Genomic DNA, 72,089 nt, shown 5'->3' with positions numbered 1-72,089 from the left:
CTACTGAATCAGAGTGTCTTAGGCTGAGGTCTTCCAGCTGATCTTGAGCACACTCAAGTCTGAGCAGATCTGTTCCGTTCCTTTTTTTTTTTTTTTTTTTGTCTTTTTGCCTTTTCTAGGGCCACTCCCTTGGTACATGGAGGTTCCCAGGCTAGGGGTCTAATCAGAGCTGTAGCCACCGGCCTACGCCAGAGCCACAGCAACACAGAATCCGAACCACATCTGCAACCTACACCACAGCTCATGGCAATGCCAGGTCCTTAACCCACTGAGCAAGGCCAGGGATCGAACCTGCAACCTCATGGTTCCTAGTCAGATTTGTTAACCACTGCGCCATGATGGGAACTCCCTGTTCTGTTCCTTTTTATACCCATGGCTTATTCCAAGTAGCCTGGGTCCACCCATACAAACTGTATCCAGGATATGGTAGACCTGCAGGAAACCTGATTAAACAAGGCCAGGATGTTGGGATTATCCATGATTTACCTTGCATGGTTGCCTTAAGCATGACATGATATCAAATATATGGACATATAATTGGCTTTGCAAAAAGTCTTTGTGTCCTGACTCCTACCCCTAGCTTAAAGTTATATTGCTCTCCTTACTCTGAAATATGTAAAGTTTGGATCAAACAAACATCTGCCCATGTTTGTCTTACTTTCCAGTCAGGTTGTAAACACTTCAAGGTAGATGCAGGCACAATGCCCTATTAATGTTAATTTGTACCTAGGGACTAGGACAGGAACTCAGCAGAAGCTCACATACAGGTATCATTTTTAAGCCAGTATTTATAGGCACTTGAAAAATACTCATCAGTATTTATAGGCACTCAGCAATGCTCATTTTACTAAATGTTTTATATGCATTATCTTATGTGATCCATACAACCACAATCCTATAAGCTGGATATTACCTTGAGGAAACTGAAATTCAACCTCACGTATAGGTGGGAAGTGTTGGAGGCAGGACCAAACTCAAGCCTGTGTTTTAGCAAAATCCCTCCTCTCAGCTAGTACAGTGTAGGACTCCCACATTCTTTGTATTAAGATACCATTATTCCTTATAGACCTTTCTATGAGAACCGGCTATGTCAAGTGCATAACATAATAAGTGCTCAAAAACTATCAGCTACTTTCAATATTCAACATTACATTTTAAAACACCTAATCAAACATTGTAGGACATACATACAATGGAATACTACTCAGCCATAAAAAAGAACAAAACAATGCTGTAACCTCCTCGTCTCCAATACTGTTGACTCCACTCCAGGCTCACACCTTGGAGACCTCTTTTGACTTGCTCAAAGGACTTGGGATCCAGTACAGTCCTTGAGTTCAAAGGACTTGGAATCCAGTACAGGAAAAGAATATCTTATGATTAGACTCTGACAGGAGCAACCGTCCAATTGAGTTTAATCCTGCTGCATGATCAGCTCTAGGGGAAGGCCACCATTCTCGTCCTGAGAAACTGATCTATGGTCTTCAAATTTGCATTTTTAATAAGGTAGTTTTTCAAACCAGATTTTTCCAGAGCCCATAATAAAGAAGATAAAAGTGGTAACAGTTTCTTTAGACATTATTAAATTATTCCATGTGTGGGAGTTCCCACTGTAGCGCAACAGGATCTGAGGTGTCTTGGGAGCACTGGGACGCAGGTTTGGATCTGATCCCTGGCCTGGGAACTCCATATGCCACAGGGCGGACAAAAAAAAAAAAAAAAGGAGTTGCTGTCATGGCTCACTGGTTAATGAATCCGAATAGGAACCATGAGATTGTGGGTTCAATCCCTGGCCTTGCTCAGTGGGTTAAGGATCGGGCATTGCCTTGAGCTGTGGTGTAGGTCGAAGACGCAGCTGGGATTCCGTGTTGCTGTGGCTGTGGCGTAGGCCAGCGGCTACAGCTCCAATTAGACCCCTAGCCTGGGAATCTCCATATGCTGCTGGTGTAGCCCTAGTCAAGACAAAAAGACAAAACAAAAACAAAAGAAAAAAAATTATCCCATGTACAGAATCAAATGTATAGCTTTTTAAGGAAACTCTGGATAGCTAGGACCCTCCAACAATTTGAAAACCACTGGGTTACTGAGAACCAGTCCAGCTCCACTGTTCTGTGGGTTAACAAGTATGGCTTATGAAAAGCAGTATGTCAGTCCTTAACTCAAATAAGGTTTTGAAAGGGGCTCATGATTTGTGGGCCTCATTCATTCAGTGTTAATATTTACTCAGATTTAAGGGGGAGGGTACAGATGCTTAAAGTGAAAACCAGAGTTGCTTACATACTACTTTCTCCATGAAAAAAAAAATCCCTTGGACTCACTCACAAAACCCGTACATAGTGAATGCACTTGGAATCAACTGTGACCCACTCCAACATCATGCCACTCTGCCCTCCCATCTCTTCCTGCTCCCTCCTGCCAGCTTCAGCACCACAGTGTTCTTTTCTTAGAATATAAATTTAGCTTGGAGGAAGATGATCAGGGCGCATGACAAGTGTGCTCTCTGCAGGTGGAATGAGTCATCCGGCCTGCAGAGGGGCCTCTTCCCCCAGCTTGCTAGCCTGTCTTTGGCCACTCAGAGGGGCCTGGTTACACACACCTGAAGGGATGGCTCCTATAATTGTGTTGCTCACTTACCCAGAAAACCAAAGCTGTAATTAAATCAACCCAGAAGATGTTTGTTCCCTGCATTTAGCTTCTCTAACTCCAGTTAGATTTTTCCTCCTTTATACATGTTATTCACAATGGACGCATTATTCGGGCCAGATGGTGAAAATAGACCCACTCTGCAGTAAAATAGTCCGCCTTTCTTCTCACCCTAAAAATGCTTGAAGGGTTTCGAGCTGAATCTGATTATTTTTGCTTTTTAACACTTGCCATTTCTATTAATCTACTTATTTCTGTCCCATAAACAAATATACTTCACTTCTCTCTCAGTCCTCTGACCCACAGTTTTCCCCACATGCCTAGCACTTCCAGAAGGCCTGTTACGTACGTGATAGTCGCAGTATTTCTTTAGACAAGGGGAGAGCCTGCCATCTAGTGTGTAAAAGGGGACATAGGAGCATGAAAGAAGTCAACCAACCACATCTGCTAAAATACATGGGTAGGTTAGGACCTGCCAATTTCTGGCAACGAAGATGAAATTTTGTCATAGGCTCAAACAGGCTGTATATATTAAGAGCTAAAGAAATGCTGTGTGCATGAGAAAAAACATTACTCTACTCTCTTCTGGTGTAGAGTTACCAACTGTCCCAGTTTACTTGGGGACATAGGGCAGAGGACTTTCAGTGCTAAAACCAGGAAAATCCTGAGCAAATAAGGACGAGTTGATCACCATATCTGGAGAAGTGAAATGGCTCTAGAAGCAGAAACTGTAAGAAAGAGACCTTGGGCATCTGACTGCGGACAGAAAACCCAGCTCGAGGATGTCAGAGGGAAGAGGTTCAACCAGGAAGCAGAGAAATTACTTGAAACACTAGCCAAAAATAATCTGGAATCAAGAGACTAGGCTGAGTTCATGGGATTCTCTCAGGGCCTCCAGACTGAGGGATCTCAGTTAAAAGCATCTGTTTCCTATCTGGACAAAAGTGGGTTCTGTATCTACTCTTACAGACCTGGACTTGCTGACCTGGGCAGTATAAATTGTTTGTATAAATCCCTAATATAGCCTCATTGCTTCAAGTAAGTGCATTCAGTTAATTCAAGAAGTAAACCAGAACTTGGTGCTTCATGGACCATTTAGGATACCCCCAGTGAGCACGTGGACTTCAGGGTTGTCACAGACCAAACCCCCACAAGATTCATATGTGGGAGCCTAATCATTCTCAATGGGATGTTATTCAGAGGTGAGGCCTTTAGGAGGTGAATGTTTAGATGAGATCATGAGGATAGGGTCCCCTTGATGGGATTAGTACCTTGAAGAAGAGGAAGAGACTAACTCAGGAGTCAAGTCGGTGGTACAGCGGAAACAAATCCGACTAGTACCCATGAGGATGCGGGTTCAATCCCTGGCCTTGCTCAGTGGGTGGAGGTTCTGGCATTGCCATGAGCTGTGGTGTAGGTCGCACACGCAGCTCAGATCCCACGTTGCTGTGGCTGTGGCATAGGCCAGCAGCTGTAGCTTCGATTTGACCCTTAGCCTGGGAACTTCTGTATGCTGAAAAGAAAAAAGGAAAAAAAAAAAAAAAAAAAAAAAGGCGAGAGAGAGAGAGAGAGAGAGAGAGAGAGAGAGAGAGAGAGAGACACTTATGCACACTCTCTTTATCCACACCAACCCTCCAAGCCATGTGAGGACACAGCAGGAAGACAAAAAGGCAGTTATCTACAAGTCAGGAAAAAGGACACAGCAGGAAGACAAGGCAGTTATCTACAAGTCAGGAAAAAGGGCTATCACCAGAACCTGACCATACTGGCACCCTGATCGCAGACTTTCCAGCTGCCAGAACTGTGAGAAATAAATATCTGTTGTTCAAGCCACCCAACCAATGGAATTTTGTTACACCAGCCAGAACCGACTGAGTCTCAAGTCAATCTGGGCTCAAGTTGTAGCTCCATCACTAACCAGCTATGTGACGTGGAACAGGTGACTCAACTGTTCTGAAGTTCAACAAGCTGTTGTGTAGGTTGGATGAAGCATGCACATAAAGCCCTCAGCCCAATTCCTAGCATTTGGCTAAGCACTGGGTAAACTCTGCCTATGGTTAACCCAGCAACCCAGAATCACTTCCCAGCCCCGAAGCCAGAGTCCTGGGGCCCCTTTTCTTTCTTCCACCAGACTCGGATTGAGCTTTTTTTTGCTTTTTTTTTAGGGCCACACCCACAGCATACGGAGGTTCTGAGGCTAGGGGTCAAATCAGAACTGCAGCCGCAGCCTATACCACAGCTACAGCAACTCGGGATCCAAGCCACATTTGTGACCTACACCATAGCTCACGGCAATGCTGGATCCTTAACACACTGAGAGAGGCCAGGGATTGAAGCCACGTCCTCATGGATGCTAGTCGGGTTTGTTAACCGATGAGCCACAAAGGGAACTCCGAGCCTGCTTTTCTATTTAAAGTGTTCAGCACTTACGTTCAAGTCTTGATTTTCTTCCCATCTAGTAATCATCATCTCCCCCCATGGCTGGCTGCTGATCGGGGATAACAATAGCAATTGTGGGGATTAAATGAGATAATTCATGTAAAGAGCCTAGAGTAGAGCCTGAGGTTAAGAGTTTAAAAATACTCCACCATTGTTGGAGTTCCCATCTGAGGTTAACAAACCTGGCTAGTATCCAAGAGGACGTGGATTGGATCACTGGCCTTGCTCAGCGGGTTAAGAATCCTGTGTGGCTGTGAGCTATGGTATAGGTTGCAGATGGCTCGGATCCTGTGTTGCTGTGGCTGTGGTGTAGGCCAACAGCTACAGCTCCAATTCGACCCCTAGCCTGGGGACCTCCATATGCCATGGGTGCAGCCCTAAAAAGACATGCATACATACATACTTAAAATAAAAATACCCTACCAATACTGTTATCTCACCTTCCTGTTCCTAGCCACAGGCCCTGTTCATTTCAACAGTTGCCAGAATTAAAGAAACAAAAGTTCAAGAGATTCCCTAAATTTCACTTAAAATCTAAGCCATGCTGAAAAGCTTCGAGGGCCTTCCTGGTTCATTTGTTCATCCATTCAGCAAAGTTTTGTGCTAGACGCTGGGTGAGGCAGGAAGGCTGCAGTGTGACCAGGACAAACACAGCCCCTGCCATCAAGGGAATCTGGGCAATAAAAGCAAATTATGATAAGGCACTGGGGGGGGGGGGCTTGGAGGGCTATGGGAACAAGGAGCAGGACAAACTGTGTCCCTGGTGGGATCACTCACACTGATGAGTGAGGGATGCAGATAAGCATGAGTTCAGGCCAAAAAGGGGTCAGTGGGAAAGGTGAAGAGAATTCCCAGCCTTGGGAGAGATATCAGGATGGCCAACACTAGGAATCAGAGTTGCCAAATTCACCCTCTGCCAGTGCCAAAGTGAAACAGAGACAGAGTTTTGGGTAAAGGAGAAAAAGATAGTTTTATTGCTTTGCCAGGCAAAGGGGGCCACAGTAGGTGAATGCCTTAAAGACCTTGCCCCCTTGGAAGGGGTTAGGAGGTGGTTTTATAGTTTGGAGAGTGGAAAATAGGGTCATAGATAAGGATCAGGGTAGAGGCAAGCTTGCATTTATTGTCTTTCAGAGTTGGTGTTCAGTGGCCCAGGACTGGTTCAGGTGGTCCTCCTTCTTCCCAGAATAAAGAATGCTTCAAGTAGTTCTTCCATTTGTTGGGGGTTTTAGTTCTACAGAAAGGCTCAGAGATATTACGTACATTCCTTGAGGAGGAGCCAGGACCCTGCCCCAAGTCTGCACTGCTCCTCCCTGGTCTTTGCATCCCCTCCCTTCTCTGCTTAGCAACTGCCCTTTGGAACTTAGGGAAGGTCATGGAAACTGAGGCTTTTTCCCTAAAAACAAGAAATGGAAGACACACAAAGGCTTGTGTGCCTAGGAGCCCCACAGGGCACTAGTTCGGTTATAGAAGGAAGGAAGACAGAGAATGGAATGGTGTGGGTGACCCTGGGAGAGGAGGTAGGCACTAGAGACCTTAAAGGTCTCCATAAGACATCGGGCTTCCTCCTGAGGGTGATGGGGAGCCCCAGGAGAGCTGGGGGGTAAATGATTGGCTTTGCATTTGAAAAACTTGCTCTTTTATTCCTACGGTTAAAGTTGAGCGAACATCATCTATTTCTTTTCACTAAATTTTTCAGGGGAGGTATAATTAGGATAGAGTCATGGGTATGAAATATGAGCTGTTCAGGCAAATAAATCTCATCCCAGAAGTCTTCCAGACCAAGAAGTCAGACCTCCAAAGAGCCTATCAGGCAAGATGGCAGATTTTTTCCCCAGTAACTCACTAGTATGAAGGAGAAAGAATTGGGGTAGGACTCTGCCCCCAGGCCCCAGATGGTGAGGGTGGTTGGGAGCTAGCAGCCAGCCAGCTGTAGGGCCTACACATGCCTTCTTTTTCTTTTTATAGCTAGTCTTATTGCCAGTTTTTATAATTAGTCAACAAATCCAGCTTATTCTAACCCCTGTGTATTTCTTAAACCCTTGCCTTCTGTATCAATTGATCTGTCATAATTTAACAAAAACCGGCCTCAATGCTTTTGAGTGGGAATGGACGGATAGGTGGGGGTGTGAAGTTATATATAAAAAAGAGACCTCATTCTAGTCTTCACAGAACTTATATTCTTGTGAGGAAGCGGAGTGGGGGACAATGAATTCAGTAGGAGAGGAAGACAATGACAGCTTCTCACTTCATGGGTGGGGAAACTGAGGCTGGGAATGCAGGGAGCCATTTGCCCAAGAATAGGATGGAGTTGAAACTGACAGCACTAACGACCTGAACCTAGCCAGAACACAGATTAGGACTTGAACCCTCGTGCCAGGACTTAAGCCTAGCCTAAACCCAGATTGGGACTTAAACCCACAGTTTTAAATTAGAATCACTCACCTGATATTTGGACTTACTGAGGTCCAGATTCTTCAAGCCTTCACGCAGAAGGAATTCAGCAAGAGACAAAGTGACAGGCAAGAAATAGATTTATTAGGATAGGACGATTGTGAGAGATACAAGTGGGCAGGCAAGGAGCCTCTGCCCCCCAGATCTGGTGGGCTACAGCTTTATCATCCCAGGGGAGTGGAGATGGGAAAAGACCGCCTCTTCCTCTTTCTTTGAGCAGTAGCTCCTCCTTAGTATCCGGTGAAGTGTGTATTCAAATCAGCAGCAGGGTGGTCCTGAAACTCTTGCCCTTGGTCTGAATCTGAAAGCAGGCCTCATCCCATCCCCCATCAAATGACCTGAGGCAATTCTCGCACCTCCACTAGTCAAGCAAGCCTGCTTTGTTTTGATGGCTTTATTGAGCAATTATTTGGGGGGTGGGCATTGTCTTTTGTCTCTTTTTTTATAGGGCCACACCAGCGGCATATGGAGGTTCCCAGGCTAGGGGTCTAAACGGAGCTGTTGTCGTTGGCCTACGCCAGAGCCACGGCAAGGCCAGATCCAAGCCGTGTCTGCTACCTACACCACAGCTCACAGTAACACCAGATCCTTCACTCACTGAGTGAGGCCAGGGATCGAACCTGCAACCTCATGGTTTCTAGTCACATTCATTTCCGCTGCGCCAGAACAGGAACTCCAACAATTATTAACTTACAGAGGTCTTTCAACATCCCCTAGGTTCCCTTTTTATCCATGGCCCCTCACTGGGACTTCTGCAACTATCTGTGCCTACTCCATCGCTATCAGAGTCAATGCCAAGGCTGGGCCTGGAACCCACCAGACCTTGCTGGCTATTGCTCATACATTATCCTCAAGGAAAGCCTGGCTGTCTTCCCCTGCTCTGTGGGAGGCCAAAAGTAAGTCATGGGCCAGATTCTTAGCCGTAGTCCACCAGCCCTGCAAGCGCCCCCACTCCAGTCGTACAGACTTTCCCTTGGTTCCTCAAACAACCAAGTCCATCCCCATCACTTCTCAGTGTTCCCCCTTACTGGATGCTCTAACCTCCCAGCCATTAGTGGCCTCCTCTTCCAGGTGCAGCACAAATACCATCTCCTCTGAAAGGACCCCCCAGGAAACTTTTCCTGAATGACCTGCCCCTACCTGCACCCCAGTGAGTCTCTCTGCCCTAACATCTAGCTTGCCAGCTGCATGGTACATTAGCCACCATCTGACATAATCCTGTGTGGTTACTTCTGTCTCCTGTACCCCGAGCCCTGGCCCACAGACTCTGAATTCCAAGAGACCAGGATCTACTTGTCTGTTTACTGCACTGCTGTGGCGCCCCAGTCAAGGGAGGAGGCCTAGCACAAACCAGGCACTCAGTAGCTTTAGAATGAATAAATGAACGAAATGCTTTAAAAACAAATTCACATCAAGTAGACATGGAAATTATTATTTTAAGTAACTAGATTCCAGGCTGGAATAGTGGAAAGAAGACCAGGTTGGGCAGACATGAATTTTAGGAATTCCCTTGTAGCAGAGCAGGTTAAGGATCCAGCACTGTCATTGCATCTGCTTGGGTCACTGCTCTAGTGCGGGTCTATGTCCAGTTTCACATGCTGTTTTGCGTGTAGCCAAAAAAAAAAAAAAAAAAAAAAAAAGACGTGAGGTCCCTTCATGGCTCAGTGGTTAATGAACCCAACTAGGATCCATGAGGATGCAGGTTCAATCCCTGGCCTCGCTCAGTGGGTTAAGGATCCAGCATTGCCATGAGCTGTGGTGTAGGTTGCAGACGCGGCTCGAATCCCACGAATCCCACATTGCTGTGGCTGTGGTGTAGGCGAGCGGCTACAGCTCCAATTAGACCCCTAGCCTGGGAACCTCCATATGCCGCGGGAGCGGCCCTAGAAATGGCAAAAAGACAAAAAGACCAAAAAAAAAAAAAAAGAGAGAGAGAGAGAGAGACATGTACTAGATAGATTTCTTTTTTCTTTTTTTTTTTTTTTTTTAATATCTGCTGGTCAATGCACTGAAAATTCTGAATCTCAGACTCGTTTATTGCCTGTTGAAGAAAGAGGGCAGTGCCTCACACATCAATATTGGAAAGGTCAAACTAGAAAGTATATATTAAAATGCTTTGTAAACTATAATGTATAAACAAATATATTATTGTAACTTTTGTTGACTGACAAAGATGTACAACCTAAAAGTTGAGAATTGTGTTTTATTTGGTGGATATACTGAGGACTTAAGCCTCTGAGGGGATGTGCAAGAGGAAAGAGAGGAGCCAGGATACATAGGATTTTTTGCCACAAAAACTAGATTGTAGGAATATCAAAAGATTACTGTTAGTTAAAAAACAGACATCTCAAGTTAATGAATTTAGTGCTCTTCTGTATGGGAAAATGCAAGAGTCCGGGCTCATTCAAATCATTCCTTTGATATGCACCTTAGCTATCTTGGGCCAGTATCCTGCTTTCTCCATCCTGAATCCCCTCAGGGTGAACTTTGGAGGAGGGGGCGGGAATGGGTAGGGCAAGACTGCAGTGGCCGATGGCTTGATGGCAGCCACATCCACTGTTTATTATTATGGCAGATAACTATTTTCATCCACACTTTACAAAGGGAATTACTATAATACTTACTTATATATTACTTTCCCTATCCTATTTTTTTTTTTTGTCTTTTTGCCATTTCTTGGGCCGCTCCCGCCACATAGGGGAGGTTCCCAGGCTAGAGGTCTAATCAGAGCTGTAGCTGCCAGCCTACGCCAGAGCCACAGCAATGCAGGATCCGAGCCACGTCTGCGACCTACACCACAGCTCATGGCAACATCGGATTGTTAACCCACTGAGCAAGGGCAGGGATCGAACCAGCAACCTCATGGTTCCTAGTTGGATTCATTAACCACTGCGCCACGACGGGAACTCTCTCCCTATCCTATTTAAAATAGGCTTCCACTTAACAGAATCAACATTTCAGAAACTTATCTAGTACATAAATGGAATCATTTCTACAAATGAGGGCAGAGTACATAAATTGTGTCTATTCTTGGACCCTGTTGTTTTTCTTTCACACTTTGCCCACCTACAGCTGGCTTCACTTTTGAACAATCTTGTTTTGCCTGTTTCTTTTTGTCGGTATTTTGTTTTTGTTTTTTGTCTTTTTGCGTTTTCTTCAGCCGCTCCCACGGCACATGGAGGTTCCCAGGCTAGGGGTCTAATCGGAGCTGTACCCGCCGGCCAACGCCAGAGCCACAGCAACATGGGATCCAAGCCAAGTCTGCGACCCACACCACAGCTCACAGCAATGCCGGATCCTTAACCCACTGAGCAAGGCCAGGGCTCGAACCTATAACCTCATGGTTCCTAGTCAGATTTGTTAACCACTGCACCACGATGGGAACTCCTGCCTGTTTCTTTTTGAAAGGGCTTTCTCCTATTTATACCTATAATACATGTTCTTGAGAAATTTTTAGAAAACATTGAAAAGTACAGAAAAAACAAAATCACCTAACATTCTAGAGAAAACTGAAGTACGTATTTTGAAGTATTTTCTTCCAGATTCTTTTTTAAAATTTAAATTGCATGTGCCAGTCTCATTTTGTACAGATGTAGAATGAACGTGCTACATGTTAATTGCTCTGTTGAGCTTCCTGAGACCCTAATGAAAGAGGTGCAGAATGCTGGAAAAAGCACACAGAGTTTTGAAGCAGGAGATAGATGGGTCCCAGGGTGAGCAGCTATGATCTGTTCCCTGTGGACAAATAACTTCAAGATAAAATCTGGGGAGTTCCCGTCGTGGCGCAGTGGTTAACGAATCCAACTAGGAACCATGAGGTTGCGGGTTCGGTCCCTGCCCTTGCTCAGTGGGTTAACGATCCAGCGTTGCCATGAGCTGTGGTGTAGGTTGCAGACGCGGCTCGGATCCCGCGTTGCTGTGGCTCTGGTGTAGGCCGGTGGCTGCAGCTCTGATTCAACCCCTAGCCTGGGAACCTCCATATGCCGCGGGGAGCGGCCCAAGAAATAGCAACAACAACAACAACAAAGACAAAAAAAAAAAGATAAAATCTGGGAGTTCCCGTCGTGGCGCAGTGGTCAACGAATACGACTAGGAACCATGAGGTTGCGGGTTTGGTCCCTGCCCTTGCTCAGTGGGTTAACGATCCGGCGTTGCCGTGAGCTGTGGTGTAGGTTGCAGACGCGGCTCAGATTCCGTGTTGCTGGGGCTCTGGTGTAGGCCGGTGGCTACGGCTCCAATTAGACCCCTAGCCTGGGAACCTCCATATGCCGCGAGAGCGGCCAAAGAAATAGCAAAAAGACAAAAAAAATAAAATAAATAAAATAAAATCTGCATCCTGCTTGGATGGAAGATAGAGATCATTGATTTCTTATTCTTGAGGTCTAGGAGACCTCGGGAACTACACACTGGCAGAAAGGTTCCTCAGGGTTCAGAGAAAGGAGGGGCACCAGACCTAATACATCCTGTCAACTTCCCAGAGACCCTGGTGCTAAAATCCGTCTGTGGGCAGGGCCCTGAGTCAGGATGATTGGCTGGAGAAACCTGGAAGGACTACCCCATACAAGTGCTATGAACGACCTCCAAAGCATGTGTTGCTCTCCTCTCTCTCTTCCTCTCTTGCTCTTTCTCTCTGTCTCTTTCTCTCTCCCCCTCCAGCCCTGCGCCTCACCTGCCTGTGCCTGTGATTTCTCCGCTCCTGTCTTCTCTCTTTAAATAAACACTTACTTGCCTCACTACCCTCAGTCTCTTTGCCAAATTCTTTCTCCAAAGGGACAAAGTTCTGGGGATCTACATCAAATGGTTAGAGTACAGCATTCTCACCCAGAAGTTTGATTCTGACTCTGATTTTTGGTAGTTTGTAGATTTGGGGCAAGTTATTTAACAAAATAATAATTCCTACCATGTTGAGCAGTTGTGAGCACTCTATAAAATATGTAAATTGACAGAAACGTAGTGGCGCTCAATAAGTTGTAGTCTTTATTAGTACTGTTAGCCATAATGTCTTTAGAGATGGCAGCTCGGTCTTAAAGCTAGAGTGTTTTTGTTTTTGTTTCTTTTTAGGGTCACACCTGTGGCATATGGAAGTTCTGAGCTAGGGGTTGAATCAGAGCTACAGCTGCCAGCCTACACAGCAACAGAAACACCAGATCCGATTCTACACCTAGCTTTCAGCAATGCTGGATCCTTAACCCGCTGATGGAGGGCAGGGATTGAACACACATCCTCTTGGACACCATGTTGGGTTCTTAACCCACTGAGCCACAATGGGAACTCCACCAGAGTTTATTTATTTATTTATTTATTTTGGTCTTTTGTCTTTTTAGGGCCGCACCTGCAGCATATGAAAGTTCCCAGGCTAGGGGTCCAGTCAGAGCTGTTGCTGCTGACCTACACCACAACCATAGCAACACCAGATTCAAGACATGTCTGCAACCTACACCACAGCTCACAGCAATGCCGGATCCTTAACCCACTGAGCGGGGCCAGGGATCGAACCCGCAACCTCATGGTTCCTAGTCAGATTCGTTTCCACTGTGCCAAGATGGGAACTCCTCCACCAGAGAGTTTAAATTGAAGCAAAGTTGGCTGGAGCCAGACACAATGGGAAAGGACAGGGTAAAAACTCAGCAGTCCTTGCTGGAGTCTAGCCTTGTGTTTCCAGAGAAAACTTCCTGTGTCTGAGGCTTGAAAACAATGATCAAAAACAGAATATCAGAGTTCCTATTGTGACTCAGAGTGTTAAGGACCCAATGTTGTCTCTGTGAGGATGCAGGTTCAATCCCTGGCCTCACTCAGGGGGTTAAGGATCCAGCATTGCTGCAGGCTGCTGCATAAGCCGTAGATGCAACTTGCATCTGTGTTGCCATGGCTGTGGAGTAGGCCACAGCTGCAGCTCTGATTGGACCCCTGGCTGGGGAACTTCCATATGCCACATGTGCAGCCATTAAAAAACAAAAACCAGAAAACTATAGAATATCAATAGGAACCAACAAACCCCAGAGCTGCCTGTAACTGAGCAGAACCCTATGGGACTTTCTCAGGACAGGCCCTTCCCCCATATCCTCTTCTTTACTCCTCTCTGAAGTACCTAGATAACAGTATCTGATGCACATTTCCTCGGTTGTTTTACAGATGTAGAAACCTCCGCCAAATGGAAGATGTTAACTACTTGATGATCATGAGCACAGCCAGGCCTCAGGATTGATAATGTTAATCCCCGTGATACCATCTTGTTACCTCACCACCAACCAATCACAGAACTGTGCACAAGCTAATCAGATACCCTGCAACCCCCCCCACCTGGCCTTTAAAAATGCTGTGCTGACTATTTATAATAGCCAAGATATGGAAGCAACTTAAATGTCCATTGACAGATGAATGGATTAAGAAGATGTGGTGCATATATACAATGAAATACTACTCAGCCATTAAAAAACAATGAAATTAGGCCATTTGCAGCAATACGGATGCAACTAGAGATTCTCATACTAAGTGAAGTAAGTCAGAAAGAAAAAGACAACTACCATATGATATCGCTTATATCTGGAATCTGAAATATGGCACAAATGAACCTATCTACAAAACAGAAACAGACTCAGAGACGTGGAGAGCAAACTTGTGATTGCCAAAGGAGAGGGGGGAGGGAGTGGGATGGACTGGGAGTTTGGGGTTAGTAGATGGAAACGATTACATTAGAATGGATAAGCAGTGAAGTCCTACTGTACAGCATGGGGAACTATAGCCAGTCTCCAATTTCCATGATAGAAAATAATACTTTAAAAAAGGATGTGTAGATACATTCTCATGTATGTATATATTACTGAGTCACTTGGCTTTACAGCAGGTATTGGTGCAACATTGTAAATCAACTATAATTTAGTAAAAAAAAAATTTTTGCCCATTTTCTTCAGTTCACATTTTATTATTTACTTACAAGTAAAATGTTATGACATTGCATAATGTGTTCCAACTTTATCTCAAAGTAAATTGTGTAATGGTAATAATACAATGGAATACATTGTCTGAGATCAGTTTTCCCTCTGATGCCTTTAAACAATAATCACAGCACCTTAAAGGATGATGATACTATTATATACATGACTTGGGTGTTCCCTAACATCTGTGAGGATGCGGGCTCAATCCCTGGCCTTGCTCAGTGGGTTAAGGATCTGGGGTTGCCGTGAGCTGTGGTGTAGGTCACAGACGAGGCTTGGATCCTGAATTGCTGTGGCTGTGACATAGGCTGGCGGCTACAGCTCCGATTCAACCCCTAGCCTGGGAACCTCCCTGTGCCATGAGTACGGCCCTAAAAAGACCAAAAAAAAAGCAAACCATTATATACATGACTTAGTACATGATTATTTCCAAATAAATTTTTTTTTCTTTTTTTCTTTTGTCTTTTTTGTTGTTGTTGCTATTTCTTGGGCCGCTCCCGTGGCATATGGAGGTTCCCAGGCTAGGGGTTGAATCGGAGCTGTAGCCACCGGCCTACGCCAGGGCCACAGTAACGTGGGATCCGAGCCGCGTCTGCAACCTATACCACAGCTCACGGCAACGCCGGATCGTTAACCCACTGAGCAAGGGCAGGGACTGAACCCGCAACCTCATGGTTCCTAGTCGGATTTGTTAACCACTGCGCCACAACGGGAACTCCCCCAAATAAATTTTAAAGTTGATCCCACTTACATAGAATATTAGTGTGTTCTTTGTTCTGTGTTAGTAAATATATAACTAACATACTAAAAGCCCACATAGGAAGAGGAATGGGGAAGGAAAACTTGGGTGTAAAGGGGATTGATAGTGGTTGAGGAACTAGAAACATTTTAAACAGCTGCTGTGAGTAGGAATGGAAATGTATAAGAAAGATCTTTAGGGGCAATTATTTGATATGGTCTCTCCGAATCCCTTGAGGATATATGTTATTTTTAAACAAAAAGGCAATGTTGTTTCTACATATGGCAAAAATCAAAAGTAACAGCGAGGGAGTTCCCCCTGTGGCACAGCGGAAACGAATCCCACTAGTAACCATGAGGATGCTGGTTCAATCCCTGGCCTTGCTCAGTGGGTCAGGAATCCAGCATTGCCTGAGCTGTGGTGTAAGTCGAACACACGGCTCAGATCCCACGTTGCTATGGCTGTGGTATAGGCCAGCAGCTATAGCTCCAATTTGACCCCTAGCCTGGGAACTTCCATATGCTGTGGGTACCCAGAAAAGCAAAAAACAAACAAACAAACAAAAACTATCAGCGAAGAGAAACATTTTGCTCTTATACTAACCACATATTAGAGAGCAAATTATAACTCAATCACTTCTTAAAAGAACACAGCAATTCCTGCTGTGGTGCAACAGGATCACAGAGTCTCGAGTCCTGGGACGCAGGTTCCATCCCTGGCCCAGCTCTGTGGGTTAAGGATCCCATGTTGCCATAGCTGCCAGTGTAGGTCACAACTGCAGCTTGGGTCTGTGCCTTAGAGTTGCCAAAAAAGGAAAAAGAAAAAAAAAAAAAAAAACTCACACAGAGCTACTTTAGAAGCTAATGAGATTTTTAACTAAACAAAGATCCCATGATATACCTTCCTGAAACATGGCAAAACATATATATTTTTAAATTTGCATCTTTTAATAGGGAAGATCATTCAAATCAAGAAAAATGAAGAGGAGTTCCCATTGTGATTCATTAGTAACTAATCTGACTAGTATCCCTGAGGATGTGGGTTTGGCCCTGGCTTCATTCAGTGGGTTAAGGATCCAGGGTTGCTGTGAGTTGTGGTGTACATCGAAGTCATGGTTTGGATCTGGCGTTGCTGTGGCTGTGGTGTACGTCACAGACTCAGCTCGGATCCCACATTGCTGTGGCTGTGGTGTAGGCCAGTAGCTGCAGCTAGGATTCGACCCCTAGCCTGGCAATTTCCATATGCCACAGGTGCAGCCCTAAAAAGCAGAAAGAAAGAAAAAGAGAAAGAGAAGGAGGGAAAAGAGAAAAGAAAGGAAGAAAAATAATTCTTATTGCCAAACTGAAGGGAAAATATTGAGTGAGAAGAAAATAATCAACTAAAGTATTTCATTATTCGTAAACAAATACAAATATAAAACATAAAAGCCCTAGGAGTTCTCATTGAGGCGCAGTGGAAACGAATCTGACTAGGAACCAAGAAGTTGCGGGTTCAATCCCTGGTCTCACTCAGTGGGTTAAGGATCTGGCGTTACCATGGGCTGTGGTGTAGGTTGCAGACACAGCTCAGATCCCGCATTGCTGTGGCTGTGGTGTAGGCCAGCAGCTGTAACTTCGATTAGACCCCTAGCCTGGGAACCTCCATGTGCTGTGGGTGCGGCCCTAAAAAGAAAACAAAACATAAAAGCCCTAAATTTTAAAGGAGGCATATGAATATACATAAAAATCAACCTTTGTGTTTCTAAGAAGGAATTGTCCATCCATGTGGATGAGATGATTTTTCTCAAGGATGAGAAAGTATGAGAAACCAGATATCCCAGTTCCCAAGGCAACGTTCTTTTGATAACCTAAATATTATTTTCACCTACTAACTCCTGATTTATACTCATTACACAATGATTCTATCCCCTCTTCCCTCTTACATGGTGTGAACAGTTAGAACTAGTGACAATCCTGGACTAACTCCAAAAATTGAATGTATCCACAAGGAAATATGGGAAACACAAAAGAAATGGTAAACTGTGAGGGAGAGCTAAGTTATTAGTTGAGTTTATTTATTTTTAGCAGCGTAGCTGACAAGTATATTGTGAAGAGAGTTTTTTTTTTTTTTTTTTTTTTTTTTTGGTCTTTTTGCCTTTTCTAGGGCCACACCCACAGCATATGGAGGTTCCCAGGCTAGGGGTCTAATCGGAGCTGTAGCTGCCTGCCAACGCCAGAGCTACAGCAATGTGGGATCCAAGCCAAATCTGCAACCTACACCACAGCTCATGGCAATGCCGAATCCCTAACCCACTGAACGAGGCCAGGGGTCGAACCTGCAACCTCATGGTTCTTAGATTCGTTAACCACTGAGCCATGACCACTCAGCCTACCTGAGAAAATGTTCCTTCTTTATCATCAAGTAGAAATTGAGGTTCTGAAAGAAAATCCCTTTTCTTACAGCTCTCCTGACTGATGAGTGTGTCTGCATAGTTGGGTTGCAGGAAGATCACGTGACTCCCATGCAAGTCCAAGGTGATTGAGACCTCTTGGGACTAGGTCTGCAGGAAAGCCTGCACCCCGTCCACACCCACAAAGTGAGAGATGGTACAGCTTCCAATCTGCCTCCTGAAGCCTGGAGCAGACTCGACCAGGTTGTGCTCAAACCCTTGGAGGAGTTCAGGATTTTGTTGGGCATGGGTCTCATTGTGTGGCCCTGTAAGAAACTTTTCTCTGCTCCTCACTGACAGTTCAGTTTGTTTGACCTCATTGTGCATCAGGCATGGCCACACCTCAAGGAGAGTGATCAGAGCTCTGTGTCACTGGCCCAGTGCAGAAAAGTACATGTGGCAAAAGCTGTGATATGTTGGAGTTCCCTTGCTGGCTCAGCAGTTGACGAACCCGACTAGGATCCATGAAGATGCGGGTTCGATTCCTGGGCTCACTCACTGGATTAAGGATCTGGTGTTGCCCATGAGCTCGTGGTGTAGGCCGTGGTGTAGGTTGCAGATGTGGCTCAGATCTTGTGTTGCTGTGGCCGTAGTGTAGGCCAGCAGCTGTAGCTCTGATTTGACCCCTAGCATGGGAACTTCCATGTGACATGGGTGCTGCCCTAAAAAGCCCTAAAAAAAAAAGCTGTGATATGTCACTCAGAGTGCTCTTCAGGATGACAGACTGTGCTGAAGCACTGTTGGAAGACCACTCTCAGCTGTTAGCCCCCTCCAGGGGTGACTTCAGTGAAGAAAACTGCCTTGCTGAAAGCCCTATCTCTTTTGGAAATGACTCCCATCCTCCGACTGATGAGGTAGGAGTATAAAGGCCTGACCTTCTTTTCTAATTCCAGCAGCTCTGAAAGCCCATTTCCATCTTCAGAATGCTCTTAGGGTCCACTGAGCTTCCATGGGAACCTGACATCTCCATCTATGCAATCTTGCTTCCTTCCCTTAGCTTCTTTTCCATGGGTGCTGATCCCAAAAGCCCCCCTGCTGAACTTCCCACACCCTAGCTCCGGGTCAGAGTCTGCTTCCAGGAGTAGTTATCTTACTACCCGAGCCTCACCCATTCTCCCTCCACCCTTCCTCCAGGGTGGTCACTGCTGTAGGGCCTGGAGGCTTCCTGAGGAAATAAAGGACTGAGCTGACACTTGACTTCATTCTTACATTTAACCTTTTTAAAAATGTTACAAAAGGGTTTCTGCTTCCAGAAGGATGAGGCCAGCACACTTTCCCCTATTTGTCCTGCTAAATATAGCTAAAACCTGGACATGGTATATAATATGAACAAAAGAAGACTCTGAAGGTGGAGGGAAGAAGGAAGACAAGCTAAGGACCTTGGGACACAAAGAATAACACTGTGGTGAGTGTCTTGAATTTCCTTTTTCCTCATGTATCCCAGACTTGAAGCTAAAGAAGCTAGCAACTCAGAACTGGAAACAAGCACACATAAAAAAGTCAGCAGAAAAGCCTGCTTTCTCCAGCCAAAGAACCAAGAAATATGCAGTCTAGCAGAAGAGAATCTTTCAGACAATAACCACTCAATTCTAACCCAATACTACAGGAAAAAAACAAACTGTAGTCCCATCCTCCACGTTCACAGGCAAAAGGAGCCTAGACCTGTACCCTCACCAGATTATAACAGGATGCCCAGGCCTCCAGCCAGGCTGATGTCAGAGAAGACCAAATGGGAGCTGGAACTTTCCTTCTCCCCTTCTCCTGCCGCCATCCAGACAGGTGGTATCATTGGAGACCCCTGGGGAGCCGGGACCCCTTACCTCCCTCCCGCAGTGAGGAAGCGTCCCTCCATCTCCTCACTGGGCTGGTGTTGGTGTCTCTCCTTCAGTGGTTCATTTTGATCTTGTATTCAGGAATTATCATACCAACATTACATTACAGACAAGAATTAGAGTATGGAAAATAGTAGCAGAATATAGAAAATATTAGATAAATGTGTGTAGTGAAACTCAGGAAACTCTCTTTAGTGGAGTTGAGGTGTTCCACTGCATATTGAGGGAATGGGGAGATGTGAGAGGCAGCGAGATCAGAGAAGGCATTCCAGGGACCAGGATGAAGTTGCAAAGAGGTGAACTATGCTCCCAGAGGAGGAGGAGAGTTGCAATGACAGCATGGCAGCAGCCAGGTGGTCTTCCTGTCCTCACATAGGAATGAAGCAGATCTAGTGGAGTGATGTTGATGTCCTTTGGATCGACCACAGATTTGGGGTTAAATTTATTATTATTATTATTTGCTTTTTAAGGCCACCCCCAAGGCATATAGAGGTTCCCAGGCTAGGGGTCGATTCTGAGCTGCAGCTGCTGGCCCACTCCACAGCCACAGCAATGCAGGATCCGAGCTGCGTCTGCAACCTACACCACTGCTCATGGCAACGCTGGATCCTTAACCCACTGAGCAAGGCCAGGGATTTAACCCGAATCCTCATGGATCCTAGTCAGGTTTGTTAACAGCTAAGCCATGAAGGGAACTCCCTAGGGTTGAATTTCTAAATAAAAACAGCTCCATTTGGGTCAGGTCCTCTCTCACACAAATCTGTTTTCCTATTGAGAAAGGCATGAAGTAGCCGTTCTTCTTAAAGTTACCTCTCTCATCCAGGAAGTGGGCAGGGTCAAACACCTCTGGGTTGGGAAGTTCTTTGCCATCAGACAGCCCAGAAGTCAAAGGTGTTAATATGGGAGTTCCCTTGTGGTGCAGCAGGATAAGGATCAGGCATTGCCACTGCATTGGCTGGGGTTGTTGCTGTGCTGTGGGTTCAATCCCCAGCCCAGGAACGTGGGAAAAAAAAAAAAAAAAAAAAAAGATGTTTAATGTTGTTGTGCCCTGTGGGTCTTGGCGGGTCTCCTGGGGCAGTGGGGGTCAGCTGCAGCTCACTGTGGGGGCAAGGACACTGGCAGCAGAGGTCCCAGGGAATATTCTTCAACTCACTGACTTTTTTTTTTTTTTTTGAAACTGAAAAGGTTTTACAGGCTCTTTAATTAATTTAAAAAAGAAAAGCAAATCAGTACATAAGGGTAAAAATTAAACTGCTTAAGGGATTTGTTCAGTTTGATGTTTCTCCTTACAGACCTTTCTCTGTTTTTATACAAACTCATATAGTTCCACTTATGAACTTATGAATGAGCCATCTTCTCTTTTGAATTTTAAAAATCATCAGAGAAACAGAAGCTTAGTAAACAAAAAAAAGGTTTTTTAGAAGACCCAAAAGCTTATCAAGAAAAAGTGTAAATCCTCCCTCACCTCTCTCTAATTCCAGTCAGCTCCTGGGAAATAACACACACTAGGTATATATAATCACTGCCTTGATATCTTTATTTGTATTCCAAATGAACAGCTTAAATTTAAGTCCAGAATGGGCTTAAATGATTCTTGTCCCACCTCCCCAAAACCATTCTTCGATGCTCCAGTGTTTCCCTGCCACTAAAGGACCCCAACACTCATCTCATCGCTCAGGCTAAAATCTGGGCATCAGTCTTGGTTCCTCTGCTTCCTTTACACCCCACATCCACAGCATCTACTGGAGTAAGTTCTGTTGACTCTGTTTTCAAAATATCCCAAATTCTGCCATTTCTCATGGTTCTGTTATCATGGCCCTGGTGTAAGGTAATGTCTACTCTCACCAGACTATTACATTCAATTTTTGATCTCCATGCTTCCAACAGCAATCAGAGGAATTATTTTAAAATGCAAAATGAAAATGAGTTTTAAATGACTGCTCTGACTTTCCATTATACTTGGAATAAAATCCTACCCATTTGGCCCTATGTGATCTTCTCTGGTTTTAAACCCTTTCCTTTCATTCCCAGGCTTACTAGCCTTTCTGGGCTACATGAAGATAACTTCCATGCAGGGACTTTCTGTTTTCTGTCCCTTCTGTCAGAAATGCTCTTCAGCATCTTCATTTGGTGCTCTTTCTCAAATATCCTTTCCTAATGACCTCAAATAGCCACCCTACCCCTACACTACACACTGCTGAGTTCTCTGCAAATATTAAATCACTTGCTTGTTCGGTCTCTCTCATTTGAGTGTCACCATGAGGGGCACAGACTCATTGTAATCAGCACTGCATCCCCAATTTCTAAAGTAGTACTTGGTATATAGTAAGTGTTCAGTAAATATTTATTGAATAAAGTAATTCATATACATATATCTAAATTTTTTTTTTTTTTTTTTTTGCCTTTTAGGGCCCCATCCACAGCATATGGAAGTTCCCAGGTTAGGGGTTGAATTGGAGCTACAGCTGCCAGCCTATGCCACAGCCACAGCAACAAGGGATCTGAGCCATGTCTGTGACCTATACCACAGGTCACGGCAATGCCAGATCCCCGACACACTGTGCAAAGCCAGGGATTGAACCCGCAATCTCATGGATCCTAGTTGGGTTTGTTAACCACTGAGCCATGAAGGGAACGCCTAAAATTTTTTTAAATAATGATTTTAAGCTATATTTATCCCTTTTCAAGTTGTTCTTTTCACTTAAAAAATATTACACATAGAAGTTCCTGTCATGGCTCAGCGGTTAACAAACCTGACTAGCATCCATGAAGACTCTGGTTTGATCCCTGGCCTTGCTCAGTGGGTTAAGGATCCGGCATTGCCATGAGCTGTGGTGTAGGTCGCAGACTTGGCTCAGATTCCGAGTTGCTGTGGCTGTGGAGTAGGATGGTGGCTACAGCTTGGATTGGACCTCTAGCCTGGGAACCTCCATATGCCGAGAGCAGGGCCCTAAAAAGACAAAATATATATATATATTATACACATAAAAAAAAACCACACAGATACCATTCTGTGTCAGTGCGTATAAACCCACATCCTAAGCCAAGATAGCATACCATGTTTTATTGAACCATTTCCCTGCTGAAAGACATTTAGATCATTTCCAGGGGATTTCGTTTGTTTGCTTTGGTATTACAAATAGTGCTTGAAAGAACTCTCTTTTACATATATTCTTGCACCTTTGGATAAATGTTTTCACAAACTAAGTTCCAAAAGTGGAATTGTTGGTTTATAGTCCTACGTGACTTTAAGGAGAGAACTATGGGCTGGGAGAATGAGTGTGGGCTTCATTTCAGAAGATATGTATTTGAATCCATGGCTTTGCCGTGTGTTTAGCACTCTGTGACATTCAGGGTTCACACATAAGAGAAAATGAGTGTATAAATATCTTACAGAATGCAAAGACCTGCACAAATGGGAAAATTATTAATCAGATTGTGTGGCATGGCAATTAAGAGCACAGGCTCTGGATCCAGACTGCCTGAGTGCTCATGTAAGCCCCACTGTTTGCTGTGTGCCATGGGAAGATTGCTTAACCTTTCTATGCCTCAGAATTGTCAACTTTTTATAAGATGGGGATAACATATTAAATTAAATACGAGGAAAATATTTAGAATACTGAAAAGCACATAGTATATACTATTTAAATACTATTATTGTGATTTATTTAGGACCATATAAAGCATTACTTTATGAAAAACAGAACTAACTACTTCTTGAACTTCTTTTGGTTTTAAAAAAAGTCTTCATGTCTTCATAAATTATAGAAGTCTCTCCCTCTTACCATTTCCTTCCTTTACCTGAGCTTTTTAACCCTTTATTAAACTTGTCACCCTTTTCAACTTTTTCATGTGTCACACAGAATATCCCTCTACATTCCACATGTTACCCAAAAACTGTAAGAAAAAGTAGGAGTTCCCATCGTGGCTGAGTGGTTAATTAATCCAACAAGGAACCATGAGGTTGCAGGCTTGATCCCTGGCCTTGCTCAGTGGGTTAAGGATCTGGCATTGCCGTGAGCTGTGGTGTATGTTGCAGACACGGCTCAGATCCTGCACGGCCTGTGGCTACGGCTCCGATTAGACCCCTAGCCTGGGAACCTCCATATGCCTCAGGAGCGGCCCAAGAAAATGGCAAAAAGACAAAAAAAAAAATTTTTTAATAAAAAAAAATAATTCTCAGTGATTTCTAAGGGGGAAAAAAAAAAAAAACCCGCAATGATATAGTGCTGCTCTGAGAAAAAAAATTTAAAAGCTTCCCGTGTATTGTGCTGCCATGTACCATCACCAAAAAGCAGTGGTTATTATTCATGGTGTATTCATCTTGAAATTCAGATGGAACATTCATGAAAGACAAAGCTCGGCCTTGCTTGACGTCTTTCTGCAGAATTCCCACTGAGCTAAGCTGTGCTAGTGAAGCAGAGCTGTCACAGTGGGTGCGGTTAACCCTCTTTGCCTGGTACGTGTTAAATGACATGAGGCTTCCCAGGAACACAATGGCCATGGCACCAGGGAAAGACAAGGCTATTTACAATGTGATAAACAAGCACTGATTTCTCCTTCTATCTGCTGTGTGGTCATTATCTTTGTATCTTTGAAATCCTGTATCTCTCTTATGCAAGCTCTTTCTTTTCTCTTCTTTTTCCAAGAAGTAATCAGTTTGCCCATTCTTCAAAATCCATTTTGGAGCCAGAGAACACAGCTGCAAGGGTCAAAGTGTGCTGGCCATGAGCTACATCCAAGATTTCCGATATAATTACAACCTTTGTCAAAACAAAGGGTTTTCTATGAACTCTGTTGGATGAAATCTTTTCAGATCAAAGCTTATTCAGCTGTCACTGGTTAAAATTAAGAGTTACAATGAGGGTGTAAAGGTATTGTGATAGTAAATTTTTTTTTGATACAGATAATTTTAATGAAATTTGGCATAGTTAAGACCAAAAAGATAAGGGGGACATTGTCAGTTTACCTTTGGCTCATGCCTTAATAGGCTAGTGAACACAACTTGAAACACAGGTGAATCTTGCTCTGTTCTATGAGATAGTGAAGGGGTCTTCTCAGTATTTAAATATATTAATATAACCAGTTATGGAAATCTAAATATAAAACCAATCTCCCATAGGTTCTGAGAAGGTATTCACCATTTTCCTGAAAAGTTTAACATTCCACATTCAAGTTTAACCATCTCTGTAGAAGGGAAAGTCAGTGATAGTACTTGTTGAACTAGAATTAATATTAAAATTCAAAAAGCTGACCATATTCATTTAGCCACCAACAAATCTTATTTAAATCAGGACCATCCAACAGAAACATTCCATCAGCCATACAGGATCTGAATTCTAGTGTATGAGATCAGTTTAACTATGGTACACATATGTCATGAGACATTTCGGTCTTGTAATAAATAAGGCAGTGGCCAGCTTTTACTCATTAGTAGCTTTTTTGAGATAAGCTATCAAGTCTTCCCTTTCTCCCTTCTAAATGCCAGCAAAGATCATTTTCATTCCAGGGATGTACTTGGAATTCTCCAGGTACTCCATCAGTGTCTCCTCTCCCCAGGTGATGCCTTTGTTCTTGTTGGCATCTGGGTAAGAGAATCCAGGAGCCTGACCTCTCTTCTGCCCAAAGAGACCATGGAGGTTTGGACCAGTCTTGTGCTTGCCTCCCTTTTCTACAGCGTGGCACTGGGCACTCTTCTGAACAAAAATCTTCTTGCCCTGCTCAACATCACCCATTTTAAAATCGTTCCTTCGCCGAGCTCAACAGACAAACCACCACTTGCAGGCCAGATGTCCCGCTTTCTAGTGTGATAGTAAATTTTATCTGTCAAACTTGACTAGATCATGGGATGTCCAGATGTCTGGTTTAACATTATTTCTGGGTGTATCTGAGAAGCTGTTTCTGGAAGAGAATTTAAATCCATAGACTGAGTAAAGCAGATGGTCCTCCCTCAGGTGGGTGGGCATCATGCAATTCACTGAGGGCCTGAATAGAACAAAAGGCAGAGGAAAAGGCAAAGGCTTTGATTCAGCCTTTGAGCTGGCCATCCATCTTGGCACTGCTGTTTCTCAGTCCTGTAGACTCAGGCTGGAATCTGCATCATCAGCAATCTGGTTTTCAGGCCTGCAAACTATTTCATTGGCTTTCTGGGATTTCCAGCTTACAGATGACAAATGTGATACTTCTCAGCCTCCATAATTGCATGAGCCAATACCTTATAATAAATCTATCTATCTATCTATCTATCTATCTATGCATATGTAATCTGTTGGTTCTGTTTCTCTGGAGATCATGACGAATGCAGGTTTCTTTTTCTTTCTTTCTTTCTTTCTTTTTTTTTTTTTTTTTTGTCTTTTCTTGGGCTGCTCCCACAGCATATGGAGGTTCCCAGGCTAGGGGTCGAATTGGAGCTGTAGCCCCCAGCCTAAGCCAGAGCCACAGCAACACGGGATCCAAGCTGCGTCTGCGACCTACGCCACAGCTCACGGCAACACTGGATTGTTAACCCACTGAGCAAGGGCAGGGACCAAACCCGCAACCTCATGGTTCCTAGTTGGATTCGTTAACGACTGCGCTGCGATGGGAACTCCGTAATGCAGGTTTCTTGATAGAACTCCTAAATTTATGTCTTGCCACCAATATATGTTTATTAACAGACTCATTTAATTGACACTCAATAAAAATTTTTCAGTGATTTTTCATTGTGGCTCAGTGGGTTAAGAACCCAACTAGTATCCATGAGGATGCAGATTTGATCCCTGCCATCATTCAGTGGGTTAAGGTTCTGGCATTACAGTGAGCTGTGGTGTAGGTCGCAGACGTGGCTCGTGTCTGGGGTGGCTGTGGCTGTGGCATAGGCTAGCAGCTGCAGCTTGGATTCCACCCCTAGCCAGGGAACCTCCATATGCCACAGGTGCAGCCCTAATAAAGCAAAAAATAAATAAATAAATAGCATATAGTATTCTCTTTCCAATTGTGGAGTTTCTGTCCCTTTAAAACCTAGGTTTTGAAAAATTTGAAACTGAGGATCTCAAGACCTTAAAGTCTTTGAGATTAAAAACAAACTTACCTGTAACGATTATTTATTTATTTATTTAGTCTTTTTGGGGCCGCACCTGCAGCATATGGAGGTTCCCAGACTGGAACCTGGGAATTGGAGCTATAGCCTCTGGCCTACTCCACAGCCACAGCAACACCAGATCCCAGCCACGTCTGTGAACTACACCACAGTTCACGGCAATGCCGGATCCTTAATCCACTGAGCAAGGCCAGGGATCTAGCCCGCAACCTTATGGTTCCTAGTCAGAATCGTTTCCACTGCACCGTGAATCTTGACCCTGTCCACTGCTCATTAAAGATGCTATTCTGTTAAACAGAGTCCACCAGTTTTCCTGTCATGCTGACATGTTACCAGTTTTTATAGTTTTCCAAGCATGCTGATCTTCCTGTCTCTGAGCCTTATCTTAAGGGCAAATTGATCACCAAGGAACTTTTACAATAGATGCTGGAATGCATCCTGGCAATGTCTTCAGCAATAAAAATATATGGCTCTATCTGCCCAGAATAGGACTACCCTTCTTTTGAGAAATGCCATTGTTATGGGATTAATGCTTGTGTCCTTCTGTCATTTGAAGTCCCAGTCCCCAATGTGATTGTGTTTGGATGTGGGGCTTTTGGTTGTAATTAGGTCAAGAGGGTGGAACCTTTATGAATGGGATTAGTAAGTACCTTTAAAAGAAGAGGACAGATAAAAACTCTTACCAAAGTGAGTATAGAGGGAACATACTTTAACATAATCAAAGCCATTAATGACAAACCCACAGCGAATATAATACTCAATGAAGAAAAACTGAAAGCCTTTCCACTGAAATCTGGAACCAGACAAGGATGTCTACTCTCACCACTGTTATTCAACATAGTACTGAAAATCCTAGCCACAGCGATCAGACAAACAAAAGAAATAAAAGGCATCCAAATAGGAAGAGAAGAGGTAAAACTGTCACTGTATGCAGATGACATGATGCTATATATACCAAACCCTAAGGACTCAACCCCAAAACTAATTGAACTGATCAACAAACTCAGCAAAATATCAGGATGTAAGATTAACATTCAGAAATCCATCGCATTTCTGTATACTAACAATGAAATATTAGAAAAGGAATACAAAAATATAATACCTTTTAAAATTGCACCTCACAAAATCAGATACTTGGGAATACACCAGACCAAGGAGGTAAAGGGCTTATATGCTGAGAACTATAAAACTTTAATCAAAGAAACTAAGAAAGATATAAAGAAATGGAAAGATAGTCCATGCTCCTGTGTTGGAAAAATTAATATTGTAACAAGTGCTATACTACCCAAAGCAATCTACAGATTCAATGCAATCCCTATCAAATTACCCATGACATTTTTCACAGAACTAGAACAAACAATCCAAACATTTATATGGAACCACCAAAGACCCAGGATTGCTACAGCAATTCTGAAGAACAAAAAACCAAGCAGGAGGCATAACTCTCCCAGACTACAAGCAATATTACAAAGCCACAGTCATCAAGACAGTGTGGTACTGGTACCAAAACAGATATATAGACCAATGGAACAGAATAGAGAACCCAGAAATAAACCCAGACACCTATGGTCAATTAATCTTTGCCAAAGGAGGCAAGAACATAAAATGGGGAAAAGACAGTCTTTTCAGCAAGCATTACTGGGAAACCTGGACAGCTGCATGTAAATCAATGAAACTAGAACACACCATCACACCGTGCACAAAAATAAACTCAAAATGGCTTAAAGACTTAAATATAAGACAAGACAGCATCAAACTCCTAGAAGAGAACATAGGCAAAACATTCTCTGACATCAACTTCATGAATATTTTCTCAGGTCAATCTCCCAAAGCAACAGAAATGAAGCAAAAATAAACCAGTGGGACCTAATCAAACTGACAAGCTTTTGCACAGCAAAGGAAACCAAAAAGACAACTTACAGAATGGGAGAAAATAGTTTCAAATGATACAACTGACAAGGGCTTAATCCCTAGAATATACAAACAACTTAGACAACTCAACAGCAAAAACGCCAAAAACCCAATTAAAAAATGGCCAAAAGACCTGAATAGACAGTTCTCCGAGGAAGATGTACAGATGGCCAACAAGCACATGAAAAAATGCTCAACATCCCTGATTATTAAAGAAATGCAAATCAAAACTACTATGAAAGGGAGTTCCCGTCGTGGCGCAGTGGTTAACGAATCCAACTAGGAACCATGAGGTTGCAGGTTCGGTCCCTGGCCTTGCTCAGTGGGTTAATGATCCAGCGTTGCCGTGAGCTGTGGTGTAGGTCGCAGACGTGGCTTGGATCCTGCGTTGCTGTGGCTCTGGCTTAGGCTGGGGGCTACAGCTCTGATTCGACCCCTAGCCTGGGAACCTCCATAAGCTGTGGGAGCAGCCCAAAGAAATAGCAAAAAAAGACAAAAAAAAAAAAAAAACCAAAAAAAAACAAAACTACCATGAAATACCACCTCACATGAGTCAGAATGGCCATCATTAATAAGTCCACAAATAACAAGTGCTGGAGGGGGTGTGGAGAAAAGGGAACCCTCCTACACTGTTGGTGGGAATGTAAGCTGGTACAACCACTATGGAGATAAGTATGGAGATACCTTAGAAATCTGTACATAGAACTACCATATGACCCAGCAATCCCACTCTTGCGCATGTATCAGGACAAAACTTTCCTTAAAAAAGACACATGGCACCCGCATGTTCATTGCAGCTCTATTCACAACAACCAAGACATGGAAACAACCCAAATATCCATAAACAGATGATTGGATTAGGAAGATGTGGTATATATACACAGTGGAATACTACTCAGCCATAAAAAAAGAATGAAATAATACCATTTGCAGCAACATGGATGGAACTAGAGACTCTCATCCTGAGTGAAGTCAGTCAGAAAGAGAAAGACAAATACCATATGATATCACTTATATCTGGAATCTAATATAAGGCACAAATGAACCTTTCCACAGAAAAGAAAATCATGGACTTGCAGAATAGACTTGTGGTTGCCGAGGGGGAGGTGGGGGGAGTGGGGTGGTTAGGGAGCTTGGGGTTGATAGATACAAACTATTGCCTTTGGAATGGATTAACAATGAGATCCTGCTGTGTAGCACTGGGAACTACGTCTAGTCACTTATGATGGAGCATGATAATGTGTGAAAATAGAATGTGTACCTGGGTCACCATGCTGTACAGTAGAAAAAAAAATTGTATCGGGGAAATAACTATTAAAAAATAATAGTAATTAAAAAAAATAAAAGATGAGGACAGGATTTTCTGTTGTGGCTCAGCAGAAATGAATCTGACTAGCATCCATGAGGACACAGGTTCGATCCCTGGCCTTGCTCAGTGGGTTAAGGATCTGGCGTTGCTGGGAGCTGTGGTCACAGATGAGGCTGTGCCTGTGGCTGTGGTGTAGGCCGGCAGCCACAGCTCCAATTTGACCCCTAGCCTGGTTACTTCCATATGCCATGATGTGGCCCTAAAAAGACAAAAAAAAAAAAAAAGAAAGAAAAAAAAAGAGGGCAGAGGAGTTCCTGCTATGGTGCAGTGGGTCAACTGTGGTGTAGGTTACAGTTCCTGCTCAGATTCCATCCCTAGCATAGGAACTTCCATATGTGGGGGTGGGGGGTGGGGGAGAAGATGCCAGAAAACTGGCTCATTCTCTTTCCACTGTGTGAGGATACAAGAAGATGCTGGCAGTCTGCAACCTGGAAAACGGCTGTCACCAGAACCTGCCATGCTGGCACCCTGATATCAGACTTCTAGTCTCCAGGACCATGAGGAACAAATTTCTATTGTTTATAAGTCTTCTAGTCTATGGGGTTTTGTTACTAAGACAGCCATTTCCTCAACTCCATACTGCATGGAGTGGTATAGGGATGCTAATCATAAGACCTCACACATCTTGGCCATGGGGATTGGTCCCTGATCCAGCCAAGCCAATCAGAATCCTTCTCTAGGACTTTCCTAGCTGGAGATTGCAGGGGAAAGACTTTCCTGTCAGGAAGAGGTAATAATGTAAGCATGGAGCTGCATGAGGCTATAGCAGGGAGTTCAAGGAGTAAACTTTCAAAGAGAAATACAAGTGGTGGCAGAATCAGCCATTCTTGGCCACATCTAAGACCTTAAGGCCAGATCAGACCACTCTTCCTGTTTTTTGGTGCTTTGGGCCAATAACTCTCCATCTTATGCTTTAGTTACTTCAGACTAGATTTCTGGATTACTGGTGTGGACTGATACTGGTAGTTTTGTAGAAGATGCAAATTCTTCACATTGTTATTTTTTTCTTTTCTTTTCTGGTCTATCAGAGGATATTGAATATACAATAGACCCTGTTGTTTATCCATTCTATACATAACAGTCTTCATCTTCTAGCCCCAAACACCCGCTCTAACCCTCCCCCTTCCTTCCTTTCCCTTGGCAACCACATATCTGTTCTCTGGATTTATAAGTCTGTTTCTGTTTCATAGATAGGTTCATTTGTGTCATAGTTTAGATTCCACAAATAAGTGATATCATATTGTATTTGTCTTTGTCTTATTTCGTTTAGTATGATAATCTCTAGGTCCATCCACATAGCTGCCTAATGGCATTATTTCATTCTTTTTATAGCTGAGTAATATTCCATTCATATCATATTTTCTTTACCCATTCACACATGATCATTTTTTGTATCAATCTTCAATAAAAGTTGAGGGCACATTAAACTTAAAAATGCTTGTGGCAATGACATTTATCAGTTTTCTGGAGTTCCCATTGTGGCGCAGTGGTTAACAAATCCGACTAGGAACCATGAGGTTGCGGGTTCAATCCCTGCCCTTGCTCCGTGGGTTAACGATCCAGCGTTGCCATGAGCTGTGGTGTAGGTTGCAGACGCAGCTCGGATCCCACGTTGCTGTGGCTCTGGCGTAGGCTGGCGGCTACAGGTCTGATTAGACCCCTAGCCTGGAAACCTCCATATGCTGCGGGAGCAGCCCAAGAAATGGCAAAAAGACAAAAAAAAAAAAAAAAAATTATCAGTTTTCTGATTGCTAAAGGTATACATATTATAAAATATGTTTATGAAAACTAGGACAGTGTAGAAAATATTTCAGATTTTTGTCTATATGTATATAAGTACATATAATGATATTTTATAAAAATGGATCAGACTCTGCATTGAATCAGTCTTATAGCAAGCATCTTCCACTTCCTATTATATTTTGGATATCATTATATATCTGTTCATGTAAATATGCTTGGTGCTTGGTGGTATTTAAATGTTTATATTCAAAATATGTCCTCCTAAATGAATGCCATCAGTAATGGTGGTCAGTAAGAGTGTGTGTTATCTCATTGATGGAATTCTGGCTTAGAGCCAGGAGACCTGTGCAGTTGGTTTTTGTGTGCAGATAGATTTGCAAGAAGTTGAATGGCTCATATTTTACCTCTATATCAGGCTATTGGCAGTATTTCAAGTACTTTTTTGATTCAGGGTTGAACCATGGGGAAGAGCTATCAAGCATTTGCCTGTTAATCGGCAAGGTGACCTTATAATGTGGACAATACAGGGAAAACAGCAAAACCTGCTCTCTGGACTCAGCTTCATAATAAAGAGTTATGGAAAGAATAACAGGAACTAACACAACTGCAACTTTGCAACTTTTCTTTTTTTTTGTCTGTACCCACACTGGTGGAATTCCCAGGCTAGGTATTGAACCTGTGCCACAGTGACAATGACAGATCCTTAACCCACTGCTCCACAAGAGAACTCCAATAGCAACTTTTTATTGAGCACTTAACAGGTAACAGGAATACTGGCTAAGCACTTGACATTAAGTGGCTTATAATGCTCACAGTAACTAAAATCATCATTACCTTTAGTAATTAAATTGAAGCTCTTGCCCATGTCAGACAGATCGGAAGTGGCAGTGCTGATATTTGACCTTGAGCTAAATAACTCTAAAGCCTGTGTTCCTTAGCACTGTTTATTCTGCTCTCCAGTTTGCCATCCCCTGCACACACTGATTTGGGACATTTATCCATCTTTACCTCAAGACTCAGATTTTGAAAGCAAACATTTTTGGCGGAAAGGCCATGCCTGAAGCATGTGGAAGGTCCCTGGCCAGGGATTGAACCCACACTACAGCAGCAACTCAAGCCACTGAAGTGACAATGCTGGGTCTTTAACCTGCTGCCCCACAAGAGAACTCCTTGATATGTAAACTTTCATGTTGTTGGGAAAGTTTGTGGAAGTTTTACTAGTGCTTTTGTTGTTTGTTTTAAAATAAATTTAAAGGAGAATATTACAATATCCTCTTGATTGTTACAACCTGATGCAAGTAATAGTTGGAGGTTTATTGTTTGAGGTTCTATTCCCTGACTACTTCAACATTTGCTAAATCGGACTTATGGAAATAATATACATTAGAAAGAATATAGTTATTTGCAGTAACGAAATTAAAATTAGTTATAAACAGCACCAAGTAATTTATAAGGAAACTCAATATAAAATTACTTTAGGAAAATCAGGGTAAGTTTTTTTTTTTTTTTTTTTTTTTTTGCTTTTTAGGGCCGTACCCGTGGCATATGGAGATTCCCAGGCTAGTGGTCTAATTGTGGCTACAGCTGCTGGCCTACAGATCCAAGCCCCATCTTTGGCCTACACCATAGCTCATGGCAATACTGGATCCTTAACCCACTGAATGAGGCCAGGGATCGAACCTGATTTCTCATGGTTCCCAGGTTAAGTATTAATTTCCTTTTGCTGGAGTTCCTTTTGTGGCTCAGTGGTTGACGAAACCAACTAGCATCCATGAGGACTCGGGTTCGATCCCTGGCCTCGCTCAGTGGGTTAAGGATCCAGTGTTGCCCTGAGCTGTGGTGTAGGTTGCAGATGCAGCTCGGATCCCATGTTGTTGTGGCTGTGGTGTAGGCCAGCAGCTATAGCTCAATTCAACCCCTAGCCTGGGAACATCCATATGCCACGAGTGTGGCCCTAAAAAGCAAAAAAAAAAAAAAAAAAAAGAAAAAGAAAAAATTTCCTTTGCTGCTGTAACAAATTATCACAGACCTAGTGGCTTAAAACAACACAGATTTGGAGTTCCCGTCGTGGCTCAGCAGTTAATGAACTTAACTAGTAACCATGAGAATGCGGGTTTGATCCTTGGCCTGGCTGTGGTGTAGGTCCCAGACGCGGCTCGGATCCGCATTTCTGTGACTGTGGCATAGGCTGACAGTTCCAGCTCTGATTGGACCCCTAGCCTGAGAACCTCCTGTGCCACAGGTTGCAGCCCTAAAAAGACAAAAAAAAAAAAAAAACCCACGGATTTATTATTTTACATTTTGAAAGACATGAGTCCAAAATGGGTCTTATGAGGCTAAAATCAAAGTGTCATCAGAGTCGTGTTCCTTTGGGAAGCTCTAGGGGAGAATCTGTTTCCTTGCCTTTTCTCGTTTCTAAAGGCTATCTGCATGTCTGGCTTGTGGCCTCCATCACTCCCATCTCTGCTTCCATCCTCACATCTCTGACTCTTGACTCTCCTGCCTCCCCTGGTCCTTTCTTCCTTACTTCCCTTCCCCCCTCCCTCCTTTCTTTCTTTCTTTCTCTCTTTCTTTACTGTTATAAAATCTAGGGGTTTTTTAATTTATTTTTTTAATGGTGGTAAAATGCATGTACATAAAATTTATCATCTTAACCATTTTAAAGGTACAGTTCAGTATTATTAAATACATTCACATTAAATACTTGCACATTGGTCGTGCAACCAATTTCCAGAACTTTTTCATCTTGCAAAACTGAAACTCTACACTGTTTAAACAACAACTCCTCATTTCCCCTTCCCCCTAAGCTCTGGCAACCACAGTTCTACTTTTTGTTTCGATGAATTTGACTACTCTAGATACCTCATAGAAATGGTATCATACAGTGTTCTTTTGTGTCTGGTTTATTTCACTTAGCATAATGTCTTGAAGGTTCATCCATATCAGAGCATATGTCAGAATTTCTTTCCTTTTTAAAACTGAATAATATTCCTCTGTATGTATAGATCACATTTTGTTTAACCATTCAGCTGTTGATGGACACTCAAGTTGCTTCCACCTTTTGGATGTTGTAAATAATACTGCTATAAATATGGGTATACAGACATCTCTCCAAGACCCTGCTTTCAGTTCTTTCAGGTATATGCCCAGAAGTGGAATTGTTGGATCATATGAAAATTCTGGGGTTTGTTTTTATTGGTTTTTTTTTTTTTTTTTTTTGAGGAAACTCCATATTGTTTTCCATAGCAGCCATACCATTTTACATTCCCCAAAATAGGGCACCAGGCTTCTAGTTTCTCCACATTCTTAGCAACACTTTTTGTTTTCTGTTTTGATTTAGTTTTTATTTTTCTTTAGGAGTAGCAGTCCTCATGGGTGTGAAATGATAGCCTCTTGTTTACATTTGTGGTTTTGATTTACATTTCTCTAATGATTGGTGATGTTGAGCATCTTTTCATATGCTTGTTGGCCATCCTGCCTCCCCTTTACAGACCCTTTAAGATCCTCAACTTAATCCTTCCCTGTATAGTACCTTTTGCTATGTTAAGTAACATACACAGGTTTCAGAGTTTAGAACATAGATTTCTTTGTGGGGCAAAGGGAGTCATTATTCTGTCTACCACGGGTGACTGCTTTACTGCCAAAACCAAGGGAATAAAAAAGCTGAAGAATAGATGTTTCATTGCTGATTTCAGATACAAAAAAGAAAAAATTTAAGATCAGTGACCTTTGAGACAGCTTTTTGTAAAGTAGAAAGACTACAACTCATAATTAGTTATTAATATTATTTATGTTAACTACTAATCAGAAATTATGTTTACTTTTATCTGTTTCTTCCCAAAGGAGCTATTCTGTTTAAATTACCTAGAGTTTTCATAAGTTTAGGTTATAGTAAAAACTATGCAGTCCTAGGCTAGTATGGCAGCTCTACTTTATGCAGCATTCAGGATCCAGGCTCCTTTCAGCTTGCTGTTCTACCATCCCTAGGGTGGAGTGCTGGTCCTTGTGGTCTAGGCAGCATCCACATTCCAGGAAGCAATATGGAGGGAAGGAAAAATGCATGTGATATCAATATAAAGCAAGGAAAAAGATAGAGGGGACATTACAATAAGTTATATATGTCTAAACTATGGTGTTGAATGTAAGGATGGATCACTTGTATTTGGGTCCAAAGAATATTTGCAACAATTGAAGGAGTTGAGGTGAGGGGGTGGGATTGTGGTCCATTAATAGACAGGAAAAGGCAGTGGCAATCCTAGGCCTAAGGAAATGGTTGTTTGTCTCTGCTGTTGAGAGAGAAAATTTGAAGTCTATTTAGGACAAACATAGTTTTAAGATTTACAATTTTCTCAAGGTATAGGTATCCATCAGATTTTGGAAAAGAAGAAAGATTATTCTTCCTCCAACACAGGAGAACGTGCCAAGAAAATAGGTGACATAGAAGAAACACCGAGTAAAGAAACATTGAAGGAGCTTTATCTAACTTTAGATAATGCAATATGACTCTGCAGAGAGTAAGACAGCAGGTGGAGGCACAAGTGTTTCAGACCTGGGGAGCTAGGAGGTTTACCAGGACGTGGGAAGTGTAGGGAGGCAATGAGAGATTCATAGCTGATTGTATGTGAAGCACCCACTTGAAAGGTGGCCTTAGCTCTAAAGGAGCAGTTCCAGCATGAGACTCCCTCAATGCATGAGAAGGAAAATCAGTGCAAAGGAGAGGTCCATGGAAGGAGCAACAGAAGGGCATTCTGAAAGCCTGACCCAGAGTTTGTAGCTATTACATTAAATCACCTATTTGGGGGCATATCAAACACTTTTAGCCAGAAAATATAGTCAGTGACCAGAATAAAGCACCACAGTATGTTGGTGTATTCCTGTTTCTTACTTTATGAACTTGAAGAATGTTAGAGTTAGCACATGTGAAAATGAAGGGACTTTTTTTTTTTTTGGCTGTGCCCATGGCATGTGGAAGCTCCTGGCCAGGGATCTAACCCAAGCCACAGCAGTGACAATGCCACATCCTTAGCCACTAGGCCACCAGGGAACTCCATGAAGGAACTGTTATTCAAGAAATGTAAAGTTGGTTTAATGTTGGAGATGGGTTATTGTAATACATCACATAAAGAAATAGATTGGTGTTCCCCTGGTGGTGCAGCAGGTTAAGGATCTGGCATTATCACTGCTGTGGCTCAGGTTGCTGTTGTGATGCTGGTTCAATCCCTGGCACCAGAACTTTTGCATACCACAGGTACAGCCAAAAAGAAAAAAAAGTTTTTTAAAAAAGAAATAGGTAATAGATAAAGGAGGAGATGTGCATATAAAAGACACTAAAAAGATATTTGATAAAATTGCACACCGATTTTTTTTTTTTTTTTTTAGCTGTGTCTGTGGCATGTGGAAGTTCCCAGGCCAGGGAAGGAACTCACCCCACAGCAACCCAAGCTGCTGCAGTGACAATGCCAGATCCTTAACTTGCTGCACAAGAGAACTCCTGCACACCCATTCTTTATTTAAAAAAAAGAAACTTGACAAATTAGCAATGACTTCTAGGAATTTGTTTGACAGAAATAGTCACACATGTACTCAAAGATATACATATGATGATATTTAAATAGACTTAAAGGGAAAATGACTAGAAACATGTAGGCAAAATTATGCTCATTTGCAGGCAGAATAATTTTCTATCTAGAAAATTCAGGAAAATAAAGTACAAAATTATCTTTCTTACAAAATAACAAATAACCATATAGAGTTATAGAATAGGAGAAGTTTCCATTCACACTAACTCCCTGTATTAGTTTGCTAGAGCTGCCACAACAAAATACTACAGATTGGGTGTCTTAAATAACAGAAATTTATTTCTCACAGTTCTGGAGACTAGAGATCCAAGATCAAGGAGTCAGCAAGTTTGGTTTCTAGTAAAGCCTCTCTCCTGGTTTTGCAGGTGGCCATCTTCTCTCTCTGCACACACATCCCTGGTGGACCTTTGTATATCCCAACCTCCTCTTTTTACAGGGATACCAGCAGATATTCTAGGGCCCACCCTAACGACTTCATTTTAACTTAATCATCTCTTTAAAGGGCCTATCACATTCTGAGATACTGAGGGTCAGGACTTCAACCTATGAATGGGGGGAGTATAATGCAGTCCATAAAATCCCCAGAAAATATATAATACTCAAGTAAAACTCTAAGAAGATATAGGAACCACCTAAAGAAAGACAGCTAAATCATGAAGTTTTGTTGGAAGACATAAAAGAACACTTGAACAAATGGAGACACACAGCATGTTCTTAGTGGGAAATTCTCAGTATTATAAAGTGCCAATTTATTCCAAATTAAATCAATAGGTATAACACAATTCAAACAAGATAAAATATCAATTCTCTCCAACTTTCTTTTTTTTTATTTACATTTGTTTTATTTAAGTTTAATGTTAATCCATGCTGATTTTCAGTAAGAACAATACAGATTCTGTATCTGGTCTCCAGTCAGATATCTAGTAGTACAAATTAGCTTCACGTTACACATACTGAACAAAAGAGGTTGAGCAAGTGAAGGAGGGGAAAGGCAGGGCCCAGGGAAGAGGGAAGGAAAAGAAACAAAGAATTGAACAGAAATGCAGGCTTTTCCATACCACCTTCAATGCTAACCTGCTTTAGAGGGAGAGTAAAAATAGGCAAGAATGAGCAGCCACGGGTTCTTGAACTGTTACCAACACCATGCTTTTCAGAAATATTTCAGCAGAGTTTGAAACACTTTTTACAAGCAAAACCATTACAACAAACTCTAAACAATTGAATCTTTAACTGCCTCAAGCTAAAACCCAATTAATTTTAAACCCTGGTATAAAGTTCAATTTAAACAATTAGAAGAAGGAAAAATGATATCACATACATCTCTATAGTGTCAATAACATTTTTCTTAGATGCTTGCATCACCTAGAAGTCTAACGGCTTTCGAATGTAATTTCCATTTCTTATGGTGATCTTGCCACATCTAGCAGGAGACGATACAGTAATGCTGGAAAAGCCTCTTCAGTCCTGTTAGTGTCTTAAAGAACCTAAAAGCTGGGATCAGTAAAATCCACAGAAATTCAGTCTTGCCTTTAAGAACTTTTGAAAACTATTAAAAAAAAAAAAAAAACCAACAGGGCAGGAACCTAAATTCTGAGACCAAAAATAAAAGTCAGATTTGGTGGTCCTCAGTGACAATGGGGGAATTTCCAAGAGGGGTGAGAATGGGAAGGTGTGGGGTGGTCAGAGATGGTTTCTCTTGGTTTCTCTTGGCTTTTATGTCTCACCAATTTTCAGTCATCTTCCACATCCTTCAGTGCTTCTTTATTCTGCTCTTCACCATCACCCTCCATGTCTGAAGTCCATAGTGTCAGATTATCATGTGACAACTGCAAGATAAGTGTAGAGTCCTTATAGCTTTTTCTACTCAGCATATCCAGTTCTGCAATTGCATCATCAAAAGCTGCTTTTGCAAACCTGCAGGCACGGCCAGGGGAATTAAGAATTTCATAGTAGAATACTGAAAAATTGAGAGCAAGACCTCAGCGAATAGGAGGTGTTGGTGGAAGTTCTGTCATTGCAATATCACTAGCAGCTTTATAAGCCACTAGGCTGTTCTCTGCAGCCTCCTTCCTATTGTTTGCTGTGGCAAATTCAGCCAGATACCTGTGGTAGTCCCTTTTCATTTTATTATAGAAAGCCTTGGACTCGCCAGTGTTAGCTGCTGGAACGAGGTGTTTGTCCAGTACATCCAGAATGTCACAACAGATTAATTTTAGCTCAGTGTCAACCACTTGCCAATATTCTGAAATCATTTTTAGTTTGTCTTCTCCCTTGTTTTCTTCTTTCTGTTCAATGCTGCTGATTATTCTCCAGGAAGCTCTTCTAGCTCCAATCACATTTTTATATGCAACAGATAGGATGTTTCTTTCTTCAGCTGTCAACTCCACGTCCATCCCTGCTACTTTCTTCATTGATTCCACCATTTTCTCATATGGCTCAGCCTGCTCGGCCAGCTTCACCTGGTACACCAGATCCTCCCCATCATCCATTGCGGCAGCGGCTCCGGCAGGGTCTGCATGTCAGATGGAAGCATATAGCCTCTCAAACTTTCTCTTTTCTTTTCCATATTTGTTCTATTTTCAATGATAAATTATTTCTGATGGGCATACTACCATCAGTTCAGATCCATCATCTTTCACCCCAAGTCAATTTTCTTAACCGCCCCATACTTAGCAGAAATTATCCCCCCACCAATAACCTAGGATTAAAACCTCTGGTTTATCTTTGGAAATTCTCTCCTCTAAGTTCACCTACAGTCAATGAGTTCTGTATAGCCATTCCTGTTGAAGTTAAACCTGCTTTTCCAGTTTCATTACTATCTGCCTTCCTTTCCTCATATTTGGATTCTAACTCTGCACAACCACATTATCTAGATTAATCTTTCTAATGGAAACAAAGGTAAATTTGTAGATAAATGATATATTGACATGGAAGGATAGCTATAACATATTGAGCAAGTTTACAGATATTATATTCAATGTCTCTACTGTGACTTTGGGCAAGTTAGTTTATCACCGTGCCTCTGTTTATTTGTCTGTAAGATGTGGATAACATTACTTAGGTCATTGAATTGTTACGAAAAGTGAGTTAATTTTAAAGCACTTGGAACAGTAAGTGCTTTCTATGTATTTGTTAAAATAATAAATACCTTTCTCATTGTTTTACTTGGAATTTAAAGTGCTCACTTTGAGAAAAACTCATTCCTTGGGGTTTAGGCATTATATGCCCTTTTCTTTTTTTTTTAAATTTTTTGCTTTTGCTTTTTTAGGGATGTACCTGTGGCATATGGAGTTCCCAGGCCAGGGATCAGATCCGAGATACAGTTGTGACCTAAGCTGCTGCTGCGGAACTCTGGATCCTTAACCCACTGTGCCAGGCCAGGGATCGAACCTGTGTCCCAGCGCTCCCAAGACACTGCCGATCCCGTCGCACCAGGAGGAACTCCTGTATGCCCTTTTCAAATGATTACATTCAGAAATACTTGACCAATATTTTATCAATGAACACATGTTTTTTTTTTAAAAATTAATAGGAAAAGATTGAATGCAACCTATGTATTTGTCAGTAGAAAAAATAATGTTTTATACAGGATGAAGTCCTACTATGAAAAACTATGGAGACAAAGGCAAATTTGTAGATAAATGATATATTGACATGGAAGGATGGCTACAACATATTGAGCAAAAAAAGTAACTTTAAAAATAGAAAAGCAGGGAATTCCCTTTGTGGCTCAGCGGTTAAGGAATCTGACTAGGATCCATGAAGTTGCAGGTTTGATCCCTGGCCTCACTCAGTGGGTTAAGGATCTGGCATTGCTGTGAGCTATGGTGTAGGTTGCAGACTCTGGGACCTGGTGTTGCTGTGGCTGTGGTATAAGCTGGCAGCTACAGCTCCAATTCGACCCCTAGCCTGGGAATCTCCAAATGCCATGGCTACAGCCCTAAAAACACCAAAAAAAAAAAAAGAAAAAAAAAAGGTTCTTTTACCTTTAATGTTCAGGTTTTTATCTGAACTGAATGAAAATAGTTTGGGTTTGGTGAGGAGTCGAATGTTAGGATTTGCCTTCAAAACTTCTGTCCTGCTAGATAGCTTTAAGCACCTGGCAGATTAGTCTCAAATATTAGTCTTTTTTACCGGAGAAACAGGCATCCTCGACCATTACTTTATCCTGCAGGTCATCGAAAGACCATTAATGTAATTACCTGGGAAATTCTAATTTAATGAAACACAAAACCTTCCATCTTAAGTGTTGATGAAGATTAAGGGAGTAGTTACCCTTTTCAACAAACAAATCTCAGACTCTGAGGCAAAGAAAAATCTTGTAGAAAGACTGAATTTTCTACCTTTTTTTTTTTTTTTTTCGGCCGCATCCACGGCATATGGAGGTTCCCAGGCTAGGGGTCCAATCAGAGCTACAGCTGCCAACCTCCACCACAGCTCCCAGCAACGCCGGATCCTTAACCCACTGAAGGAGACCAGGGATCGAACCCGCAACCTCATGGTTTCTAGTCCGTTTCCACTGCACCACAATGGGAACTCCGAATTTTCTCAACTTTTTGATAATGACTTCCACTATCAAGAACGAACTCAGGGAATTGTAAATAAAATCCTTTCTTCAAGAATTCTATATGCCCAGTCCCAAAGGGTTTGAGGTTTGTAAATAAAAGGTGGCCCACTATAAGGCAGGTCAATAGTAAACAATCTCAAAAAAATGAATTACAGGGTCCATTTTAGGCACCTGTCTTGCCTACAAAAACAGCCTGTTGGTTTTCATTTCTCATCAGTGGGCCTCAGGAAACTAGGCCCTAGACACCACCTGGTGACGCTGTCTCACAGGTGCTGCAATTAGAAAGGCTGAGCAGTCGCCTTTAAGAAGCTGACTCACGTGGATGCTGTGTTGTGTGCTCTCAGCTGGGAAGGGGGTGGATCCTAGGTCTCTCCACATTGGCCACCTCGAGAGAGGGGGCCGAGTTAGTCCATTTGATTGGCTGTACGAGTCCAGGATGTTGGGTCAGGGGCGGAGCGAGTTGCCGGGAGTTAGCCAGGGATCTGCGCCTTCTGGGGGGGGTGGGCCAAGAAGCAAACCAGGGAGTGAGTGGGGGAGGGTGAAACCCAGAAGGGGCGGGGCCCATAGAAAGGGAGGGGCCTCGGAATGAAGGGCGTTCTGGGCCAACCAGGAGAGCCGACTGTTCGAGAGGCGGAGCTACGACTGGTGATTGACGGTGAGGCCCTACCAGGGAGAGGCGGGGCCAAGGCCAGGGCCTGACCAAACCTGGAGACGGGTGGCTGAGGGGCTTCATCTCAGCTGAGGAGCGAAGAGCCGTAGGTACCGGCGGATCTCACAGCAGCTCGGGGTGAGTGCACCGGTCGGGGGCTGGGTTCTGGGCTGGGTGGGGGCGAGACCCTCCTCCGGGTGGGCGGCTTGGAAGCACTGAGGGATCGGCCCGAGGCGGGGGGGGCCCATGCAGGAAGTATCCTTGCCTGGCTGCCTTCACCCCCGGGGTCCCAGCGCGGCCGACCCCCGCCCCTCTGGGCTGGCGCGGGTGGCTGGGCTGCGGGCTGACGAGCTGGCCTGTTTCCTCTTTGTGAGGCCCAGGCGCGGCGGCCGCGGTTGGCCCGCCCCCGCCGCGCAACCAGGGCGACTGGCGTGACCCCAACAGCCGCGACCCCCTGCTCAGCGCCCGTGTCCTCCCGCCCCGGCGCTGCCTCAGAGGCCCTCCCGGTCGCAGCCCAGGCCTCCGGCGCCCCCTCCGCGGGCAGTTGGGCCGCAGACCCCGCCGCCTCGGCTGCCCCGCCCCCACGGGCCGCGTCCCCGCCGCAGTGTCGGGGACGCGCCCCAGGCCCCCAGCCGCCACTGTCGTCCGAGAGGCCCGTGTCTGCTGCTATGAAGTGAAGTCCGATCTCAACTGCGAGATGTGCGGCCGAGATTACGCCCGTCCTTCAAAAGGCCCACATCCCCCGCCAGCTGGCACTTGCTACGGGCGAAGGGAGGTGTTGGCTTTTGTTTGCGGAGGGTGGATGTCGCCACCTGCCCCACTGCACCCCAGCAGACCCCTGGGCAGAGGGAGGGGGCCCCCGCCCGCTTGAAGGAGGGCGTGGCACGACTGTTGGGCAGCAATCGGGCGTCCGGGGCCTCGGGGCCGCCCGCTCAGCTGTTTCCGGCCAGTGTTTGTTGTGCCGGAGGAGGCCGCACCGCGCCGCGCTCGGCCCCGGCCCCTCCCGATTGGCCCGCGGCGTCACGTGCCCGCAATCAGCTGGGGCCAGCCGGGGCGGCGGGGCCTGGGCGGCTGCGGCGGAGCGCCCCCGGGGCGGGGGTCGCGCAGCAGACCGCAGCCCCCTGCTGCTCCGCGGCGAGCCGCCTTCCTACTTTCCTAGCTGGTGGGGCGGTAGGCCCGCTCTGGCCACCCCTTTATTCTGCACTCCTATGTAGGTAGGTAGGACAATGAAAATTCCGGACAGGGAATTAGAAAACTGAAATATTACAAAGATCTGTTTAATTTCAAGAGCTGTTAATCTCGCCTTCCAGGGAGAGTCTGGGAAGGTTTACACCTCATTTATTTTTAAACTTTTTCTGTTTACAGAGTACCGTTAGTAATCTGAGGATTTTTATTCCAGGTCTCCTTGACAGATGGAAAACCTGAAGTAACCTCAAGCTAACCTTGTGTTTTTGGAAAATTAGACTCGCTAGTGCAGTAACTAGGGGTAATAGGATATTAGCTAACTTCGCGCGTACAGTATTGCAGCTGTGTCCCAACAAAGACGGACCAAAATGTGTGAAGTGTGTCCAGGGTACATATTTGTGGCAGATGTGAAGTGTCTTGGTGGAGTCTTTTCCTCTGAGTTTATTGCATACTTGTGCTGTGTTAGATAAGAAGGAAATTGCAAAGAATTTACTGTCTCTTCTCTAGAAGCTTACAGTTTTTAGTAAACAGGTATAGGCAAATAAATTTAGGTAACATTACAGTGTTAAATACGAGTAAGTTATCAAATGAGTGTTGTAAGAATCCAGAAGTGGGGCAGTGAGAAATGAGTAAGTGAAGTAGGAAGCATTCTAGAGTGGATTGGTATTGATTAGACCTAGAAAATGAAGAAGCTTTGGGTTGCTATTAGGCCGACAGGGGCTGGTGGGCGGAAGTCCTGGAACCTTTACAAACAGTGAGAAGGTGGAGCTTGTGGAATTTGGCACACAAAATATTTTCCATTCTCTTTCTGGGTTTGTACTGGAATACCAGGTAAAATATCATGCTCCTTGGAAAGGACTGAAAGCTACTTTTATCACATTCTCTTCCAGCTCAGTGCTCAAGAGGGGTCTACTGGTTGGCCTTTTTCTTTTTTTTCCCCCTTCAAGTTGATCTCTGGCAGCTGTCTTATCTGTAGGAGAACGTGTTGAAGAAATATGCTAAGTAAATTATTTAACTTTATACAGGGAGACAAATTGGATTTTATCCACTTTTCTAAAATGGCTAGTGAAATACATGTGGCTATTTCTTTTCTTTCTTTTTTTTTTTTTTTTTTTTTTTTTTTTTTTTTGTCTTTTTGCCGTTTATTGGGCCGCTCCTGAGGCATATGGAGGTTCCCAGGCTAGGGGTCAAATCAGAGCTGTAGCCGCTGGCCTACACCAGAGCCACAGCAACTCTGGATCCGAGCCGCATCTGCAACCTATACCACAGCTCACCGCAATGCCAGATCCTTAACCCACTGAGCAAGGCCAGGGGTCAAACCTGCAACCTCATGGTTCCTAGTTGGATTCCTTAACCACTGAGCCACAACAGGAACGCCTACATGTGGCTACTTCTAAAATAACTGGTTGGATCATTGAGGACTTTTCCCTAGACTTAGTTGTCTTAGTTTTCTTTTTCTCTACATAAGTGGTAGGAGAGAAAGAGAAAGGACAAAAAGGAAGGGAAATAGGCCAAAATTAAGTCTAAAAACAAGAGCTTAAACTAGCCACTGCCCTCCAAAAAAAAAAAAAAAAGGACTCCATGGAAGCAGCTCCTAAATATTGAGAAGTGAAGATATTCCTCCTAAGTATAATCCTGCCCAGAGTATCATTTTAGGCTTCATAGTGCCTCAATGGCCATATAAACCAATATCAGTTTCTCTGGTAATCCTGTGTAGTAATGCTGGGAAGTGTAGGAACTGAACCTTACCTGTGACATTAAACTTGGCTACTTGACACCTGAATCAGGAAACCAGACAGTTAAATTATATTCCAGTCCATCCAATTAGAGGCTTTTTTGACTCATGGTGCATTGCATCACAACAAAGAGATCTTGAATTTGTCTTGCCAAAAGCTGTTTTGGGGACATTACCAACTCAGATTGTTTAGCTGACTCACTGAGTTACATGACTAGTCTTATTTTCTAGTGATGACTAAACAGTAAGTATTATAGAAACATAGTGAACTTGGAAAATGTTTAACAACAACAGAGACATTATTTGGGGGACAAAAACAAAAATATAAACATTACTGTCAAATGAAAACCTGGTTTTACAACCAGAACATTTGAAACAGCAAAGTAAACTGGTCAGGTATTGCAAGAGAACAAAAGGAAAGCACAGCTTGTTTGGGTCACTGAAACCTTGGCTAGGTGAATATTTTGTACAAAAATTGGAAAATTGGTTTTATGTCTCAAACTCAATTTATCATTTTCTTTTGTAGATTTTTGCTAGAACCTAGTCACAAAAGATACGAAATAGTTGATGAGATTACAGTAGCATTAAATGTTAATTATAGTAATCAACTCAGCACTGTTAAAAGTCCTTTGGGTTTTATTCCTTCTTTTTGTTTTGGAGAGGAAAGAGACTGAAAACGAGATATACAAGCCTGCTTCTTCATGTTTCATCTTAGCCAAACCACTGTAAAACATAGTCCCCTAGAAGGGCAAATTTCTTTAACCCTTTCTGCACTAGGCTCCTGCATACTCAGTTCTCTTTGGGAGAGAGTTTTTGTTCCTTGTATCTGCCCACCACCTCCTAGTGCAGTGGAAGAGCCCCTCTTACCTGTCCAATGCTAGATGATAGAGTTGGGTGGAGCATGTGTTCTGTGGTCTGGAAATGCCCAGAGGAAATAATTCATAATTATTTTATAAAGGAAAAGTCTATCTGTGAACTGGGTGTTTTTCCACCAGAGAGTTCTTAGTGATGCCTCTATGGAATTTTTAGGGCTGGGAAGTGTGATTCTTCTGTGAATTCTACTTGGCTGAGGTTGAATCCGAACTGGATTATTAATTACAGAGAGGGCAAGGACCTATTTTAAGACCTAGAATTATGATACTCAGAATTTGAGATGCTTCAAAAAGTTTCTGACTTTTCTCCTGCTTATAATTCCTGTCACCTGGTCACTTAGGTGACTAACAGGAGATGAAGCCAGTTAATTATTATTATTTATTTCATATCCTTTCTGAGGCTTGCTTATTTCAGTAACAGGAAGGGCAAGTTCCAGTGGGGAATGTTGAAGAAGATAATCTTATTTTACTAAATTTACCTTTATTTAGCATTTCTTGTGCGCCAGGCACTTTTCTCAAAATGTGTTGTCTCCATATAATTTTCACAACTCAGAGATGAGTACTGTTATCACTGTTTTAGAGATGGAGAAGCTGAGGTGAGGATACCTTACCCAAAGTTTACACTTTTAAGTGGCAGAGCTGAGACTTGAACCCAGAGTTCAAGTATTTGGGCTACATTTTTTAAATTCTGGGGATGGGGAGAAGGAGGCAACAGCTGGGTATACTGTTTTTTCTAATCTTTGTGTTTTTGATCTTCAGCATGCTAAACCTACTATAGAAAGTCGAGGACTTTAGAAAATCCATGACAAAAAGGGGAGTGGGATTAAATTGATTATGTGAGGTACTCCTATTGATCCTTAAACCCAAATGCCAGCCAAGTTTACTTTTTTTCTAAGTAGAAAGACCATCCACTTTTTTTTTTTTTTTTTTTTTTGTCTTTTTGCAATTTCTTTGGGCCGCCCCCATGGCATATGGAGGTTCCCAGGCTAGGGGTCCAATCGGAGCTGTAGCCACTGGCCTGCGCCAGAGCCACAGCAACACGGGATCCGAGCCGCGTCTGCAACCTACACCACAGCTCACAGCAACGCCGGATCGTTAACCCACTGAGCAAGGGCAGGGACCGAACCTGCAACCTCATGGTTCCTAGTCGGATTCGTTAACCACTGCGCCACGACAGGAACTCCCCATCCACTTTCTAAATGAAAAGTTCTTTTGCTGTCTAAGTTTTTAAGCAGGGGTCAGCACACTTTCTATCTAGGGCCAGATAGTAAATATTGTGAACTTTGTGAGCCATAAGTTTTCAGTCACAACTATTCAAACTATGCCTTTGTAGTGAGAGAGCAATCAAGTATAAACAAATGAGTGTGGCTGTGTCCCAGTAAAACTTTATATTTGGACACTGAAATTTGAATTTCATATAATTGTCATGTGTTAGAAAATATTCTTTCAGTGTTCTTTTCCTAATCATTTAAAAGCATAAAAACCATTCTTAGCTTGTGGACCATACAGAAATAAGTGGTGAACTGAATTTTGCCCATAGACGTTATTATGCTAACCCTTACTTTTAAAAATAATTAGCAGTGAGCTAGACTAATAAACAAGATACCGTATGTGTTTGTGTGTATGTATAAATCAGTACTAGCAGTGTACAAGTGGAATTTGAAATTAACACAAATGATTTACATAAACATCCCCCCCAAATGAAATACTTAGGTATAAATATAACAGTGTGTACAAGATCTATATGAGGAAAAATATAAACTCTGATGCATGAAATCAAGAACTAAATAAATGGAGAGAGATTCCATGTTCGTGGATAGGAAGACTCAGTGTTGTCAAGATAACCGTTCTTCTCAACTTGTTCTGTAGATCCAATGTGATTCGAATGAAAATTCAAAAAATTTACTTTGTAAATATCAACAAATTAATTCTGAAGTTTCTACAGAGAGGTGAAAGACCCAGAATAGCCAACACAATATTGAAGGAGAAAAATAAAATCAGCAGACTGACACTACCGTACTTTAAGACTTAGTATATAGCAATAGTAATCAAGGTGATATTGTATCGGTGAAAGATCAGTGGATTGGGATAGAGAACCCAGAAATAGACTCACATGAATCTGGTCACCTGATCTTTAACAGGGGACCAAAGACAATACAGCGGAGCGAAGATAATTTTCAATAAATGGTGCTGGAATGCAAAGAAATGAATCTAGACACAGACCTTACACCCCTACTCAAAAAAATAAACTCAATCAATCATATACTTAAATGTAAAATACAAAACTGCGAAACTCATAGATGATAATACAGGAGAAAACCTAGATGACCTCAAGTATAGCAATGACTATTTGTTGTCTTTTTAGGGCCGTACCTGTGGCATATGGAAGTTCCTAGGCTAGGGGTCGAGTCAGAGCTGGAGCCACAACAACTTGGAATCCAATCTGTGTCTGTGACCTACACCATGGTTCATGGCAATGCTGGATCCTTTAAACCACTGAAGGAGGCCAGGCCTCAAAACCTCGTCCTCGAGTTCCCGTCGTGGCACAGTGGTTAACGAATCCGACTAGGAACCATGAGGTTGCGGGTTTGGTCCCTGCCCTTGCTCAGTGGGTTAACAATCCGGCGTTGCCTCGAGCTGTGGTGTAGGTTGCAGACATGGCTCGGATCCCGCGTTGCTGTGGCTCTGGTGTAGGCCGGTGACTGCAACTCCGATTGGACCCCTAGCCTGGGAACCTCCATATGCCTCGGGAGCAGCCCAAGAAATAGCAAAAAGCCAAAAAAAACACAAACAAACAAACAAAAAAACTCGTCCTCATGGATACTAGTCAGGTTTGTTACCGATGAGTCACAATGAGAACTCCTAGCAATGACTTTTTAAATACAACACCAAAGGCATGACCCATGAAAGAAATAATTGATAAGCTGGACTTAATTGAAATTGGAAATGTGTGCTCTGAGAAAGACACTGTCAAGAGAATGAAAAGACAAGCCGTAGACTTGGAGAAAATATTTGCAAAAGGCATAGCTGATAGAAGACTGATATCCAAAATATACAGAGGACTCTTAAAACTCAGCAATGAAAAAACAACCCAGTTAAAAAGTGGGCCAGAAATCTTAAACAGATGCTTCACCAAAGAAGATATACAGATGGCAAATATCATATGAAGGGATGCTCCAAATCATATGTCATCAGGGAAATGCAAATTAAAACAGTGAGATGCCACTACACACCTATTAGAATGGCCAAAATCCAGAGTACTGATAGTACCAAATGCTGGTGAAGATGTAGAGCATAGGCACACCCATTCATTGCTAGTGGGAATGCAAAATGGAACAGCCACTGTGGAAGACAGTGTGGTGGTTTTTTAAAAAATTAAACATACTGTGTAATCCATAAGTGACACTCCTTGATATTTACTCAAAGGAATTGAAAACTTATGTCCATATGAAAAACTGCCTGAGGATGTTTATATCAGTTCTAGTCATAACTGCCAAAACCTTGAAGTAACCACAACATCCTTCACTAGGGAAATGGATAAATTGGTACATCCAGACAGTGGAATATTATTCAACACTGAAAAGAAATGAGCTATCAAGCCGTGAAAAGGCATGGTAGAACCTTAAATGTATTTTAGTAAGAAAAAGAAGCCAATCTGAAAAGGCTACATACTGTATAATTCCAACTATATGACATTCTGGAAAAGGCAAAACTACAGAGACAGTAAAAAGACTGGGTTGGTTGGGGGGATGTGGATGAATAGGCAGAGCACAGAGAATTTTTAGAGCAGTGAAAATGTTGTGATAACGTAATGATGGATATATGTTATTATACATTTATCCAAACACACAGAATGTACAACACTGAGAGCGAGCCCTAAGAAACTGTGGACTTTGGGTGGTGATGATGTGTCATTCATTATAGGTTCATTAGTTGTAACAAATGTACCACTCTGGTGAGGGTTGTTGATAACTAGACAGGGTATGCATCGGTGGGGGCAGGGAGTGTGGAAAATCTCTACCTTATTTTGCTGTGAACCTCACATTGCTCTAAATTAAATCTCAAAAATGAAAAGCCTTTTTTTATAAAATTGTTTCATTGACTTGGACTGAAACTAGGAAATTATATAGTTCATCATGTCTTAATTTTGAAAAATAATACCTTCTTAGAGACTGTCTTTCATGAATTTCTGAAAGAGAAAAACCTTTTTTTTTCCTCTTAGAGATTCTATAATCTCTAATTTTTAAATCTATAAAAAAAAGATAAAGGTCCTAAAATGTTGCTTCACCAGAGTCTCTTACTAAATAGAATTTGAAAATTCTAGGTAGCTAAATGTGCTATTTATTGAAGAGGAAGGAAATTGAAAATAGTTACTAAAATATGATCAACATATTATCTATGAATTTTGCTTAAATTTTCAAACTGACTCACTGTTTTCAATAATTTCAAACAAACTGATATTAGGCTTCTAGTTAAGTAACCAAATTTGATACTTTTCCTATTTAGTTTTTTTTTTTTTTTTTTTTTTTTTGGCTTTTAGGGCAAACAACACATGGAGGTTCCCAGGCTAGGGGTCCAGTTGGAGCTGTAGCTGTTGCCCTGTACCACAGCTACGGCAACGCCAGATCTGAGCCATGTCTGCGACCAATACCACAGCTCACAGCAACACTGGATCCTTAATCCACTGAGCAAAGGTGAGTGCTCGAACCCACAACCTCATGTTCCTAGTCTGATTCATTTCTGCTGCGCCACAGTGGGAACTCCTCAAATTTTCTTTTCTTTTCTTTTTTTTTTTTTTTTTTATGGCCTATTCACTGGCATACGGAAGTTCCTGGGCCAGGGATCAAATCCAAGCTGCAGCTGTGTGACGCATGCCATAGCTGCAGTAGCGTGGATCATTTAACCACTGCACTGCGCCAGGGTTCTAAACCTGCACTTTTGCAGCAACTGAAGCCTCTGCATTTGGATCCCTAACCCACTGCACCAGAGTAAGAACTCTCTATTTCAATCTTTTAAGGATTTAATAACCTAAAGTTCCCCACTGTGGTGCAGTGGGTTAAGGATCCAACGTTGGAGGCTCAGCCTGGAGGCAGGAGAGGTCCATGATAATTCTGAGGGAGAAAGACTGAATCACCCAGTCTCTTCTGCCCTGGAGAGTAAGTGAAGTGAAAAGAACTGAAACAGGATTAGTTCTGATCCCAGTTTGGACAGTTTCATTAAGTCACAGCCTTTATTTTTTTCCTATACAAAAGTGGAATAATACATACCTACTTTAAAAATTGCCAAGAAATTCTATTGTGGCTTGGTGGGTTAAGAACCTGATGTTGGAGTTCCCGTCGTGGCGCAGTGGTTAACGAATTTGACTAGGAACCATGAGGTTCCGGGTTCGATCCCTGCCCTTGCTCAGTGGGTTAACGATCCGGCGTTGCTGTGAGCTGTGGTGTAAGTTGCAGACGCGGCTCGAATCCTGCGTTGCTGTGGCTCTGGCATAGGCTGGTGGCTACAGCTCCGATTAGACCCCTAGCCTGGGAACCTCCATATGCCGTGGGAGCGGCCCAAGAAATAGCAAAAAAAAGACAAAAAAAAAAAAAAAAGAACCTGATGTTGTCTCTGTAAGGATGCAGATTTGATCCCTGGCCTCACTCAGTGGGTTAAGGATCCGGCGTTGCAGCAAGCTGCAGCATAGGTTGCAGATATGGCTTGGATCGGCTGTGGCTGTGGCTCCAGTTTGACCCCTAGTGTGGGAACTTCCATAAGCTGCAGGTGTGGCCCTAAAAGGAAAAAGAAATTGTTAAGATTAAATGTGGTATGTAAAGTACCAAATGCAGTGTCCCATAGAGTGTAATTATTAAGTTAAAGGCAGAGTTCAATATATCATCCAGGTCTAGAGAAGCCTGATTCACGTGTTAGGTGTTAGCTTTTTAATGACCTTCCCCTTCCATAATAAAGTGGCATTCTGATTGATGTCAGCCTCCTGAGTTTGCATGGTGGAAGTTAGTGCTGGGTTGTGTGTGCTCCCTTGCCCTGTGAAGAGGCCTAACACCTGAAAGCTAATGGCCTGCAAAAGTTTTTCTCCATCCCAGAGACCTTCCACGGCAAGTGATTCTGCTAGATTCTGTGGTATTCTGTCTTATCTCTTTTGGCAGAAAGAACTACATTTTACAGTTTTATATACATATATAGAACTCTATAAATGGCAACCACAGCTAGGAATAGTGATTCAATACAGACATTTTTGGTCTTGGTAATGAATCATGTAACTGAATCCAGTAAAAAATAGTTGGGTAAAAGTTAAAAATAGTCTGAATTTGAAGCAGAGAAGAGAAAGCATGTTAAATCTATTTACCCTATTTAGAAATAAGAATTGGCCTGTATCCAGTAGCAAATGGTTACAGCCATATAGTAATTTTGAACCAAAGATGGAATAATGTAGGCAGAAGGTATAGGGAGAGTTCATTTTGAAATTGAGAACATTTTCCTCAGTAGCATTGTGTCTGCTCTAGTCAATTCAAAAACATGTAGTTATTCCTTCATTATATTTGAAATAAATTACAACATGAATATTGTATTTAAAAGTTTGAAGCTTCTAGGGCCGCTTCCTGTGGCATATGGAGGTTCCCAGGCTAAGGGTCTAATCAGAGCCGTAGCCACTGGCCTACGCCAGAGCCACAGCAACATGGGGTCCGAGCCGCATCTGCAACCTACACCACAGCTCATGGCAATGCTGGATCCTTAACCCACTGAGCAAGGCCAGGGATTGAACCTGCAACCTCATGGTTCATAGTCGGATTCGTTAACCACTGTGCCACAATGGGAACTTCAAAATTGGCTTTAAAGTAACAATTCACAGAAGCTCAGGCTGGAGACTAAATGTCCACACAAAAACTAGTTTTTAGAGAAATACAGACTCTGAGGACTGTCATAAGAAGTGAGACTGTAAAACCTTGCTGTCGATTTCTTCCTGTAAATGACTGATATTAAAAAATGTAACTGGGAGTTCCTGCTGTGGCACAGTGGGTTGTCAATTGCTCTGACATTGGCTCTGGATCGGATTCGATCCCTGGCCCAGGAACTTCCATCTGCTGTGGGTGCTGTCCAATAGAACCTTGTTAAGATTCTAAATGTAATAGTTTGCATATACTGACCTCAAACCCCTAGTCTATCCTACTTCCTCCTTCCTCCACCTTTCAACTTTTTTTTTTATTAAAATAAAAACTGCAGGCCAAACTAAACATGTTCACCTAATGCTTTGTGAGGGAAGGGTTGTTTTGTTTGCTGCTATATCTCCCTATCACCAAATGAATTTAGCCCATAGGCCTCCAATTTGCAACTTTTGACCTTTGTGTAGCAAATACTGTGTTCTTAAGCACCTGAGAAAAGTAATGGTATCCTAAAGACTGAAACAGTAGGCAGCAAGTCCTACCTTTAATTGTCATTTTGCAGAAATATAATCAGAAAGCTAAATGTCAGGAGTTCCTGTCGTGGCTCAGTGGTTAATGAACCTAACTAACCAGATCCATGAGGACGTGAATTCTATCCCTGGTGTCACTCAGTGTGTTAAGGATCCGGTGTTACTGTGAGCTGTGGTGTAGGTCACAGATGCGCGTTGGATCTGGTGTTGCTGTGGCTGTGGTATAGGCCAGCAGCTGCCGCTCTGATTTGACCCCTAGCCTGGGAACTTTCATATGCCACAGGTGCAGCCCCAAAAAGACAAAAAAATAAAATTTTAAAAAGGAATGCTAAATGTCATTTCTTAAGTCTTGTTATTTTACCCAGGGTTTATTCAACTCCTGTTAGTGCATGATTTTCCTTTTATTTATTTATTTTTTTTTTAATATTTTGTTGTTTTAAGGCTGCACCCTTGGCATATGGAAGTTCCCAGACTAGGGGTCAAATCGGAGCTTAGGCACTGGCCTACACCACAGCCATGGCAATGCCAGATCCAGGCCACACCTGTGACCTACACCACAGCTCATAGCAATGCCGGATCCTTAACCCACTGAGTGAGGCCAGGTATCGAACCTATATCCTTATGATTACTAGTCAGATTCATTTCCACTGCACCATGAGGAATTCCCTGATTTTCCTTTTACCAGTTACAAATTGTAATTGTATTCACTATTTCTTATTCATTCTTTATTAAACTTCCAGATCATAATGGTTTGTTTTTTGTTTTTTGGGTTTTTTTTTTTTTGTCTTTTTAGGGCCTCATCTGCAGCATATAGAGGTTCCCAGGCTAGGGGTTAAACTGGAGTTGTAACCACTGTCCTACACCACAGCCACAGCCATGCCAGATCTAAGCTCACGGCAACACCAGATCCTTAACCCACTGAGCAAGGCCAGGGATCAAACCTGCATCCTCATGGATGCTAGTCAGATTCGTTTCCACTGAGCCATGATGGGAACTCCCATATCATAATGCTTAATGGGAGTCATAATTATCTCTGTGATAATGACATTTCTAATAACAGTAGAACTGCCTAATGGCTAAGGAAATTGACAGGTATAAGAAGGAATGGACTTTTATTTTTAATTTGTAATGGAATTTCCCCAAGCTTAAGATGACAGTGGATTCTTTACATATGGGTTCTAGATATTTTTTCCCCATAGTGGTAGCTATATTAGCTCTGTATACCATTTTAGAGATATATTAAATATTTAAAACAAAGATTATCACTACACCCAGGAATAAATTCTTTTCTCAATGAAAACTATAGTGTATTCTTTACTATATCTAGATCTTTGTTTAAAAAGTAATACTGTTTTGGGGATTAATTGCAGTGAATTCAAGGATTTACATTAACTCCCCTAACTTTTTTTCTTTTTCTCTTCTTTTGGCTGCCCCATGGCTTATGGAGTTCCTGGGTCAGGGATCGGACCTGAGCCACAGTTGTGACCTATGCTGCAGCTGCAGCTACAGCAGTGCTGGATCCTTTAACCCACTGGGCCAGGCTGGGGATTGAATCTGCATACATCCTGATGCTGCAGAAATGCTGCTGATCCCATTGCACCACAGCAGGAATGCCTCTCCTAACTCTATATTTAGTTATTTTTAAGTATGTCTCTTTTATTCTTTATTTTTTGTCTTTTTAGGGCTGCACCCATAGAATATGGAGGTTCCCAGGCTAGGGGTGGAAACAGCTGTAACCGCTGGCCTATGCCACAGCCATATTAACACAGGATCCGAGCCACGTCTGTGACCTATACCACAGCACAAGGCAATGCTGGATCCTTAACCTACTAAGCAAGTCCAGGGATCGAACCTACGTCGTCATGGATACTAGTCAGATTCATTTCCACTGAGCCATGACGGGAACTCCCTCTCCTAACTTTTTAAATATTGAAGTGTGATTATCCTTGTTACAGAAATCAGATTCAGAGCTTCCCCCCCATCAATATTTTAGCACTTCTGTGATTTATTGAATCAGGAGGCTTTCTTAAAGATAGTAAGTTGTATAATAATGGCTCATCTTTCCCTTCTCTGTTCTTATTTTCCTAGCCTTATGCCAGGCTTAGAAACATCTTGTGTACCGTACCCTCTTAGAGGACACAGTGTAGAGTAATGGAAAAAATTTGGCTTTGACTTGGGTGAGCACTATTCTAATCATGATTTTCTATACTTGAAAGCTCTGTAACCTTTGACCAGTCTGTAATCTTAGATAATCTATGAAATAGGAGTGATAACCTCAGAGTTGTCATGATAATTTTGAAATAAGTAAAGTACCTAGTACAATGCTGCACAAACTTACTAATGTAAGTGCCATCGCCCCTAGATGGTTGTTGATGCACCCGATGACCAGAGAACCAGACACCCCATGCTCTCAACCAGACTACCCTCTTCTAGGGTTTTTTGGGGAGTGGGGGTGGCGCACCTGTGGCATATGCATATTCTCAGACTAGGGGTGGAATCAGAGCTGCAGCTGCCGGCCTACACCACAGCCACAGCGACTTGGGATTCAAGCTATACCACAGCTCACAGCAATGCCGAATCCTTAACCCACTGAGCAAGGCCAGGGATTGAACCCACCTCCTCATGGATACTAGTCAGGTTCGTTTCCGCTTCGCCACAACAGGAAGTCCTCTTCTTGTTTTCTGATTGCCCTTTTTTTCTATTCTTAATCATCCTATTCTTGCCCCACAAGTCTTTTCTCAAATTACATATACTCGAATGTGTACTTAACACTTGTGCTGAACTTTTTCTCTCACCTCTCTGCCTTTGCTTATCATTCAGTTTGAAATTCCACTGTCTTCCAGTTTTGTTTTGTTTTTCCCTTTATTTGGCTGTGCCCATGGCTTGTGGAAGTTCCTGGGCTAGGGATCGAACCCATGGCACAGCAGAGACTTGAGCCACACCAGCGACAATGCTGGATCCTTAACCTGTTGAGCCAAGGGAACTCCTTTGTCTGTTTTTTTCATACTAATCAAAAGAGAAGTGATAGCATTCCTTGGCCTTGCCTAAGCATGTTTACTTCTTTGACTCATTGCTTCTAAGATATTCTTAGCTTGGTTATTATTTGTTTGTTTGTTGTGTTAACTTTGGATCCTTTTGTTCAGAGTCAGTTATTTCACATATGAAGTACTACAAAGAGATCGCACATATATAAATGTTCTCCATGACACAACCAAGTAGATGCTAACAAATTTTTTTTAAAAATCATAACGCATTTCTTGTCCTTTTCCATTTGCTCCTAGGTTTTTAGAACTTCAGCTATAAAAATGGGCAGGATTTTCCTTGATCACATCGGTGGTACCCGTCTGTTTTCCTGTGCAAACTGCGATACGATCCTGACCAACCGCTCAGAGCTCATCTCCACTCGGTTCACAGGCGCCACTGGCAGAGCATTTCTTTTTAACAAGGTCGGTGGGGAAAACCAGTTGCATTTTCTAAGTAAGTTCAGTGGATATATTTGACAGCAGAACTAGAATACCCCTCAGAGCATGGAGATGCTAGGACAAGTCAGAATGGGAGATGAAGTCTACAGGAATGAGTGCCCACTAGTTCGCCTGATGGGACCTCAGGAAGGCATTACTAGAATGTGATTTTTAGCCGTGAAAGTAAAAAGATTATCTTAGAATAAGAAGGGTGGTCTCCATTACCTCAGAAGGCAGTCAGTGTAAGAATTTGATAGCAACTTCACAGACTGTTGAAGGGGACAACCCCTTATCACTGATTGATCCTTATAGGGAGATAGCTGCAATAAGCTCTCATAGCTTGACATGCAAGTGAATAAGGATCATCTAACCAACTTCCCTTGCTCTAATTTATGCTTATCAGTCATCCTGATTACGATTTGGCTGATAGGTTTGCCAACAAGAAGAGCATTTCCTGATTTACAGGTGAATGTATAGTGTGCTTCCTTCTCTAATATCTGGCTTGCCTTGAAATTTGTTGATTTGATTCTTTCTCCTGGAGTCTAATATATGCTAGCAAAGTTGAATTGCCAAATATTTTAGGTAAGGAACAGAACTAGTTCAAGGTACTGTTCTTAGTAGTTCAACTAAACCTCCCCAGTGGACACCTCTCTGTTTCACTTAGAGACAAATTTTTCTATCCAAGAATTGCTAGTGTATACTCCTTGGTCTTTGTTGTTGTTGTTGTTCTTTTTCGGACTGAACCCACAGCATATGGAGGTTCCCAGGCTAGGGGTGGAGTGGAGCTGTAGCTGCTGGCCTACACCACAACAACACCAGATCCCAGCTGCGTCTGCAACCTACGCCACAGCTCACAGCAATGCTGGATCCTTAACCCACTAAGCAAGGCCAGGGATCAAGCCTGCATCCTCATACATGCTAGTCAGATTTGTTTCTGCTGAGCCCTGACAGGAACTCCCCGCCTTGGTCTTTATTTAGGTATAGAGTAGGTGTTGGTATACTGTGGCAGGCCAGATGTCTGTTTTTGTAAATGAAATTTAATGAAGCACAATCATGGTTATTCGTCTAGGTATTGTCTATGGCTGCTTTCGTGCTACAACAGCAGAGCTAAATAGCTATAACAAAAATCATATAGCTCTCAAAGTCGAAAATATTTACTATCTGGCTCTTTACAGAAAAGTAAAGTATAGAGGCTCATTAGGTATTAAGAATCATTGGAGGAGTTCCCATCGTGGCTCAGTGGTTAACGAATCCAACTAGGAACCGTGAGGTTGCGGGTTCGATCCCTGGCCTTGCTCAGTGGGTTAAGGATCCGGCATTGCCGTGAGCTGCGGTGTAGGTTGCAGACACGGCTTAGATCCCACATTGCTGTGGCTCTGGTGTAGGCCGGCAGCTACAGCTCCGATTAGACCCCTAGCCTGGGAACCTCCCTATGCCGCGGCATCGGCTCTAGAAAAGGCAAACAGACAAAAAAAAAAAAAAAAAAAAAAAAACAAAACATTGGAAATTCTTCACAGATTTTTTTGAACCCCTTGATAACTGTATTGCAGTCCACCCCAGTCTGTTTTTAGATAAAATGTTAATTCAGAAACAAATTTGGCAAACTTCTTTTTATGGAATACCTATTATGTCCTAGGTTCTTTACTTTGGTGTTATTTGAACTTATCATTGAGTGGTGAATGATAGCAGTTAGACTCAGACCTACATTTTATGATTCTAAGTTAAGGACTCTTTGCTACAACTCAGATTTAGCTACTGTTTATAAACAGTGTGACTTAAACTAGAATGATAATACGTGATTGAATTAGATGTCCAGTCCAGTACAGATGTTGACCTGTCCTGGCAGTTTGTAAAAAATAGCCCTTGGAAAGTATATTGTAGATTTGACAAAAGAAATAACTGCTGTTTGCTTTTCTGAAGTTGCTGTTCTTGCATCAACCAATATATTGTGTGCCATTTTTGGCAAATAACTACATGCTTTTGCAATTTTATTTTCACGTGTTTCTTAGGTAGTTAACCTGCAGTACAGTGAAGTTCAAGACCGTGTCATGCTCACTGGCCGCCACATGGTTCGAGATGTGAGCTGCAAAAACTGCAATAGCAAACTGGGATGGATCTATGAGTTTGCCACTGAAGACAGCCAGCGTTATAAGGAAGGCCGTGTGATCCTGGAACGAGCTCTAGTTCGAGAAAGTGAGGGCTTTGAGGAGCATGTACCATCTGATAACTCTTGAAGAAAAAAAGATAAATACATCTTTTCCCAGGTCTCCTTCACTGAAAACAAAAATCTACTTACATACACTGTCACCTTAGCATCAGAGTCGGATTCATGAACTGCGGAACGAGGTTGTGAGAATCTATGATGGAACCTTTCTTTCTTTCTTTCTTTTTTTTTTAAATTTTCTATTCTCCATCCAACAGCAGTGTGTAGAGAGATTATTATGCAGTTGCCGTTAATTATTTTTCCCCTATGTTTACATCTTGAGGCAGAATAGTTTATCTGCAGCGATATGGTGGGCTATGTGAGGAAAAAAATCTGGGCTATTAGAATGAAAAAGTGTTTTATGTAAATTTTGAAAGGAAAATGTGTCAGGAGCATGGTTTTTAAATTTATTTGGGCTTCATTTTAAAACTTTTTTTTAAAAAAACCCAATTATTTCACTTGATTTGCTAGCTTCAGAGAAGAGATCCGAATTTGTGACCAGCGCTAAAGGTTCAGTGTTAGTATGGCTTGTGCTGGCCATTGTGCCATATTCTTGTTGGAGATGAACCGTAGCATCAGAGCCCATTCTTCCTTGTCAGTCTTGACCCAAAGATGTCACCATTCCTAGTTATTTGTCACCACATAATTGGTGTTGATTGGAAACTTTTCCTGATATGGGGCAGAACTGCTTGGTTGTCTTTTCCATGTAACTTAAGCATAGTAATATAAATAAAGTAATAGTTGGATGTTTTTGGTCCTGTGTTGCTTTTAAAATCACCTTTTAAAAGAGCAGAATATTTGATTAGTTATTTGCATAGTAGTTTTTCTTTTCATCTCTTAAGCTAAGTTGACTTTGTATGAGATACTACTTTGTTTAAAGCATACTGTTTAAATCCACAGTATTGCATTTAGAAACCAGTTAACAGAATGTCAGTGTGCATTCATGCAGAAAGCATTTCATCTGCATCTGTTTTAAAGGGAGGGAAATGAAGCAGCCTATCTAAAAATACTGCTTTGCAAAGCATTTCAGCCTATCCTTCTCAGTTTTGCATTGATTTTGACAAGTCTGTAGAGCCTATTACATCAAAAGCACTAGATCTCCTAGCGTTATTTTCTCAGATCTTCCCTCAGAAGTTCAGCTGTTGAAATCAAAACTGTACTTGGTCCCTTCAAGTGGAATGGGATCAAATTTGACTCAGGGGGTTATTTTAACCCAAAATTTACAACATTGTGAAGTATTAAAATATAAATGTTTCTTTATCCAAACTATTTCTAGATATTCTAGTATTTGTTTTTGGTGGAATAAATGGCATTAAAATTGGCTAACTACCTAATGAATGGATGTTTGCTCAACTTCTAGGCCTTTGTCTAGAGATGAAATTTGCCTCAAATTAATTAGGAAAGTCTTTCTGTCATTTATATTAGAAGTGACTTCTGAGTACAGTTAGGATTAAGTTTCTCTTATTTGCCTTTGAGCCCTTGGTTAGAGGCATAGGTCTCTGATTTGGTAGGTGTATAATATTGCATTTGAGATACATGGACACAAATTCTTCTCTTTCATTCACCGTGGACTAAATCTTCATTAAGAAACAACATTGATTTCCATCCTGGCCTTTGATTATATGCAGATTCCTAGTAGCATGCCTTACTTATAGCACTATGTGCATTTGCTGTCACAATAAAGTATATTTTGTCTTGCATTGGTGCAAAACTGCTGCTTATTTTCCACTGATCTTTGTCTAGTAATCATCTTAGTTTTTATCTATGAATACACACATCATACCTTTGAGTAGCTGTAGCATTTTTCAGTTGCCAGTGATAAGGCGACATTCTAACTTATTTAAATCTACTTGATTTACACCTGAATTTTTCAGTATAAAATTCTCTGAGATGATTTTACCGCAGACACTGACAAGTATAGTTTAGTATATGTTAACTTTTAGGTGGTTGCACCAGGAACCATAGCATCAAGTTCCTTCATGTCTTACTTTTAAAAACTTCTCAAAAAACCATAAAACCAGTAACAATATGGAGGATTCAGTCAGATTGGATTGTTTAAGGAAAAGCAAACACTCACTGTTCGCTTGATGGGAAAGCACTAATGGGAATGATTTTGCTCTAGGAATGGGAAGGGTTAACCAAATACAGATGAATATAATGTATAATGAGTGGGTTACTGAGGTTTGTACAGAGACCATCCTAAAGTGAATAATCAGGGATAAATATTTGTTAGTAGTTATGTAATGATTTAATATTTATTTATTTTTGGTCTCTTTAGGGCTGCACCCATGGCATATGGAAGTTCCCAGGCTAGGGGTTGAATTGGAGCTGTAGCTGCAACCGGGATCCGAGCCATGTCTGTGACCTACACCACAGCTCATGGCAACGCCAGATCCTTGACCCACTGAGCAAGGCCTCATGGATACTAGTTGGCTTCGTTACCACTGAGCCATGATGGAAACTCCAGTAATTATATAATGATTTAAGTTACAATTTTGAGTGGCTGCTTTGGGGTTGGAGGAGAAAAATAGCAGTACCATAACTGTTTTCTAAATTTTCTATTCATAAAAGTCATATGGGGTGTTTGAATGCAGATCAGGCCTAAATCAGTCCACAGGTAATTTTTGATCAGGCAGGATTTGGAAACTACCAGTTGTAACATATTCAGAGACATGTTTATGGGGATAATTTTCACAACAGTTAAAAATAACTCAAGGTTTAAACAGATCCACTAATTGCATGTCTGTTTTTAACACTGGCTTCCTACCAGGAGCCATATAAAACCAAAACTCTTCTAATCTAGGGAAAATGTGAATTGGGTATAGAGTGAGATTAAACTGAAGAACTCCTATTAGGATAGCACTTTGCAATGATATGAAGATGTCTGTTATAGAAATAAAGTAGAACTAAGGAGAAATTAGCATGGATACTCATCCTAAATTGGGTATGAGATGTATGGCTTTTTTATTTTTAAAATAGTGGTACATCCCAAATTAAAACTTATCTATTAAGGCAAAAATATATACACTTCAAAGCACCATTAAAAGTTTTCTGATCCTGGGCAGCACTTTACATATAATATTGCATTAAAAAAAAGGGTTTTTTTCTTTTTATGGCATGTGAAAGTTTCCAGGCTAGGGGTCGAATCGGAGCTGATACTGCAGGCCACAGCCACAGCAGCACTGGATTCAAGCCACATCTGTGACCTATGCTGAAGCTTGTGGCAACGACAAATTCTTAACCCACTGAGCCAGGCTACGGATCAAACTGCATCCTCATAGAGACCACATTGGGTCCTTAACCTGCTGAACCACAATGGAAACTCACATATTCAGAGTTTTTTTTAATCATCTGTGATTTGACGACTTGGGAGGCTGGTTAAACCATGAATTTATGTCTCCATTCCTTCCCACAACACTGGATTGGTCTTTGAGGAGCCAGGAAATCAGATTTTTTACTAAACTGCAAAGATAACTTCTAATATATGAGAATCACTATTCAAAAGATTATTCTCACAAAATAATACGTGGTTGTATGTTACCACATCACAGGATGCCCACAGCATTAGAAGCGTGAATAAGAAAAACCAGATTAATGTAATTTCCACCTGTTTTTAAAGAAGTGGCTTTTAGGTTAAGTACAATAGAAAAACTGACATTTAAGGAGATGAAAAATTTCTAGAAAGAGCACTAGACTTTAAAGACCTGTCTTTGATGTTAATGATTTATTGGTTGTGTGACATTGGAAAGTATGTGACTTAGCTTCTGAACCTTAATTTTCTTTTTCTTCTTCTTTTTTTTTTTTTGGTCTTTTTGCCATTTCTTAGGCCGCTCCCACAGCATATGGAGGTTCCCAGGCTAGGGGTCCAATTGGAGCTGCAGCTGCCAGCCTACACCAGAGCCACAGCAACTTGGGATCCAAGCCACGTCTGCAACCTACACCACAGCTCATGGCAATGCTGGATCCTTAACCCACTGAGCAAGGCCAGGGATCGAACTCGCATCCTCATGGTTCCTAGTCAGATTTGTCAACCACTGCGCCACGACGGGAACTCCCTGAACCTTAATTTTCTTAAGTATGAAATGTTTTCAAGTATGAATTATGAAAACAAGCTCTCTTTTATTTTATTTTTTTTTTGTCTTTTTTTCTGTCTTTTGTCTTTTGTTGTTGTTTGTTGTTGTTGTTGTTGCTATCTCTTGGGCTGCTTCCTCGGCATATGGAGGTTCCCAGGCTAGGGGTTGAATCGGAGCTGTAGCCACCGGCCTATGCCAGAGCCACAGCAACGCGGGATCCGAGCCGCGTCTGCAACCTACACCACAGCTCACGGCAACGCCGGATTGTTAACCCACTGAGCAAGTGCAGGGACCGAACCCGCGACCTCATGGTTCCTAGTCGGATTCATTAACCACTGCGCCATGACGGGAACTCCACAAGCTGTTTTTTAAATGATTCTTGTTGGAGTATAGTGAAATATGTGGCCTAAAAACCTGTTAAATATCATGCAAATGTTTGGAATAACTACTATTTTTTTTTTCAGTAATCCTGAACTACTCTTTCTTTGTTTGTTTTTGTGATCCTTCACAACTTAATTTTGCTCTAAATTTTTTTTGAACTTAGGAATTCTGGTCTTTTTAAAAAAATTTTTATTGGAATATAGTTGACTTAAAAATTTGTGTTAATTTCAGGCATACAGAGAAGTAAATCAGTTATGCATATACATATATCCATTCTTTTTCAGATTCTTTTCCCATATAGGTTATCACACAGTACTGAGTAAATTTCCCTGTGCTATACAGTAGGTCCCTGTTCCCTGTCTATTCTATATATAGTATAAATCCCAACCCCCTAATTTTTTCCTCCCCACCCAAGTTTCCCCTTTGGTAAACATAAGTTTGGTGGTTTCAAAATCTTTGAGTCTGTTTCTGTTTTGTAAGTTTTTTTGTATCATTTCTGTAGATTCCACATATTAGTGGAAACTTAATTTTGCTCTAAAGAATGACCAGAATGCTTTCAAAGTTTTATAAATCCTTCCTGGTTTTGATATGTACTACTAAACCTTTAAGTAAATTAGGGTATGAATTCTTCAGTTTATCCAGTGTTACTGTCTTCACTTTTTACTGTAAGAAATCTTTTATCTGTTACAATAGACATTTTGCTTTGCTTTCAAAAATCATTAAAGCTACTACTATTTTTTCCTCCCATGGAGCAGAAGAAAAGATAAAACCTCCTGAAAAGAGTCCTGCAAGAATTTCCACTTAAATTCCACTTTTATTTTATTTTATTTTATTTTTGCTATTTGGGGCCATACCTGTGGCCTATAGAAGTTCCCAGGCTAGAGGTTGAATCAGAGCTGCAACTGCTGGCCTACACCACAGCAATGTCAGATGCAAGCTGCGTCTGCAACCTTCACCACAGCTCATGGCAACACCAGATCCTTAACCCACAGAATGAGGCCAAGGATTGAACCCACATCCTCATGGATACTAGTTGGGTTTGCAACCCACTGAGCAACATCAGGAACTCCCAAATTCCACTACTTTTCAAATCCAATTTTCTTTCTCCTATGTTTGTCTAAGCCTATTCCATACTACTGCTAAAATAGTATTAGTCCAGTTTTTAAAGAATCCTAAGGTTATCAGAAACAGTTTATATACTAAATTATCTCATTTTAACCCTACACTGCCAATTTGCCCTAAAGATGAACAAGTCATCTCTTGTCCCTGGATTTAAAGCAAAGTACAAAGACAAATTTCATTTAATAATTAAAAAAAACTTGTTTCCAGAGTGGAAACAAAAAAAAAAAGAAGGTATCAACTAGGGGTTTTCAGGGATTTATGCAGTTTGAGAAGCTCCACTGGTGTGTCTCTGAATCAGGAAGTTGGCTTCAGTTGTCTCCCAGAATTTCATTCCTCTACTGCTAACTGCTGGGGTGCCATGGAGTGAGCTGTCAGCATCTGGCACACTACCTTCTCAGCTAACCTACTTTCTATCCGTAGCCCTCCCAGAAAATACAGGGCAAAGTAGAGGCAATGCTATGAAGGCATGGAAATTCATGAGCGTTTTCTGTCCCTAGCTAAGCAGCCTCCCTTCTAGCTTCTAAGCCAATCGGAAGGTGCTCAAAGGGGTTCCTGAAGCCTGCCATTATGCCACATGGAGAAGCATTTCTATCCCTTTCCTGAGTCTTAGGTCCTGTTTTAGAGTAGACTCCTTAGAAAATGAGTTTCAAGATTGGGGGCTGGGGGGCAGGGGTTGGGGCAGAGTATTTTTAAGGACCTGAGTAATAAGTAAAATAGGCGAGTGGTCCCACTGAAGAAATAAAATGCTAATATAAAATCAGATGAAACCCATGTTACCAGAAAAGCACCAGTAGGTGGCAGGAATATGCATGACATTCAGTTCTTAATTAGGTGCCAGTTTGATCTGTTTGGGAAAAGAACAACATCTGAGGCAGACTGTTAAATATTGTTAGTAGTCAGCTAACCTGAAGTGAGATGAGATGAATTTACTCCAATGGGACTGAACTGTTGTAAGAGGTCAAATGAAATTGTATGTGAGAAAATGCCTTAGAAACTATGAAGTACTATGCAATTAATAGCACTATTTCCAGTTTTTATGTGATAAGTGATCTTTTTTCTGCCTTGTTTGTTCTAGCATCTAAAGTTTCAGCCTATAGAACTTCAAAATTTTTTTCAACAACTTTTTAAATTACTGGCTTTCATTTAATGACAACCTCAGGTCACAGGCATAGCACCGTGTGACTTTGAAGTTAGTTACCTCTTGAAGCCTCATTTCCTCAACTTTAAAATATGGAAAGTAATTTCTAGAGAACATGTGTGAAAACTATAAACCATAAACAGTATTCTAAAAATAAAATATATTCCTATAAATTGAGTTATATTCAGTGAGTTATTTAACTAGCATAGGCTCCAGCTGCTAGAAAGCATTTGCTCTTTCATTTATTCCTACTCAGCAGTATTTGAGTGCCTGTTACATGTGTCAGGCAATACGCTAGTCATTAGTCAGCAACACCTGGCACCTACTTCCCAGCAGCCTTGCAAAGCCCAGTAAAAATCCTCAAAGCCCCTCTATCAATACTGAATACATCCTTGCTGCAGAAAACGAGAGGCATTCTACATAGGGTGCACAAGCTCATAAGCAGAATAAAAGGCTTTTGTTCTCCCAGCAATTGATTAAGTTCTAAGTTTGAAAAGAGGAAGCTTTCCAGAGTAAATGGAAATAACAGAAATCATCTTTCCATGTGCAGGAGATTCTGAAATTAGATTAAACTTGAGTTCTAAAATCAGCTTCATCTGTCTCCCTTCCAGAAGCAAATATAAATCAGCATTTTCAGGACACATGGCGAAAAGAAAGATCACCAGCTCAACTCTGACAGCCATGTCAAGTAGAGGACTTCCTTAAGAGTGAAAGGCAGGAGCCAAAGCTTAGAGCCTTTGCACAAGAAACATCCCAGGTAAAGTGTTTTTAAGTTGGATTGGGAGAGGAGAAAGGTGAAGGTGAAAGAATTGTAAACTCATAGGACCTCAGATTTAGGCATTGTCTGTCTGGTTAGTGATCTGAAACTCAAATGGATGGCGGGCAGTTCGTTAAAATGAGGAAAGTGGGCCTGGGGTAAGACTACTGCAGGTGGTGGTTATAGAGTGTAGAGTAAGAGTGTATACCACTTGAAGACGGACACTTAAGTGAATTTAAATAGAATAGCTGCCCAAACACAGCTTATTCTTGGACCTTTGGGGCTCCTGTGTACATCCTTCACCTCATCTGACCTCTCATTTTAAACATTTGGAAATCAAGGCCAGGAGAATTAAAGTGACTAAGGCCAGGATTTATTGTAAGTAGCAGAGAGACTATGTTCAAGGTTCAATGTTTCAACCCAACAGAATATCTAGAGGCCAGACGCATTATTAACATTTCAGGAGAGCCTTGAGAGACAGATTGCTTAAGAGTAGGTTCTCCATGGCCAGAGGGCGTGTGCCTGAATCCCAGCTCTAACTTAAGAACTCTGTGTCCTTGGGCAAGTTTCTTAACCTTTCCTCATCTCAACAATGGGGATAGTAATAGCACTAACTCCATAGGGCTGTGGTGAGGATAAAGTGAATTAATATGTAGAAAGTACTTAGACCTGTGACTGGCCCGTAAGTATTATCATTCCCATTTATAGATGAGGAAACACATGCTTAGAGGTCAAGGTCACACACTTTTACTAAAGGGCAAAAGTCTGCATGTGTGTGCATGCACGCACGCACGCACACACATAGCTGGTATGGTACTCCCTCTCACATACTAACTTCAGAGCCTGCCCTCCTGAGCCTCACATCTGCAATGACCAATGAGAAGGAGAGCAAAAGGTGGGACCAGAACAGAAGCTAGAGCTCCGTGGCCGATTGGATTTTTCTGCTTTGGGGGAGCAATGTAGGCTTCCTGCGAAAACACAGTGCTGGCATCATCCACAATGTTTCTGAGTCAGCCGGTCTGGGATGGGGCCCAAGAATTTGCCTTTCTAACAAGTTCCTGGGCAATGCTGAGGCTGATGGTCCAGGAACCACACTTTGAGAAACACTGACAAATTTCTTCTAATCTTCAGTATAATTATGAGCTTGCATTTCTCCATTTTATGTTCGAGAAAACCAAGATCAGAGAATGTGGCTGACTCACCTAATGTCACACCATTTGTATGGAGTGGAGCTGCATCTTGAATCAAGTTGATCTGACTCTGAAACCTGTGTTTTTCCTGTGCTTTTTCTTTCTCACCATGTGGCATGAGGCATGAACATTTAGTTTTCCGCCAGGCACAGAATGCAGGCCAGAGGCATAGAGCTGGTTAGGTCTCTGCTGGGGGCTGGAGGGTGCAGGTGGAGAAGCTGTGAGGGAGATTTCCCTGGAGAAGGGAAAGCCCTCCTACTGGTTCCTACCATCCCCTTTCCTAGTTCACCAACTGCCCTACCTCCCCTGCATTCACGGCCACTGAGACTGACCAGGTCACGTCGCTGTCACTGCCTCGTTGGCTCCCTACTTCCTGCTCCCTGCAAGGCCCACCTGCCTCCGCAGTTTCACTGCCCAGAAAACTTCAGTCACTCTTAGTTCTTGTCCACCCCTAAAAGTGACATGCTGTCTCTCCAGCTCCCTGACCTGTGTTCAGTTTTCCCTCTGACTGGGATGCCCACCCCTTTCTTATCCTGGAAGACTTGACAGCCCTGGCCACCCATCCCTCAGTCCCACCAGTATGGGTTATGTGCTCCTCCCATACCTTCTCGAGAATACCTGGCTTACTTCTTTCATAGCACTTGCTTACATTGTTGGGTAATTATGTATTTACTGGTTTATTTCACCTTCTACATTAACTTTCTCGTCTAAACCAACTTTTATCTCTAGGTCCTTGGGGGCTATTACAATATTTAGTAAAGAGTAGGGCAGTAGACTCAAAACTTGTCTGCATATTAGAATCACCTGGAGATCTTTTAAAACTTCCAAAGCTCAAGCCGCACTCCAGAGAAATTAAATCACAATCTCCAAAGGTGAGATAGGGCATCAGTATTTCTTCAACTCTCCCCCGGTGACTCCAATATGCAGACAAGCTTAGCACTGAAGTAGAGTTTCAGGATGAGGATGGATGGATGGTTGAATAGGAGAGTACCAAGCAGAGAGAGGGAGAGGATTTTTAATAAAAACTGACAGCATAGGTGTTCTCTTGTGGCACCGCGGGTTAAGGATCTGGTGGCAGCTTGGGTCACTGCTGTGGCACAGGTTCAATCCCTGGCCTAGGAACTTATATACACTGCCCACGCAACCAAAAAAGGTAACAGCATAAAGCAAAAACTCAGGAATTTGAATTTTATGCCATAGATAGATGTAAACCATGTAAAGATTATAAATGGGAGTTCCCGTCGTGGCGCAGTGGTTAACGAAGCCGACTAGGAACCATGAGGTTGCGGGTTTGGTCCCTGCCCTTGCTCAGGGCAAAAAAAGGCAAAAAGACAAAAAAAAAAAAAAAAAAAAAAGAATTGAAAGATTATAAATGGAAGAGTGAAATAAATATATATTTTTAGAAGGCCAATTGGCAACTATCAGATCTCAGTAGTGGGGGGCGGGGGAAAATTGATTTTTTCTCCTTCACCCTCCTACCAGGAACTGGCCTCTTCAAGACTGCTGAACTTTCCAGAGAGGCAGCCCAAGCAAAGCTTGATTGAGGCTATTGGGTGTGTGTGTGTGTGTGTGTGTGTGTGAGTGAGGATTTGTCATCTACAGGGTTGTTATATTAGGACTCAAGTCCAGGTTTTTCTGCCTCAGAATCTTATAATTCTTTATAGCTCAAATTATCAGCCCGCACCCCCGGTGGTTTCTGACTCCATATTCTGCGTGAAAGTAAAACTTGACAAAGTCGGGCACAAAAGCAAGCAGACATTATGTCATCAATAGCCACTAACAAAGCTGAACCTGCCAGTTAAACAGTTAGCTCTGGGGATCAAACAAAAAAGAAGCAATGATGAAGGTACCAATTACACTTTCCAGTTTTATCTTCTAGTTAATCCATCAACCGGCTCCCTGAACTCCAGTGATTTTCCTCTGCATTGGGTTTCCCTGGGTGCTCCAGGAGGCTGCTTACCCTGCTGCCACCCCATTTTACCTGAAACCAGGTTGTTCTCTGGCCGGTGTCGCTCCTTCACCCCGCTCTCCCAACTAGTGGTGGAGGTGTGGGGGGTGGGGGTAGGGGGGACATGTGAACTGGAATCGGAGGACTCCACGCACTTAGTCTTCTGCCTTCTCAGCCACACGTAGAGAAGGTCCTAAGCATCCATCTAGGAAGATTAATCAGACCCCATGGACTTGGTCATTTTTTTCTTTTTCTTCCTCATTCTTCCCATGTTTCATAATTTTTCTCTCTCCCTCCTCCTTTCCTACTATTTTTTTTTCTCCCCTTTTCCTTTTCCCCTGCAAGTATCCTCTTTTGCTTACAACCACTTCTCTCCCATTTATCTACCTATTAGCTTCCTACCCCAGGGCTACCACACTCGGATTTTGCCCTGGGCAGGAGCCCCTTGCCCCAGAGGAAAGTGAGGAATGCATTTGCCAAACCCGGGACCTGCAGAACTACAGCTTCCCAGTAGGGGTGTCTTTTCTGATTGACACAAAGGCCCTGGATGGGCTGGCTACCTCATTCTTTGTAGTCTTTGTCTCTCTCCTCTGTTCTAGAGCAATGCAGTGGGGCAGACAGAGCATGGGCTCTAGAGTCACCTCTGTTCAGATCCTTGCTCTGCCATTAACTCATTCTGTAACCTTGACCACCTTATTTGATCTCTCTGAACTTCAGTTTCATCATCGGTGCCTACCTCCTTCATTGTTAACTCTAAATGTCTAGAAAGGCATTCAGCATGGTGACTCAGAACAAAGTCTTGAATGCTGACTCAACAACTTACCGGCCATATGACCTCACTGCTTAACCTCGTTAAGTCCCAATTTCCTAAGCCCCTCAGTGGTTGCTAACAGGACCAGGCCGGCAGGATTGTGAGGATAGATAACTCAGGGAAAGTACTTAGCACCTGGACACATAGTAAGCATGCAGTAATTGCAAATTGCATGCTCTGCTTGTTGTATTATATTATTTGCATATTCCGAGACCATGGTAGGTGCTTATAGTAGCCAGATTCCAAGACGATACCTGGGATCCTCACCTTCTGGACTTTCTAACCTCTGTAGTTTCCTCCCACACTGAATCATAGCTAGTTTGTGTGAATATGGTGCAAGTGTGTGACTTCCAGGGCCAAGGTGTAAAAGCCATCTGAGCTTCCACTTCAGCTTCTTGAGTCACTTTCTCTGGAGGAAGTCAGTCTCCATGCCATAAGATCAGGCAAGTAGTGGTGGAGAGACCCCCATGGAGAGGTGCTGAGGCCAGCACAAACTTTCCAGCCTTGTGAATCCCTGAGATGACTGCAGGCCTGGCTGACAGCTCATGGCAACATGGTGGGAGACTGCCCGGCCAAATATAATTCCTGACCCACAGAAACAGGTATTATTGTCTTAAACCACTCATTTGTTATGCAGCAATAGTTACCTAATACAGTGCTTTTAAAAACGGTAGCCTCCTAGGAGTTCCTGTCATGGCTCAGTGGTTAACGAATCCAACTAGGAACCATGAGGTTTCGAGTGGGATCCCTGGCCTTGCTCAGTGGGTTAGAGATCCAGTGCTGCCATGAGCTGTGGTGTAGGTCACAGACACGGCTCGGATCTGGCCGTTGCTCTGGCATAGCTGGCAGCAAGAGCTCTGATTAGATCCCTAGCCTGGGAACCTCCATATACTGCAGGTGCGGCCCTAAAAAAAGGACAAAAGACAAAAAGAAAGAAAGAAAAAAAATGGTAGCCTCCTAGAGTTCCCATTGTGGCTCAGGGGGTTAAGAACCCGACTAGTATCCATGAGGACGTGGGTTCGATCCCTGGCCTCACTCAGTAGGTTAAGGATGTGGTGTTGCCCTGAGCTGTGGTGAAGATCCCAGACAGCTCGGATCCTGCATTGCTGTGGCTGTGGTGTAGGCCAGCAGGTGTAGCTCTGATTTGACACCTAGACTGTGAACTTCCATATGCAGAGGGTGCAGCCAAAAACAAACAAACCAAAACAAACAAACAAAAAAACCCAGTAGTTTCCTCTTCAAAGTGAGAAACTATAGGTTGGCATTTCCACCTGCAAATCCATGCAATCCAACAAATGACCAGCAGAGGGCGCCATTGGACTGTTTTCTTGCCTTGGTATGTGGGCTTTTTTTTTTTTTTTTTTTAATCCAGAAATGGTTGGCACTGGAGTTGGGCCAGAGGAAACAGGCCAGACATCTCAGGCCCCTGCTCTTCATGC

The 72,089-nt window shown here is 42.5% G+C and overlaps 2 protein-coding genes and 1 pseudogene across 6 annotated transcripts; 1 reads left to right on the top strand and 2 right to left on the bottom strand.

The window, feature by feature from the left end:
- On the bottom strand, positions 24,945-25,247 carry LOC100621347 (cytochrome c-like). Its single transcript, XM_013996238.2, has one exon. The coding sequence runs from the start codon at positions 25,200-25,202 to the stop codon at positions 24,945-24,947; it is 258 nt and encodes an 85-aa protein (XP_013851692.1). The 5' UTR covers positions 25,203-25,247.
- Positions 37,902-39,794, bottom strand: LOC100621247 (annotated as a pseudogene).
- On the top strand, positions 42,380-60,930 carry YPEL5 (yippee like 5). Of its 5 annotated transcripts, none has more exons than XM_003354872.4 (4): positions 42,392-42,501; positions 55,655-55,743; positions 56,848-57,012; positions 59,037-60,930. In XM_003354872.4, the coding sequence occupies exons 3-4, from the start codon at positions 56,872-56,874 to the stop codon at positions 59,259-59,261; spliced, it is 366 nt and encodes a 121-aa protein (XP_003354920.1). In that variant the 5' UTR covers positions 42,392-42,501; positions 55,655-55,743; positions 56,848-56,871; the 3' UTR covers positions 59,262-60,930. The 5 variants fall into 5 exon arrangements, with proteins under 5 accessions (XP_003354919.1, XP_003354920.1, XP_020943323.1 ...); XM_021087664.1 differs by having other exon boundaries at positions 55,655-56,203; XM_005662649.2 differs by lacking the exon at positions 42,392-42,501 and adding an exon at positions 50,701-50,849.

Source organism: Sus scrofa, chromosome 3, assembly GCF_000003025.6.
Source record: "Sus scrofa isolate TJ Tabasco breed Duroc chromosome 3, Sscrofa11.1, whole genome shotgun sequence".
NCBI classification, from domain to species: domain Eukaryota; kingdom Metazoa; phylum Chordata; class Mammalia; order Artiodactyla; family Suidae; genus Sus; species Sus scrofa.
Note: the sequence above shows the minus strand (reverse complement) of the source record. Positions and strands in the feature narration are given on the sequence as shown.

Bases quoted from the DNA above. Each gene is read 5' to 3' on its own strand.
- YPEL5 (XM_021087664.1), top strand. The intron at 57,013-59,036 runs GTCGGTGGGGAA...CGTGTTTCTTAG, and splicing joins GAGCATTTCTTTTTAACAAG to GTAGTTAACCTGCAGTACAG.
- LOC100621347 (XM_013996238.2), bottom strand. From the start codon at position 25,202: ATGGGTGATGTTGAGCAGGGCAAGAAGATTTTTGTTCAGAAGAGTGCC.